Raw genomic sequence first — 70,232 nt, 5'->3', positions numbered from 1 at the left:
GAGCTCTTCTGCATAAGAGGTCCCTAGGCAGTAACAGGGACAAACACCTGTGGGTGCGGGACAGCTCAAGAGGGAGGGGAAAGCCAGGAAGTCAGGAACAGGCAGAGTGGGAACTGTTCCTAAAGACAGGGGCTGAAAATGGAGATGCAAGATGGAAGGAGGAGGCCCTGGGAAGGGGCAGGCAAGAAAGACAAGATGGGTGTCTTGTTATAGAACTGTCCTTCCAGGAGTCTGGCTCAGAGGGTGACAAACCCCAGACCCTGTTCTGTATGTTCATCCCCCCGCCACCCCCGCCACCAGCTCCCTGGAGTCCTGGTGCCTTCGCAGACCTAGCTTTGGGCTGAGCCAGGCCTACAACAGTGGGATTATTTGGGGGCCTAGAGATGGCCTCATTTTGAAGGGGGAGGGATACACAAATGAGAGCTAGGGCTGAGTCAACCAAAAAAATCCTGAGATGACCACCTCTCCTTACAATTAGGAATTTGGAAAGGGGAGAAAGAATTTGGGGTCACCATCATTGCATAGACTCCAGAGCCTTACCGTCTAGAACTTTGGCTTTCTGAGTAGAATGACAATAGATGATGACTTGCGCCAACCAGGTCCTGTGCGTGACGGCAAAGGGACTCACCACCGTCTGAGGGGTCAGTCCTTCAGACCCCTCTGTGGAAAGAGTGCATAGAAAGGAGGTTGTGAGCAAGGCAGAGGGAGGTCCTTCAGGTGCTCTGAGGAAGCCCTAGGAGCTTCTTAGACAAAACGTTGCCTGAGTGAATCTTCCAGAGAGCGGGAGAGCACCTGCAGTGTCTGCTAGGCCAGCCACCCTTCCCTTTCCCTCAGAGCAGGACCTGGGTACCAATGCCAGATGCCTTCTACCTCAGGTGCTTTAATGCACCCATTCTGGTCTTGTGCCTTGCCTCCACATTGCTATGGTCCCCAGACCTCCAGTGCTGAGGGACACAGCCCCCAAAGGGCCTTTTCCAGGGGCACCCATGGCTCAAGCCTGACTGTTCCTGTCTGTTTTCCGTCTGATATCCCTCTCTAACCTGCTGGAGTAGGTCCTCCCAAGAGCCCACACTGCCTTCCTTCTAAGCCCAGGCAGCACCCTCAGGCAATCCCCTTCCCCCATTTCTAACATCCAAACAGTGTGCAAAGCCTTTGGGTGTCTTAGACCACAGGTCACCTCATTCATCTTCCCCCTGGGACAAACATTAGCCCTGGCCAGGGCCGTATTTACTCTAGATAAGCAAGTCTGCTGGGAGACGGTACAGCCAGAAACTTCCAAGGTTCTAATGTGCCCAGAGATGGGGCTTAGAGACCCAGAATCACAGAGTGACCTGGAAGAAGGACCTCAGAAGTTCTTGATGTGACAGAGGAGGGCTTCACAAACCGTGCTCAGAGGAACCCTAGCTTAGCAATAAGTACTGTGAGAAAAATGTTCTGCCATCAAATGCATGAGAAACCTAACACATTCTCCCAGCTATTCATGGGAACACGGACGGGTATGACCCTGTGACACTTAAGTCACATGATGAAAAAAATTCTCTTTAGTCCCTAAACAACCCTTTTCTCATTCAACCTTTAACATACCACTGAGCTGGTATCTCTGGAAATTAACATCAATAAACACTGATTATTGGATGCTGGGGGGGGGACTTTAATGACCATGCAATCTTGGGGACCCAAATATACTCACATTCACATCTCAAATCCACCAGTTCACCAAATCCCTACAAGGTCAATACTTCGCTATCCCCATTTCACAGATGAGAAACTTGAGGTTCAAAGGGTTACAGAGCCTGGCCAAGGTTAAGAACTGTTTGGCTATGGAGCCTGTGCTCTTTCTGCTTCACTGAACTGCAGATTCCCTACCTATCTGCAGCGTTTCTGGCATATAAGCATGGCTTGATTCAGTTTCACATAATCAATTATCCCATGCTAATCTGAAGTTTCTGATTGACAGGTGTGTTCTTAATTGATTTTGATGGAGGAAATAAACTAATTAGAGTCTTAACAATCGTCACCTTGGGGCCTGTTCCATGTAGTAAAATACTGTATTTGATCAACACTTCACAAACAGAAGCTTTGATCCTGTGAGTGGGTGGGTGAACAGAGAAACTACTGAAAGACGAAGATCAGGACAGTGAAAAATGGCTAGGTAGGAACCAGGGATGTGACACAAAGCTAGTAATAACCAAGCTCAGACAGACCCTAGCCTCCTGCCTTCCAGCTCCACACACTTGGCTCCACTCAAGGCTATGGCCAGGGGCCTTGGGGCCAGCTAGGCCAAGGGTAGGAGGCAGACAGGCAGGCTGACACGCTCCGAGGCCAGTGGGGAGCAGGTGGTCAAGACCAGGCTATTACTAAGTGCTTAGAATTCTGCTTTGAGTAGAAGGAGCTACTGGGAGAAGAGACCAGGAAGAGGGAGGGCCAGACGCCACCCCTCCAGGCCCCCCAGGTCTCTGGAAACCAGAGCTACAACCAGTGGCTGAGTTCCTGACACCAGGAAGAGAACAAAGGCCTGAGGCTTTCAAAACTGTTGTTTAGTTTCTTGCTACTCTAAAATATTTATAATTAACATTTATGTCCAGCCACAGCTTCTTCCGTTGAATTTTTTTTTTTTTTCGGAGCTGGGGACCGAACCCAGGGCCTTGCGCTTGCTAGGCAAGCACTCTACCACTGAGCTAAATCCCCAACCCCCCGTTGAATTTTTAAGAGGTTTTTTATATTACATTTATTTATTCAGAGAGTGTATGTGTGTGTGACTGTGTCTGTGTGTATGACTGTGTCAGTGTGTGTTTGTCTGTGTGTGTGACTGTGTCTGTGTGTGTGTCTGTGTCAGGGTGTATTTGTGTGTGTCTGTGTGTGACTGTATCTGTGTGTGTTTCTATGTCTGTGTGAGTCTGTGTGTGTAACTGCGTCTCTGTGTGTGACTGTGTCGGTGTGTGTGTTTGTGTGTGTGACTGTGTCTGTGTGTGTGACTGTGTCTGTGTGTGTGTCTGTGTCAGTGTGTATTTGTGTAAGTCTGTGTGTGTGTGTCTGTGTCAGTGTGTATTTGTGTAAGTCTGTGTGTGTGTGTCTGTGTGTCTGTGTGTGACGGTGTCAGTATGTGTGACTGTGTCAGTGTGTGTGACTGTGTCTGTGTGTGTGTGTCTGTGTCAGTGTATGTGTCTGTGTCAGTGTGTATTTGTGTGAGTCTGTGTGTGTCTGTGTGTGTGTGTATGACTGCACACATATTATATGGTATATTGTGGAGGTCAGAGGAACTTGTGGAACCTCCTAGAAATCAAACCAGGCCATCAGGCTTGGCAGCAAATACTTTTACCCACTGAGCTATCTTGCTAGCCCTGGTGGCTTCTGTGCCCAGAGCCATCGCCTATGATCTAAGTCACTTCCTATGAGTAGTCACTAGCTCCGACTAAATGCATGGGTAGAGCTTCTGCCATACCTGAACAGATCCAGCAGCAGCCAGGATGCTGGCTTCATTATCTAGAATCCTGGGCTATGTCCTTGTCATGTCATTACCAGCCCTAGGCCTTGGGGACCAAATGATTAGTAAGAACCTTACAATATCTGTGGTGGATTCAAGATGGGAGATGGGGAAAGAAGACAGGCACAGCCCTAATGAGTGCTCAGGGAGGCAGCCACCAGAGTCTAAGCTCAAGATATGAGTTCTGACTGTTTGACCCAACAGGTACTAGGAGAGGGTACCCAAAAAGAATCAGCCTCAGAGAGCAGCCCCTGTGCGTGCATGTTGGTGCCCAGAGGGACTAGCAGAGCCCCACCCCCCAACCAGAGACTCAAGGAGGCAGCACTGGGTACTTCTTTTTACCTTTTCCCTTGCAAAGCCAAACTAGGCACACTGCCGCCCCGCTGCAGGGGGACAGAGTTGGCCAAACTCCCGGTGACTTCCCAGAAGTCCAGGGTCCCCTGGGACTGACTCCACCCTAGCTGGCAGTCCTCTAAGCTAGGCACCCACGTCAGCAGGTCCTCTTGGCTTCTTTGCCCTTTCATCCAGTGACAGTCAGACAAAGAAATAGGCACGTTCACCCTTAGCCCCACGACGAAAAGCGTCTGTCTCCCCATTCCCAGGGCGTCTCCCCATTCCCGCTGATGCCTCAGCTGGCTTGAGATAGTGCCCACGGCTGAGGCTTCACATGGAATGCGCCTCTCTCCAGGCCTCAGTTTCCCCTCCCGAAATGGCAGTGGCGTGAACACAGAGTGACTTCTCCACTCCAGCTGCAAAACAGAGTCAGTCACAAGTCACAAGAGTGACCTTGGGGGATGTTCATGAGGGCAAAGTTAAAAGTTTATTCTAAGGGTAAGAGTTTTGATTAGTGAGCCTAGCTTGTGGTAGGGAGTGTGAGGGCCAGCCTGGCCATCGGCCCCACAAAGGTCAAGCACTGGCTTTGCCCCTGGTAGGAGCCTCCAGTCAGGCCTGGATGAGTCACTCGATTTGAGAGTTACCAAGTTGGGGGTGTACTTACTGCTAAAGGTAGGCTCAGAGTACTGCTCTCCCCTCAGGCATGGAGAGCTGGGCAGGAACAGACAGATAAAGGGGAGAAGTGCTTAGGGGAGGTAGAGACACCTCTGGGTGCCAGGGGAGGACCCAGAGCAGTGCCTGAGGGCTACAGCCAGCAGGGTGGAACAGGAGAGCCGTTTTGTAGGCAAAGAAGCCAGGCAGGTGGGCACTGGGCTTTCCTGAGGAGCAGTCATCTTTAATGGAACCAAGAGCAAGCTGGTAAGGGGTACAGGGTGCTTTGGAAAGGCTCCTTCCTCTGGGGGTGACTATGGATGGCTACACACACACACACACACACACACGTACACACATACACATGCATACACATACATACACACATACACACACATACAGATGCATATATACACACATACATACACACACACATAAAGATGCATATATACACACATACATACACATACACACATGCATACACATATACATACACACATACACACACATACACATACATATATACACATGTACACATACACACATGTACACACACACACACACACACACAGAGAGTAGCCTGTGTTTTCAGAAGATTTTCCAAAGGCCTCTCACGGCTGAACACTCCACACACTCCAGAAAGCTTCCCCAAGCCGTTAGTCTCCTTTGCTTCCTGAGGCAGATTGGACAAGCACTTAGGGCATGGAATAGCAGCTTTAGGTCACTGGCCTGGACCCCCACGCACAGACAAAGCAAATGAGCCCAAAGGCAGAAAGTGATTTTCCCAGGGTCACACAGCTGGGGGCATAAACCCATTCTGTGCACTGTGTAGAGTTCTGTCCCCAGTGTCACATCCAAAGAGGAATGGGGGGGGGGGGATGAGGTCCATACACTGGGCGGTGCTGGTCTGGGGGACAGGAAAGGGCAGGATGACAAGCTGCCCTAGCTGGTAACATGCCCAGCTGTCGAGGTGAGTTGTGGATGGCTGTGGAGCCAAGCTGGCGTGCACAATCTGTTCTCACCCTACTGGAGTGCGGACGGGCCAGGCCCATGCTCAACTGCGCAGCCCCTGGCAGAAGGGACACAACCACTGGCTAGATGCCACAGTGGGGGCAGGGAATCCATTCTAAGGACAGTCTTGGAGCCATCACCCCCCCCCCCAAACATCTGTTCCCAGACCTCTCTGAGCTTTAGAATCCTAACGGCCAGCCCTAGGCTGGCAGAGGTGGCTCAACTGGAATGCAGCTACTCCCAAGCCGGGTGGGTGATCTCTGCCACCTCCTCCATTATTAATCAGGGTGCTATTGTTGAGCATTTGAGCTGTACCAGGCTCTAGGCTAAGTACATCAATACATTATGTCACTTATTCCCCTAAAGCCCTTGCTGCAAATGATATATTAGCCCCATTTTACAGATGTGAAAATTGAGGCTCAGAAATGTCTTGTGTAGATGGGAGAATTTGAACTCAGAGCAGGCAATACTCACAATATCCTGGTCTGCAGTGTAGTCACAATGTGTATATTGGGGCTCCCTTGGAAGGTAGAAGTTAGAGGGGACCATTACAGGGTCGCTGGGGCTCCCCTCAAGTTAGTGTTTAGCTTTATGTAGTTGGGAGACCTGAAGTTCATGGATAAGCCTTCTCAGAACTACCCAAATAAAGCACTAATCACTTTCAGCTAGGAGGAAACCAGGAAAACCGCCTGGAAGAAGTGGTGTTTGGTTGAGATTTCCTAAGATCCAGAAAAGAAAAAAACTTGGAAATTCTGCCCGCATTCTTTCATTCTCATAATTCTCTTAATAAAAACTGAAGTGTTTATGCTCACTGGTCTGGTGGGAGAAGCACGTGGCCAGAACAGATTTCATTTTCAAATAAAGAGACACGATCAAAGAGAGAGTCATTTGTTCAAGGTCACAAAACCACTAGTGATAAGGCCAGAACTTGTGCCCAAGGGTTCTGGTTCTCATCCAAGGTCCTTCCCAACTCCTCCCACACACCCCCCACCCCCAGATAGCCAGGAAGATTTTGCTGTTGTTACTGTTTTGAGAAGGGTTTACAGCTCAGACAGCTTTTCCAACTTTCACCCCCTTGCCTCAGTCTCCCACACGCTGCAGTTACAGGCGTGCAACACTACACCCAGCTCAGGGAAGAAACTTTGATGGTCACTTGATGCTCAGAGGGGCAGGTGTGACCCCACTTTGCTCCCAGACAGGAAGAGTACAAGCACCAATGTAGAGGATGGAGGAAGAGGGGAGGACCATAGGACAGTCTAGCTGGTGATAGGAGCACACCTGAAGAACACTCGGGACCGTGCCTGGCCAAGGGCAATGGATGTCATGTGTGCGCACGAGTGCGTGCACACACATATACACATGTGCATACACACATGTGCATACACACTGGCATACACACATACACACATGTACATACATGTGCATGTGCAGAGGCACAGGTGCACACATGCATACACATACACATATGCACACACATGTGCATGTGCATGTATGCACCGGCATGTGTACACACATGTACAGGCACACATGTACAGACACACATGCACGCACATATGGGCACTCAAACATAGGCACATGCATGCACACACATTTGTACACAGGTATGCGCACATATGCACACATGGATGCATACATGTGCACACATGGGCACACACACACACACACACACACACACACACTCATGGGCATTCTCACACAGGCACACTTTTAGACCAAATCCATAAGAAGACCCCAGTCTCAGACAGGGTGGAAGCCCTGGAGTACTTACTAATTCAGCTGCCAGGATAGGGTTGGGCCATTGCTAGGCCAGCAGCCCAGGGAAATTGCAAGTTGCCAGTGGCCACCGTGCCACCACCAATAAGCTTTGGCTGCATCAGGGAAACCATCAAAAAGCCATGTGTGCCTCAGTTTCCTTCCCTCTGCACAGAATCACCACGTCAGAAACCATTCCATCTAGCTACCTGCCTTCATAGTCACGGGCACTGAGGCCTGCACAGGACAGAGAGCAGGGCAGAGCCCACAAGTATTAGACAGGAAGTCAGCTCTCAACTGACTACCTGCCATTCACACACACACACAATCTCCTGCCTGCCAACAAACCTTCCAGCAGAACCAGGAGCCAGCACCTCCCAAGAGGCACGAGACACTCATGCTTTCAAGAAAGCAGATTCAAGTTCAAACTCAGATTGCTAAACTTCTGGGCAGTGTGACCTGGAAAGTCTCTGCCTTTGAGTGCTTCTAGTGTTACAAACAAAAGGCTAGCCCAAAGTGTGGGACACAGGTGTACCCACGTGTAGAAAAGCAGACTCAATAGTCAGGTGCGGTGGCATCAAACATGGTGGTGCAAGCCTGTTACCCTAGCACTTAGAAGATGGAGGCAGGAAGATCAATGTGGTGAGTTCAAAGCCAGTCTGGTCTACAAATCAGAGATCCAGGCTAGCTATGGCTACATATCTATACCCTAGCAAAGAAAGAAGTGGGGGAATGGGGGAAAGACAAGTCCAAAACCTGCAAGGTGGGGAGGGAAGAGGATGGGCAGAGGAGGAGGGACCCTGCCAGGCCAGCCCCACAGCCTGTGCTTTCTCTCCTCTCCCGGATCTCTCCAGGCTATGGTCATGCGGCTCCCAGCACGGACGGAGGCAAGGTGTTCTGCATGTTCTACGCGCTGCTGGGCATCCCGCTCACACTAGTCATGTTCCAGAGCCTGGGTGAACGCATCAACACCTTCGTGAGGTACCTGCTGCACCGTGCGAAGAGGGGGCTGGGCATGCGGCACGCCGAGGTGTCCATGGCCAACATGGTGCTCATCGGTTTCGTGTCGTGCATCAGCACGCTGTGTATCGGCGCCGCTGCCTTCTCCTACTATGAGCGCTGGACTTTCTTCCAGGCCTATTACTACTGCTTCATCACCCTCACCACCATCGGCTTCGGCGACTACGTGGCGCTGCAGAAGGACCAGGCGCTGCAAACGCAGCCTCAGTACGTGGCCTTCAGCTTCGTATACATCCTCACCGGCCTCACGGTCATCGGCGCCTTCCTCAACCTCGTGGTGCTGCGATTCATGACCATGAACGCCGAGGACGAGAAGCGTGATGCAGAGCACCGTGCGCTGCTCACGCACAATGGCCAGGCTGGCGGCCTGGGTGGCCTGAGCTGCCTAAGCGGTAGCCTGGGCGATGGCGTGCGTCCCCGCGACCCAGTCACTTGCGCAGCGGCTGCAGGCGGCATGGGCGTGGGCGTGGGCGTCGGTGGCAGCGGCTTCCGCAACGTCTATGCTGAAATGCTGCACTTTCAGTCCATGTGCTCGTGCCTCTGGTACAAGAGCCGCGAGAAGCTGCAGTACTCCATCCCCATGATCATCCCGCGGGACCTCTCCACATCCGACACGTGCGTGGAGCACAGCCACTCGTCGCCAGGAGGCGGCGGCCGCTACAGCGACACGCCCTCACACCCTTGCCTGTGCAGCGGGACGCAACGCTCGGCCATCAGCTCCGTGTCCACGGGCCTGCACAGCCTGGCTACCTTCCGCGGCCTCATGAAGCGCAGGAGCTCAGTGTGAACCACAGCCAAGCCTGGAGCACCTGTGAGCCAGCGGGGGTGGGGGACCTGCCTGCAGAAGCCGCAGGAGTTGGCCAGGAGGCCCCCCAAAGACGCCTTCGGGCCCCATGGGAAGTCCCCAGCCCATCACCACCGCCACCTCTACTCCTCCCCAGCCCCTAAATCTCCAACTGTGCGGGCTTTCACCAGCCAGCAGGAGGCCGGGCTCTGAGGACCCCTGGAGCCCCCATCAGAGCCCGAAGAATTCTGAGAAATGTGAAACTTAGGGGGTGGGGAGACGGGGAAGCAGCCACGGGGAGCTGCTGAGAAGCCCCCCAGTCCTCAGAGGCCCTGCTGGGCCCCAGACCCCTTGCCTCCCAAGGGAACTAATGTTCTAGGTTTTTGTTTTCTGTTTTGGTTTGGTTCTCGTGTCTCTCTCTCTCTCTCTCTCTCTCTCTCTCTCTCTCTCTCTCTCTCTCTCTCTCTCTCTCTCTCTCTCTCTCTCTCTCTCATATCTCTACTTATACCTCCCCTGGGCTCTCCAAAGCCCAAGGTGTCTTTGTCCAGGTCACCCCCCACTCAGTCCCTCCCGGCTCTCTCATCCCCAGCCATGTCTCCCAGCCTTCCACTACCTTAATGTGTCCACTCCCCTTCTGTTTTTTGCATGGCTATGCAGTTATGGAAGAAAAAAAAAGGAAACCCCAGCAGTCCCTAAAGCTAGTCCCCAGAGGGCAAGATAGAAGAAAAAAGAAAAGAAAAGAAAAGAAAAGAAAAGAAAAGAAAAGAAAAGAAGAGAAAAGAAAAGGGCAGGCCACTGATGTTAGTAGAGCAAGTGAGTGCAGAAACTGTGGCTTCCACCTCTGCAGGGTGGCCACATCAGTAGGTGAGCTACCTGGGGTCTGAGACCATTCTCAGGGCTCCTGGCAGACTCCAGCCTTCAGGACTGCACTTGGAACCTAAAACAAACACAGACGCCCCCTTTGCTGTCCCTGGCTGCGGCTGCTCATTCACTCTTCCACTTATAGTGACTTTTTTATTTTTAATTTTAGCTCCAGAAACCCCATCCCACTTCCTCATTCATTTGAGTGTAGTAACAACACTCTGGTTAAGTCACCTGGGCAGTTCTTATGGCCACTTTTCAGAAGAGGAAAACAGGTAAAAAAAAAAAAAAAAAAAATTACTTGCCCGGGGTGTCTTGAAGGGGAACAAGCCTGCAGGCTTGGTCCCAGCCCAAGTGCTCTTCAGGCTCAGCCTGCTCTCAGAAGCAAAGCCCCTGCAGGCAGCACCCCAGTGTCGTCGTGTAGGCAGCTGGGGTCTAAACCAGAATCCAAAGCCCCCCACCGCCTGAGCCACTGCCAGGGCTCTGCCTCTGGTACTCTTTAGCCCAGAGACTGCGGCTCTAAATGGACCCTTGTCTCTGTTCATAGCAGGGAAGTCCTTGGGACCAAGGAAAGCAGGACTGAGACTCATGGACTAAAAGCCAGGAGTTGGAAGTCTTGAGAGTTCAGGGACTGGGCAGAGCAGCCCAGACAGCTGACAGGTATATCCTGGGACGTTATTCCTGGCCTAGAAGCCGAGGTACATGCATCCTACGTTGCTAGAGTAAGACTTCCACTGTAGCCAGGAACACCCCTCTGGAGGCATTGGACCTGGTGTGCCCTCTACCTCCCTCTACCTGCAACCCAGGTGGAGGGTGACTTGCTACTGGGGACAAGCTGGAGGTGGGAAGGTGCCCTGACAACAGAAGAGTATGTGTGGGGCTCTGGATATAGCCCTGAGTTTCATCCCCAGTAACATGAAAAGGGAGAAGGGAAACCTCTCCCTGCCAGTGCTGCCTTCCACTCACTGTTCCCAGGCCTAGCTCCACACTGCTGAGTAAGGCCAACCTGACCATTTGGGGAGCTAGAGAGAGAGCCCCACCATGTCCTTCAGGTCCTGGGGAACCCTTAGGTCAAAAGGATCTGGCCTGTGTGTATCCCTTGTCCGCGTGGAGGAGCTGGCCCATGTGCCAAGGGGAATGGGACCCAGGAGCTGGAGAGGTGCTGTCTGTGTTTATGTCGGGCTGGAGGCAGTGCTGGCTGCCTCTGTCCTGTGTGTGACCCTGCCCTCGAGGGGTCAAGTCCCGTCAGATCCGAGGGAGCCACAACCAAAGTTACAGAGAGGGTGGGGAAGGCAGCAGAGTGGCCCTAGGGGTCTAAGCATGGGGGACTGCTGGTCTCCTGTAGGGTCTTGCCTAGGGAACTAGAAGGCCACTGTCACTTCCTGTCTCACCCCCTCCCACTGCAGGCAGCCTCTCTGCTTCCCCAATGCCTTATGCCTGGGCACACTGCCACAGAATATGCAATATGTGTGGGTGACATCCCCACACCCACCCGGGCAGCCCCTAAGTCCCCAGGCTGTGGCTGCCCTGGCCCCCCTCAGCAGCCCCTGCCCATCTGTCTTCACACTGAGAATGGCGCCTAATAAATGCTGTCCATGGAGACCAGGCTCTGGTTCCCGCTCCTCTGTCATTGGTCACCCTGATTGCTGCCCACCCATTCACTCCTCACCCTGTCCCACTAATGTCTACAAACCTGGCTAGCGGATTCCCCTCAGGCTTGCCAGACTGCTTTGGATGCAGGTTTCCTGTGTAAAAACCTGGGAGTCAACCCTGGCTTCCCTTGGGATTTTCTCAAAAGACTCAGAGCTCTTCAACATCTTCCTAGAAAAAAACTATGAAAACAGGAATGACCGGTCCTTTCCTCCCTCGGTACACAAGGAAACGAGGCCAATGAGGGCAAGTCACTTGCCCCGAGTCACACAGCCATGAATGGCAACATAGGATAAGAAGTAAAACTGGTGATTGCCCATGTTCTCTCCTCAGCTGGCCTACAGAGTCGAGCTGGACTTAGCCCAGCTTCTAGGAGTAACATGCGCTCCTACCTGGCCCTAGTAGCCTGACAGACACACACACACACAATTATCACTTTCAAAGAGGGGCACATCACAAATACTTTTTCTTAGAGTGTGTTTTTCATGGTCTAGGGGGACACCTCAGGCTTGAGAACGGACCCCAGAGTCCAAGACAGATATATAAAGCAGATGCACCCTGCCCAGTTGGTGCCAACACCGGAATCAACTAGCCAAGGATATCCAGGCTTCCCCGAGCATGAACCATAGTAATACCTTTGGCACTGAAATCTCTGCACATCATGACTCACAACCATCTTACCACATTCGGTGTCTGTGTGTCCATTCGATTCCTTGTTATAAATGCTACCCGAGACTTACTCCATTGATCCTCTTTACCCTCAGATAGCCTGCTATCTCCAGATTGACACGCACTAGAAAAACAAGGACTTAGGGTCAGAGACCTGCTTCCCTAATCTTCCCTTCTACCCACTTAGCCCTGCTAGAGAGATGGGATATAATTGTGGGGGAGTTCTGGGTTCAAAGAAAACCTGTGCCCCCCTCTAGGATGCACCAGCCTCCCTGGGATGACTCTCTGGCCATTCCTTGAAGTAATAACAGGCAGGTTCTATGGCCTGGTTCTTGGTAACCTGCTGGCCTCAGTGTGGGCACAGTAAAACCCTAGTTCACCCACTCCTTAAAGCGTCTACATCTCAGTCATAGCTCAAAGGCCTGCTGCTCCTGCCTCTCACAGCTCGGAGAAATGCAGCGTCAACAGAGGTGAGTCCTTCTGGAGGTCAGTGGTGTGCAGCACAAGGTCACATGTACTTTCTTAAGCAGTGCTTTGCAGGACACAAACATGATGGCTCTTGCCCTACTTTCAACGTTGTCTGGACAAAGTATCACAAACAGATGTTGCAGGGATTCCTAGAGGGGACCTGTACCCCAGTCCCACCCAGAGCTCCCCAGAGCTCAGCACTAACACGGGATCTTCATGTCCAGACACCGTCAACCCCCCGACCTCCTCACCTCTGAGGCTGCCTGAACTGAAAGGAAAATGGACGTTAAAAACCTGCATGGGAGAGGGAGTGGGAACAAATGTCTTAAGTTCCTGCCAGCACTGTGATTTTGGGGTGAGCATTCATGGAAACGAGCTTGCTGGGAGCCAAGAGAAAAGAGGGGTGCCATGGAAGTTCCTCTCTAAATATGCCACGGGCAGTTCATAGGGAAGGTGTTTAGCTGGGCTTGGTGACTCACACCTGTGATCCCCAACTCAGAAGGCTAAGGAAGATTGGCATGAGTTTGAGGCCAGCCTGCCTATAGCCTGTCTCAAAACACCAAGAAGGAAGAGAAGGGCAGTCCTTGCTCTAATGAATTTGGTAGAAGACTACACGCATCGCCCACTACTGGAACTTCACAGAGAGCTTAGCAAAAGTTCTTAGAAGTCCTGCAGCAAAATCACTGCTCGTTTTGAGTGCCACTCAAACTCATTCCATACCAGATCCTCTGTTTGCCTGATACTTCTTCGCATCCCAGACCTGCCAGGGCACACTTTGGAACCTCCTTGGCTGCCACAATCTCGCTGATAGAGAAATAGGTCCCATCCTTCCCTCTTAGCCCCCACTGTACTCTAAAGAAAGTGTAGAGGCTGTGGATGTAGTTCAATTGGTAAAGTCCTTGCCTAGCATGCATAAAGCCAATGCTTGATCCCTAGCGCCGTCTAAAGGAGTCACATGCCTATAATCCCAGCACTTGGGAGATGAAGGTAGAAGGATCAGGAGTTCAAGGTCATCCTCAGCTACATAAAGTTCTCAATAAGTGAATGAATTAATAAACAGGTAAAGATAAATAACTGGTAAGCCATCTGTAACTGGCAGCTGTAACAACATGAAGTACATTAGCAAAGCTCATTATATACCAGCTCAAAAAACTTAAATGCAAAGGTTCAGAGCAGCCAGCCCACTGATCTAAATGCAGGCAGTGAGTTGGTAGCAAAGCAGAGCATGGGACCAGGGCTAAAGGTAGGCAGATGAAGCTTGTGTCCTCACTCATCCCATTGGACGCTGCCTGGCAGTGGCCACTGTCCTTAGAAAAGGTTTGGCCATTGAGGAGTATGAGACCGAGGCTTCCTCCCTCCTCCTCCACAACCTAACAAGCGCAGCCTTGGGTAGACTCAGTGTCCTCCTGGGATGCTGCACAACAACCCCCCAACTTCTCCTGCTCTCCATGCCAAAGGACATAGAGAAATAGACATGTGGGGAAGCAGATGCCCAAGTCAGAGGGCCAGCACCTACCTTTCAGAGGATAGAAACTGGGTTCACAAGAAAAAGAAATAATAGGTCCAAGTTCATGAAACAAGATGATGGTATAGCCAGGGTTGGTAGCCATAGAACCTGGCTTGTCAACACATACACACCCAATTCTCTCTCTCTCTCTCTCTCTCTCTCTCTCTCTCTCTCTCTCTCTCTCACACACACACACACACACACACACACACACACACACACACACTCAGACACATAGACTCACATTCATGCTCAGGCACACACACACACACACATACACAGAGAGAGAGAGAGAGAGAGAGAGAGAGAGAGAGAGAGAGAGAGAGAACCCTCGCTCCTCTGCTTCTGACTTTGGAGAGAAGTTCTAATCCTGGAGTTGAGTCACTTTTATGCTGGAAATTTACATCACATCTGGACAAACTAGAAGACTCACATCCCGTTGTCTCCCCCACTGCATAGAGGACTCATGGATGGGATTCTGATGGCACTGGTTTCTCTGATCCCCTCTAGTCAGTAGCTCACACACCTGGAGGGTCTACTGGACAGCATTTGACTGAAAGAATAACACTGTAATTTAAACAAGAATTGATACTCTGATCAGAAAGATAAAGGTCTTGCCTTGTGACCAAGGTCATAGAACTTTGTATCAGAGGCACTGAACAGAGCCTAAAGTGTCTCCTTAATGGCTGCTGTGCTGGGCCAGGACTGCAGTCAGATCCTAAGGGATCTGAGACAGCCAGGGCCCTGTTGTTTATAGCTTCTCGGTTGGCTGGACAGGTCCCAAGCTTAAGGAGGGTCCAGGTAGTGGACCCAGTTCCAAGAAGTCATTGGCAAACAGGGACAGAGAGTAAGGGACTCTTCACCTACTTCGACCCGTCAGTAGAATGTCCAGCCAACGATCCCTGCCCTCAGCAGGAGGGAACAAAAAGCATGCCTTTGACCCAAGCCACCTCGACACGTCTACATCTGCCTCAGTTCTTGCTCTCAGGAATAGGTACCTGTGTGCAGGCCATGCACAGCCACAGGATGCTTTGGTCTCACTCCAGGATCAGACTGAAGTCCTAGAAGGCCTGAGATTTGAGCTCTCCAACATCAGGGCCAGAGAGACCCTGTGCCAATAGACTGAGGGTTTAACCCTGAAGAGCAGAGCTGCCCCAGCGTAGAGAGTCTGCCTCTGGGCCTCACTCTGGACTTTAGCCCCCTCTTTAAGTAAAGAGTTGTGTTTTGCCTTAATTTAAGGAACAACAAAGCCCTAGAGATTTGCCTGCTGGGGACCCTGTATAAGGATTTCCTCTGCCCCTTCTCAAAGGAAGTCCCAGAGGTTGGAGGATGTGCCTTCTAGATCCTGGGACTGCAGCACAGCCCCTCCCCAAGCAAGACTCTGGTGGACAGCCCAGTCCATAGGATTCCACTCTCTGAGTGATGTCCTCTCCCACCAAATGCTAACTCTAAGGATCATCGTGTCTTCCTTCCACTGAGACAAGAGCTTGTTTTGAGGCTGTCACTGGAGGGCAGATGATATCATCCAAACAGGTCAAAGTGACTCTCCACATGGACAGGAACCTGCAAACCTTCTTGGGTCGAACACCCAATTGTTCTGCTCCCTTTCCTGTAAGTATATATTTGGATACCCCCCACGCCCCAGCATGACCCCCTTCTCAAGGACAGCTTTCTCTTTTCTTCTCCTGCCCAGGATCTTGATAGACCCAGCCGACACACAGGTGGTGCTCATCCCCTCCTCCGCTTTGAAAGCCGTTCCCCTAGGAACGCAAGGCAAGCATTCATTGATTTTTTTCAGACAGCTGCCTCCACTGACTTCACAGCCCACCAGGACCTCGCTGGAGTTCACCATGAGAGTCACTGTGGCAGACTGTGTGAGCTACCGAAGCCAGAGCCATTCCTGCAACCTTCTGCCTGACAACAGACTGCTGACATCTCTGAGAGGCTCATCCTTCCCCAGACCCAAGCCCAGGGACTCAGCTGACCCCAGTGACCTCAACATTAGGTCCTGCCTCGGTTTCAGGCTCTTCAGAGATGGCTTCAGTGGGATTACTGGGAAAGGCCTTCTTCCTATAAGAAGGCATCAGAGGAGTAGAAATGCCCCTATACTTTGGCCAGATAGGTCTATGTACCCTTCAGAACTATGGCAGCCATCTTGGAACCTTTAGGGAAACATTGAAGGCCCAATGACAATGGTAGAAAGAGAAAGGCAAAGGGCTTTTCTGGGCTACGGGGGAAACCCAGGATCCCTAACTAGAGGAACTCTTGTCATGGGAAATAGAGGGTGATAGACCTAAATGCATTTTGTGCTACTGGCTACTGAAAACCCCATAGCCCTTCTGTAATAGGATACTGCACAGTCTAAACCTGGAGGCCCACAAGGAGGAAGAAACAGGGCGGCTGGATGGTTTGTTCATCTTCCCTTCAGGGCTTAACACTAGCCTGGTTTGCTCCTCTTGCCCTTTTGTCTTTTAAAGGACATGGAGGGACAGCCGCAAAGATGTGTGCTATTTGGTGTAGAGAGGCCCCTCATCCAATCTAGTTCGATTGGAAACTTCCATCAAAGCCACTGAACACTGGTATTTTCCCTGCTCCCAGGACAGACCAAACCTCAGGCTCGGGTAAGGAACTTAGACATGGAAGTGATGCGTTCTCCTCCACCCCCTCCTTCTATTTCTGGCTGTTCCACAGCCAGCTGGGAAGGACGACAAAAGAGACAGTAGAGCCCTCTCTGAGGCCAGGATGCAGGTGCTGGCACCCACTGGGGTCCGGAGTCCTTTCAGGAGCCTCTCCCAGCCCTTTTCACACAAAGGCAAGCTGATTTTTCAGCTTGCCCCATGAGAGTCCCATAGCCTCCTCGGGTCCCTAAACCAGTCCTCTGCCATCTTCCATGATCCAGTCAGCACACAGGACACTCGTGCATGCTGACCATGCCAGAGAGTGCCCATGAGACCCTGACAGTTCTGCCCCTGTCCTGTTCTTCAATCACAGGATCAAAAGAGCAGCATGCCTTCATCAAGGGTAACAAGAGATGTCCTCTCCTTCTTGTGGGGTATTTGAGTGAGTCCTGCCACCCAGGTGACTGAATTTCATCCCCAAGTTCAACCTACAACTGCAGCCACTCTTCCTGGCCACCTTCCACCCTTGCTAGTTGTCTGGTCTGAGGAGAACACAGAACATCTTTTTGTCCTTGGCTGTGTGTTCTGGTGGAAGATTTGAGGGTAACAGAAAATGTTGGGGTATGTTGCACATTCTCTGGGGCAAGCGTCTTCGTGCTGGGCCTGAGCTAGGGTTCCTCCTTTATGGGTCTAAGACTTAGACTATACCGGCCTCCCCGGCTCTCCATGAAGCTCCAGGGTCAGAGTCTGGTCCTGCCACACATTGATTCCTCCATTTCCCAGCTCCACATCTCCCCCTGATTTGATAATCTATCCTGCGGGGCCATTATTCAAGCCTTTGATGAAAATATCAAAGAGGACAGGACCAGATAGCAGGCTCTTAATTCCAGATGACATTTATTCCAGCATGTTCTCTGTGAACTGTCGCTGGCCCAGCTCCTCACCTCTTCCTTTTATGTATACTCTGAAACAGTCTGTTTAATTAAAGCTGGCATGTGGCGGGGGCTCCAGGGAAGTTCACCACTCCCTAGACCCTGGGGTGTCACAGTATAGGTTGGGGACTTGAACTGTCTGATCAGACAGGCTGAAATAGCAGACGTTGGTAAAGTGTTCACTGAGCATGCACAGAACCCCAAGTTCCGTCCCCAGCACTGCATAAACCAAGTGTGGTGGGCACACACTGTAATCTTAGCATTTGGGGGGGGGTGGAGACAGGATTATCAGGAGTTTAATGTCACAAAGTCATCCTCAGCAACCTAGCAAATTTGGAGTCAGCCTACACAGCATATAACCCTGACAGAAGAGGAGGAGGAGGAGGAGGAGGAAGAGGAGGAGGAGGAGGAAGAGGAGGAGGAAGAGGAGGAGGAGGAGGAAGAGGAGGAAGAGGAGGAGGAGGAGGAGGAGGAGGAAGAGGAGGAGGAGGAGGAGGAGGAGGAGGAGAAGAAGAAGAAGAAGAAGAAGAAGAAGAAGAAGAAGAAGAAGAAGAAGAAGAAGAAGAAGAAGAAGAAGAAGAAGAAGAAGAAGAAGAAGAAAAGCGTGTTTGCATGTTTCCTCCCTCAGCTCTGGACTTCGTTGTTAATAAGTTGGGCTCAGACCCCACCCCATCCGGACTCCTGAGCTCCGCTCAGCCTTCCCAGCCCAGACTAGGCTCCTTGCACAAGCAACTGATCTATCCTTGAGCAGAGGGTCCAAAGGACCTTTCTTGGAGCACTCAGGGTTGAAATGGCCCCAGAAAACTGGATGTCTGTGGGTCTAGGAAGTGTAGAAAGCTGTATTCAGGAAATGCTTGTGGAAGCTGGGCCATGGGTCGGGAGGAAGTCTCCTTCCTCCCCTGAAAGAGGGAGTGTGGCCATCCAAAGGGGGTGATGGAACAAGGTCACCTCACTTACCAAGGTCATTTGCCCAAAGTCACCTAACCAGTAAGTATCAGAACCAGGTCTCGGAATCCAAGGTTGTATAGCTCTGAGGTGTAATAGACAGGCAGGGGAAACCAAGGGAACATGGGGAGGGAAAGGAGCCCCACACCTCTTAGTCTGATTGAAGACTCTCCTTCAGCTGAAGGTCAAGAGTTCTGGCACGGGGCCGGTGAGAAAGCTTAGAGGGTAAAGGCACAGGCCTGGTGACCTGAGTTTGATTCTGCATCCCACAAGGTAACCAAAGAGAACCAACTCCCAGGAGTTGTCCTCTGACCTCCGCCTGTGTGCTGTGTAGCGTGCATGCCCCCCGCACTTCTAGACACATACAAAATAAAGTAACATTTTTTAAAAAGGATCCCATCACAATTAACATTTACTGAGAAGGTTGCCTACACAGAAACAATGTTCTTTTTATAGGGAGCTGTTTCAAATGAGAATGTTTTAAAACATAGCCACGAGCCCTGCTTAGCTCCTAAGTATAGAGAACCTTTGAATATGGCCTCTCTCCCTTCCCAGCAGCAAACCCACAATTCTCTGGAAATTGCACAAGGATTCCTTGTGCAACCCTTGTGACCCATAGTTTTACCTTATCAGACTGTAATCCTGTCCCAGGCATCTGAGGAACCACAGCATGATCTTGTTCACCAGAAAAGGGAGGGGGCTGCATAACCATTCCAGAGGCAACTTGGCAGCGCCCAAAATCATATATATGGCTACTATTAAGACCCTTAGGCACCACTCTATTAAGAAACCCACACCCACAGCTGTGAGTGTCAATCCTTCTCCTGGGTGACTCTCCTAGTAACCCCTGTGCTTACATCCCTGTTTAAAATCTTTTCTTAATAAACTCTTACTCTGCTGCACACTGGCTCATCCCAAAATTCTTTTCTGAAGCAACTCAAGGATCCTGGTTTCCCTGGACGGTGGTGGCACAGGCCTTTAGTCCCAGCATTTGGGAGGCAGAGACAAGCGGATCTCTGAGTTTGAAGCCAGCCTGGTCTACAGAGCGAGTTGCAGGACAGCCAAGGCTACAGAAAGAAACCCTGTCTCAAAAAAAAAAAAAATGGAATCAGGTTTCAGCGGAATAGAGATGAACTCAGCAGGGCCCAGGAGGGTGGCTCATAGGTCAGCAACCTCTGGCTGCAAAACCTGAAGATCTGTGTCCCATCCCTTGTACCTGCATAGAGGCAGGAGAGAACCAACTGTAAAGATTGTCTTCTGACTTCTACACACAGGCTGTGGCACGAGCATGCTCACGCACTCACAATAGATAATAGATAGGGATTTAAGAACTCCTTAGGCTGCTGTAGGCAGCAGCATGGAGCCACATCTCTGGTCTAAGCTCCAAGGACACTGATGGACCTTCCACACAAGCCACTCCCTGGTTTTCTTGCCTTCTTGGGCTTGTTCCACCCACATCCAGGTACTAATGGCCATAGGCTGGGCAGCAGCTACAAAAAGAGGTGAGCTCGAACCCAGCCCTGCCTGACCCGGAGATGGAGTAACAGGCTAATGAGATGACGTCCGGCCATGGGGAAAACACCCCAGCGTTCCTGAGACCTGTGTGACTCTGGATTGATTTCTGATCTGGCATCAGAGAGGGGTGGGAACCCATTGTCGCATGTGCCCAGCTGTCATGGTGGACAGATGGGCAGCCCCTCTCTGGGGCCTAAGTCGGGCATGCTGAGACTACGGAGAGGGTAGAGGAAGGAGTGGAGGCTCATGGGAGGGAGCAGGGATGGGCACAGCCTGCCCCACACACCCTACTGCCAACGGGGTAAGGCTGCTGTGTGGGGCAGCGACACCTGGTTCCAGGAGCCTAGGCGAGCTTGGCTCGTCACAGAGATGGTACCCAAATCCCTTTCTAATTCCAAACTAGAGCCAGAGCCCCCAAGCCTCCGGAACTCCTAAGCTACAGAGACGCACCCTTTGGGTTTCAGAGGCTGGTCCTAAAGAGCCTAGAACACTCAAGTCCTGAACTTATCAGTGTGTGCCATTGGCCTAAATAACACAGAGTTGGGAGTGGAGGTCCACGGGGTATGGTGACAAGAGAGAATTATAATGGTAGCCAGGGGGATCCTGAGGAACAGGATTGGAGTTCTATGGTTTCGTGTTTTAGAAGGGAAGGGAGGCTCAGGGAAGCAAGGGGTAGGCATGTAGCAAGAGTGACAGAGTCAGGGCCTTGGGGCTCCCCGGCTACTGCTACAGAACCTCACCTGAAACGACCCCCATCTCCATCAGCAGGTAGAAGGCTAAGCAAACCGTGTCAAGGAATGCCACTCGGCCCTGCACAGGATGGTGCTACCAAGACACCAGATAAAATGCACCAATGTCAAAGCTGCCATGCTGAGTGAAAGACACCAGACAAAAAAGGAGGAGCAGGGGGCCTGGGAGTACAGCTCAGTGGTGAAGCACGGGAGGCCTGCCCAACCGTCAGCACCAAATAACAACAACAGATGCTTGAAGAGGGCGTGCACTGGGGCCAGAGGGTGACGTATCAGGTAACGGTGTCTGACGCCAAGCCTGACAATGTGAGTTTGATTCTGAGGTCCCTTATGGTAGAAGATCTCTATACAGCCATGTATGTGTACCACCACCATATACACACACAGAGAATGATTTTTTTCAAAGGAACGTATACTATGTGGTCCCATTATATAATGTTTTAGAAAGAAAAAATATAAAGGTACAGAAAATGGATCAATGAGACTGACCTTGGCCTCCTGAACAGGGAGAAAGAGCAGACTGCTGCAGCAGTATACTGAGGCTAGGGAATGGTGGGTACCAGCTATCTTCTGGGCTCCTTCCTCCACCATTTAAAGCTCAGAAGACTCAAATCTCTCTCCACAGGATGCCAGCTCCCCTGGAGTGAGCCCCTGGTTGGAGAGGTGGCAGGCATGTGAAGATGTTCCCAGGCCACTGGGACCAGATTCATTCCTGGTCTACCCTGCTGCCAGGATGTTTCCACCTCACATACCAAAAAATAGCAGTATCTGGGGTGGGGGGGCTGGAGTGTAGCTTGATGCTTTCCTGGCAAGTATAAGGTCATAGATGTGATTCCCTAGCACTAGACAGACAGACAAGCAGACAGACAGACAGGCAGACAGAGAGATGATAGATAGATAGATAGATAGATAGATAGATAGATAGATAGACAGACAGACAGATAGATGATGTACATATGGGTAGATAGATGATTAGATAGGTGATAAACACAGAGACAGACAGACAGACAGACAGACAGACATATAAAGTGTTAGCTGAGAGGCTAGGGCAGTAGTTCAGTTAGTAAAGAGCTTTCATGCAAGCATGAGAACCCAAGTTCATTTCCAGAACCCACATAAAAAAACCATGCACATGTCACAAAGTTGTAACTACCAAGCTGCAAGGGTAGGGACAGGAGCCATCGTAGGCTTAGCAACACTGAGGCCAGTAAGAAAGCCCATCTCACAGTGGAGAGCTCCTGAGGAATCGCGCCCCAAAGACAACCCCTGGCTTGCACACACTCACAAATGTTAACAGAGGCTACCTACCTACACACACACACACACACACACACACACACACACACACACACATTCTCCCAGTCCATCCTGATCTGAGGAAAAACAGGCCTTGTTATTTACCACACCTGTCACCTGACGCAGCCCTCTACAGCTGATCCTTTCATTCCTCCCTAAACCCATAAAGCCAGCGGGAAGCAACACTGTGCCCACTATGGGAGTGAAGGTTCCGCACATGGGTGCTAAAACGCCACAGCTGAAAGGCTTAGGATGAAGAAGCTTGGCTTCCTGGTCCCCATGGATCTTAGAAGCCTGAGGAGATCTGCAGAAGAATGTACAGAGCGCGCAGAAGAGCCACTCTTCTAATGCCTCTCTGAGTCTGCCATTACTGAAAAGAGCAAGATAGGGACCATCTTGTCCCAACCTTCTCTTGCAAATGAGGGTCCATCCTCAGTACAGAAAATGGAAGCAACATATCCCAAAGCCTTGAAAAAAGAGAGAGATCAGAGAGAGGGGGAAGGGAGGGAGGGAGAGGGGGGGAGGGATGGGAAGACAGAGAAGGAGGGAGGGGAGAGAGAGAAAGAGAAAGAAGGAGGGAGGGAGACAGAGACAGGCTGTAGCCAGAAAACCACACTGATTTCAATAATGGAGAAAAGGAGAGAACCCCCTCTTTCCTGCCTGACAGTTTATAGTCAGAATCTGACCAGTGTCAGTCACACAAAGCTGAGGGCGCCCAAGCTGTCTAGAAGTCAGGCAGGTGATTGGGTAGCAGGGTGGGAAGATAGGAGAGCTCTCGCTGTTCATGCCTTGACAGCGTTTAGCCAAAGTGAGGAGACCTGCCCACCCACCTGTCTCATCCCCCGTTAGAAAGCAGAGCCGAAAGAGGACAAAGAATGAGGTCACAAGTTCACATTCCCTGCTCGGAACATCAAGAAGAGAGGCCTGGACAGGGAGTCTTTGGCAGGAGAAGAGCACGTGGTCACTGTCAGAGAGGATTCAGGCTTAGCACCCCCTTTCTCTGCACTCACAAGCACTGGAGACTTCCTGAAGCCAGTGCCCCAGAGGCTTATGGGCTCAAGTGCAATTGACAGGACAACTGTTCTGACTGATCCTGTGGCAGGCCACACATTTTAAGATTGTACCCATCTTACAGGTGAGAGAGCTCAGGCAGCTCCTGACTCCGCTGGAGAGCAGTGCTCTCTCTTCTTCCTGCCACCTGCTAGCCTAGTGCTAGCTGACAGAAGGTGAGGAACCGAGCAGAGGTCCCACCCACCTGAGCAGAGCTCCACCCACCGGATCTGAGCAGAGGCCCCACCCACCGTGTCTGAGCAGAAGCCCCACCCACCCTGTCTCTATTGCCTCACAGCATCCCTCGGTGGCATCTTGCCCACTTGTCATCTTCCTTCTGCTGTGAGGAAGAGGTCATTTTGTCCTGAGTCACTGAACATCAAACGTTACCGGCCCTGGTGGTTTCCAGCCATTTTTAAATGAAGCTTTGACCAAAGACTCCTTTAAAAGGCCATCCTTTTTCCTTAGGCCACGGTGTTTATACTTGATGGCCCTTAAACAGAGCTGCTTTTAAGCAAAGACATTCACTACTTTCCTCACATGTCCCTATAAAAAGAAAAATCTGAAGAACGTCTGTATCTGCCAGCCAGGAACTTGCTTGAGAACCCAGCAACCAGACTGCAGTATGTGAAGACACTGCTGTGGCCAGGCTCCTTCCTCCTAGAAGACCCTCTGCCTCCCAGAGGTCTGTGGGCATCAACCCCTCTGAAGAGGGTCCATCCTGTAAGTTATAAGGGGGATCGCTACATATAGTAACTCTTTAATGTGTCCAGGACGCAAGCTACCTGAGGAACTGCACACACCTTTTTGACAGTAACCCTATGTGGGAGCTACAATATCACACCCATTTTACAGATAGGATTCTAAGTCTCAGAGAGGCCAACAGCCTAGCTCAGTCCTGATTACATATATGAGGCTCTTTGGGGTTCTGCCTCCACCATGAAAGGCATAGAAAGAAACCTCCAGTCAAACCCCTGGTCTTTCCACCCTTCTGGCTAAGAAGGCTTGGCTGTGTTCTCTCCTGTCTGACCCTTGAAGAAACTGAACCCTCGGGACTCTTGTTTTTCTGAACCTCTCTGAACTAGCTAATTGCCCCACAATGTCCAAGATAATGTCTCTGCTGGGGGGTTTGCTCTCTGGTGCCAAAATTGCCTCAGGTGACCCACAACAGGCTTTAAAGGCTGGCTGGCACAGCAGCGTCTGTCCTCCAGTGGCAGGGTCAGCACGCCATCTGGTGGATCCTAGCAGACCTCGACATGGCCAGACAGAACAGCCTGTGATGTGAGAGAAGCCCGTCCAGATCTGGTGGCCCTGCTGAAGGGTTCAGAGAGAGGAAGTGACCAGCCTTGTGTTGCACAGCAAAAGGGAACCCAGACTCCTGAACCATCCTTCACAAAGCTCTTGGGCAGCAAGTCATGCTTCCCTAATTTGCTGGAAGCTGAGTGTCCAGGAGCAGGATGAGACTTCAGTTCTGGTGGATGTGAATTAAAGGAAGTGTTCCATTAGCAGGATGCTCTCACTTTCTGTTCCTGTAATTTTTTTTTATTCTGTTACCTTTATGAATAGGTAAGTGTACACGTGGTATAAGTGCAAGAGGCACAAAAATGATGCCATGAAGAGGGAGTCTCTCGCCCCAGGACATCGCCACTCAATTATCAGTTCCCACATGTCCAGCCAGACTTTCCTTATAGTTAAAATACATGTATGTCCTTGCGTCTCTGCATGCAACACCAGACATACATAGTGCTCTCAACACTGCTGTGCACACAAGGAACATCTTGACTCTTACAAAGTGACCCTGTGCCCATCCCCTGTGCTAGTACATGGAGATGACATTATTTACTTAATCTTTTCCTAATAGACATTAAATCATTGTTTTGAAGACATCCTGTGGCTCCGGACATCCATCCCAATAATGAACTTTTTTGTGGGGTGGGGAAATGTGTTAGAATAAATTCTTGGGGGGCTGGAGAGATGGCTCAGTGGTTAAGAACACTGACTTCTCTTCCAGAGGTTCTGAGTTCAAGTCCCAGCAACCACATGATGGCTCACAACAATCTTTAATGGGATCCAACGCCCTCTTCTGGTGTTCATGAAGACAGCTACAGCATACACATAAAATAAATAAACCTTAAAAAAAAAAGAATAAATTCTTGGACATGGATCTGTTGCGGCTGCCTATTAGGACTCATTTTTGGCTCTTAAACCAGAAAACTCAAGTATGACAAAAGTGTAGACAAATTCTTCATCCTCCAAGCAACAACAACAAAATGTCTAGCAGCAGATAGCCCAGGGGCACACAGCAGCTTCATGCTAGGACATGGAGTGTACCCTTGTGATTTTTGTAGACATAACCCAGTTGGCCTCGTCCAAAGTGATACACCATCTTGACATCAGTGTATCATTTCCCAGCTTCCTACCCCTCATCTTCTTGTCCACTCAGGCCAGTCAGATGGCTCAGTAGGTAAGGAGCTCGCCAGCCTGGTAACCTGAGTTCAGTCCCCAGGGCCCAATGGTGGAAGGAGAGAACCAACTCCTTCGAGCTGTCCTCTGACCTGCACGAGAGAGTGCACACATGCATCTGCACCTACATAATAAAGACAAAAAGGAGACCTTGTTAAAATCAGTGGAATTGCTGTTGGGCAGGTGGAAAGGGTGTCCGCTGTGCTGGGGCATTCCTCTTAGGATCCGTGATGATAAGCCGCTTCTCATGCTCCCTAGAGCAATTCCCTTCTGTTCTGATAGTAGGGCTGCACTCACGGGCTGTTTCCCTTTTATATGTGATCGTGTTTGTATTGGATTTTTGTTAACGTCACTAAAACACAAATTGTCCTCTGACCTCCACACATGTACTGTGGTCCATGCCCACATGCATACAAGAAGTAAAATGTTTTAGAGAGAAAAAAAAGGGTGTTGTGTTGTGGGATCTAGACTTCCTAACCTGGTTTAGCTTGAACTCAGCAGCTGTGGTGGTTGGACCTGCTAGCATCCTGTCTTGGAGTGGGGAGGGGCTGGCCAGGCCACACCCCTATCTGAGAGTTTATCCACAATGGGTAGAGTCTGGTGGAAGCAAAGGCATTTTCTTCAGGGGTGTAGCCTCCGATAAGGTGCCTGCGAACAACCCTAATGAAACCCACTGTGTCACACACAGAGAAGTGTGAAAGTAGAAGATGACAGGAGAAAGAGAAGCAGAAGGGAGGGGAGGGGAAAACAGACATTATATACCTATGAAAGTGTCATAATAAAACCCATTATGTATGTGTGGTATACATACAGTAATAAAAATGAGACACAGAAGATAAAAACTTGATGCCTCTGCCTCCATTTACACCTGTCTCTTGCTCCAGCAATCACCTTGGGTTCCAGAAACAGCAGGCTTGCTAGGTAAACATCCTGTGAGAAGAATCACCCCACTCTGGCAGCAGCGACAAGGTGCGACCTGACCATTCCCAATGTAATGATCAGCCAGTCACACTTTAACCGAGACTGATTAACTAGCTGTGCTCGTTGCCTCCCCGCTCTGGTCCCTCGCTATACCATCTGGGAGTTCCTGTCAAAAGGCGAGTTTAAAGACACTGGTTCCCTTGTCTTGCTGACACGGCTATGTTGATCAAAGTTCCTTCTTGTTCACTACTGTGGAGTTCAGGCTGCAGCTGCTGTCAGTCACTGAATATTGTCCAACACAGTATCTTTCTGGCTGTCTTGCCCTGAGTTACTCCGTTTTACAAAACGCCAGTTTTCCTCCATCTTGAATTCGGAATGCTGAAGCAGAATGACCCAGCATCTTGTTTATGCACGTGAAGAGCCACAGTCCACCCAGCACAGGGCATAAGATGCAGACTAATAAATGACTCGTTTATGCAAATAAAATACACAGAACAATATCACAAAAAAAATCCAGGCTAGTGAACTCATCAAACTTATCAAACCAAAGGGGAAAAAAAGCATGACCATATAAAGACCTATAGGGGCCCCTGCCAGCCCACAGTCAAACCATCCGGTGCACCCCACAGGATCTCGACTCTGCCTTGGGACTTTTGCACAATTCCTCCATGACAGTGCTGCCTCTCAGGCCAGTTAGAACCGGCTCTCTAATTGGGTTGTGACACCAGTATTGTATCTGATGGTCATTCTCCTTGAACCATGACAGCCCTATGCCACACCTCTTTGAGCCCTCTGTCCTCTTTAATGCTTTCATTGAAAAGCTCTCAGGGAGAACTTTCCCTCGGGATGGAGACCCTCCAACTCTAAAGACCAGACCGAGACACCACAGGATGCAATCAGCAAGAGGATTTGGTTTATTGTCGGGATACACAGGCACAGGCACCTGCGGGCGCTTCAGTCACTCGGGGGACTGGCGCGCCCCACGAAACCAAGGATGGGCTTTTTATAGGATTTTGGGGAGCAGAAGCAAGCATACAGAAGCAGATGCATGGTTACAGGGATATAATTGGTGGATTCTAATGTGGCAAGGGTTTAGCCCGGGGGCAAGTTTCCTAGCTACCTTCCAGAAACATAATGGCTGACTCGGCCCCCCAAGGGTTCAGCCCGGGGGCAAGTTTCTTAGCTACCTTCCTGGAACATAACGACTGACTGACTCGGACTGACTCGGCCCCCCACCAGGGTGTGGGACCTCTCCCGGGGCTTTTCTCATTGTCAGGTGCTCAACCGCAGTCGTCCTGTTGCCAGGCCTTCAACCAAACATATCTTGCTTGGCAGCCGCTGTGTACTCAGTGTTCTAACCTTTCCCTGAACCAGTCATCTTAAGTACAGCCTTGCAAAATGGCGTTACTGCTGCTAAGCTGGGGTCTTTCATTCATAACTATTCTGTCATATATATATATATATATATATATATATATATATATATATATATATATATCATATGGCTATATCATCACATGTATTTATTTATGAAGTATAAAGTATGACTAATGAAAAAGTTAATATTAGTAATTAAGATTGGAATAAAAAATTTTAAAAACAACCTCTGACTCCCAATGCCTGTCAAGTGAAATAGGTAGCCCTTGGGTAGTGAAGTCAATGAAATTGGGGCTGAGGAGATGGGTAGTTTATGCTCTCTCTTTTAGAGAACCCAAGTTTGGGTTCTAGCACCCACACTGGGAAACTCCAGCTCCAGAAGATTCAATACCCTCTTCTGAACTCTGGGGACTATATTCATGAGCACATGCCCACACAGAGATACATATATACACATAATTAAAAATAAAACAAATCTTGAACAAATAAAGTCAACAAAAATTGGCATAGCTTGTTCATTTATATCATTATCCAATAAATCCAGATGCCCACGTGTGGTGGCACAAGCCTTTAATCCCAGCACTCAGAAGGCAGAGGCAGGCAGATCTCTATGAGTTCAAGGCCAGGCTGGTCTACTTGGTAAGTTCCAGGATAGCCAAGGCTATGTAGAGAGACCATGTCTAAGATTAACACATTAACTCACCCAGGATTCTGATAACAGAGTCCACACAGTGCACCTAGAGCCATTCAAGTGGCTAATTAGATGCCACAGACCAGGTACAGAGCTGGCTTGAGAGGCAGTGCTGGTGTGGAGGAATTGTGATTCCAATGGGCTAAGCAAAAGTCCCAGGACAGAGTGCTGGGATGCCATGTTGGTTAGTTTGGTGATGAGCTAGTAGGTGTGTTAGCTGGTTTGGTGACAGGTTGGTGGGTGCATTGGGCGATTTGGTAACAGGGTGATGGGGACACTGGGTGGTTTGGTGACAGGTTGGTGGGTGCCTCTACAGTACCGGATTAGATGTCCCCCCCCCCCGTTTCTATGACTAGGAAAGATGGTGGCTTTGTTCCTTGGCATGATGAGTTTGGGTTTCCTTGATGTGGTTTCTAACTCTGGTATGTGAGGGGGTTGAACCAGATGAGAGGTTTTCCCAGAGAGACCCACACCTGTGCTTTTTGTGTGCTGGAACACTCTGTATACAAAAGTGAGGACGGCTCTCTACCTGTCTGGGTCTCCAAATCTATCAGTGCCTTGCCCCAGACTAATAAAGTGGGTTCTCTCCTTCACCACAGAGAAGTGTTTAAGGCTGAAGCCTGAGGCTACTAGAATGAGGCTGACAGGCAGAGACAGGAGGATCCTGTGTCCCACTGACCAACCAGGTCAGCCTATTTGGTAATTTCCAAACCAATGTGACCAACCAGGTTGGCTACTTGGTAATTTCCAAGCTAGTGGGAGAAAGATGGGACAAAGAGAGAGTTAAGATGTAAACTTTATGGCCAAGGGAAGCTGAGTCATAGCTTAGGTACTCAGCAGTGCTCCTGCCAAACTAGAGTGGAGCAGAGACCCACTCATGTTAGAGTAACATCTGTGGCTTTAGCTTTGGGGCCTTCCATTGCCTACAATGACCTTTGTCCCTACTGGAGGCAAGAAATGGGCACTTGACTCAGTCATAGCTCTGTCTTCCAGAATACTCTTCTTTCCTGGCCACAACCACAGCTCTGAGAATCATAAAGCCTCAAGAGAACCCCAACAAGTCATCTCCACTTGGGGCAGAATATATATATATATATATATATATATATATATATATATATATATATATAGATGTTAGGAGAAAATAGATGTTAGGTTTATTAATTTATTTAAAGAGGAATGAGGAGGGTCAGCAAAGCATGTACTTAGCATGCAGAGGACCCCGGTTCTATTCCAAGTACCAGAAAAGGGGGGGGGGGAGAAAAGGAGAAAGAAGGATGAAGCTTGATATAGTCATGCACTCTAATCCCAGTAATCACAGGGCAGAGGCAGGTGGGTCTCTGGGAGTTCAAGGCCAAAATACATTTCAATTTCCAGGTCATACTCTGTCAAAAGAAAGAAGGGGGAGGGGCAGGGAGAGAGAAAGAAAATGAACAAGAAATTTTAAAAAGCCTGAATTTGTACTGAAATTGTTCCCTCCTATTTCCCGCATATGCACACACATACACACAGACACATACACACACACACACACACACACACACACACACACACACACACAAATAATCGTAATCAATCCAGTTTAGTATTGTCCCAGATAGTATTAGGCCAATAAAAACTTTGTCAACACTGAACTCCAGATCATATTACCTAGTGACATTGTAACCATGTTAATATTTGATAGCAGCCTCTGATGTTCACTCATTCACACCTAATGACAGAATCTCAGAATGTGTGACACATATCTCAGGATGTGTCCCTGTCTGTAAGTGACAAGGACTGCTATATGAGTCACTCCTCTGAAATCAGATTTAACAGAGACTGCATTCCAGCTGAATCTTGATTCTGCTCCAAGAAGAGAGAGTCAAACACCAGCTTCTGGAATCTGGTGATTCACCCCAAAACAAGTGAAATGATTCACCCCAAAATAAGTGATCAGCACTGGCTAGAAAGAGAGGGGGTGGTAGAGGAACGGAGATAAGAAAGAAAAAGATGCTTCAGCGTGGCTGTATGTGGGTCTGAAGCTGGAAGGAGCAAGTGACTTTTTTCCCCCCAGTCATCTCTGGTCACCATGGAAACCAGATGTAGAGTCAGCCAAAAGGAGCTAGTGAACCAGTATCCACACCTCTCTGCTAGTGTGGACAGTCCAAACATTTCCCCCATGGAGTAAACAAGTCACACACTACCCTTGTCAGGTCTGACCTGGTTCCCTTGCCTCAGTTTCTCCCCCAAAGGTATAGTTCGTTCGTTCTTTCTTCTTTCTTTCTTTCTTTCTTTCTTTCTTTCTTTCTTTCTTTCTTTCTTTCTTTCTTTCTTTCTTTCTTGTGTCTTGCTTTTTCTGTCCAACTGCAACCCCAGATGGCTGCCTTTCAATACCACCTTCAGGGGGAGGGGTGAGGGGGTCAGCAGCACACCCAGCTTGTTCAGAAGGGAGATCACATTCCAGCCAGGGAACAGGATGTAGGGAGGGGAAATGACCCCAGGATATGCAGCAAAAGTGTTTTTAAAATTGAGTTTGACTTTGCCCGTCCGCAGGCCTATTTATGCCCTTCCCAAGATAAAATAATTCTTTTCTAATCCAGAATGTGATTAAATTGGTCGGGGAAATGTTTAGGCTCTCAGACAAGCCACAGGCAGACACGAGGTCGGTTGAATACAAAAGCAGAGTCTGAAGTAAGCATTTATTTGGTGCTGGAAGTCAGAGGCCCTTTGAAGGTAACATGCAAATTTGTTGAGAATGCTCCTGGTCTGCGAAAGACCGAAAGACCGGCAGCGTGAGATGTACTTTTGATGGCCCAGCCTGAGGTCTTGCGCTGTCCTCTAGATGGAGCTTACAAACTAATCCTCTCTGGCTGCTTTGTGCCCACTTCTGTCTTCTTCCATCCACAAGCTGTAAACACTGTATTCATTTTGCAGAAGGGAAAAGTAGTATAGAGTTTGCACAGCTTCTGCGGAGGCCTATCAACCAGTGTGAGGCCTTAGCCCATCTCCCTGCCTAGGGTGGGCAGGCATGCTAACCCCAACTTTCATCTCCAAGGTCCATCCCAGCTGACGGCAGAGACCTGGAACCTCTCTGTGAGTCACTCCCCAGAGTGAGCGATGTCTAGCCACTCCAGGACATCCACGTGGTCTTTCGACAGAAAGTGGCAACTTCCTTATCTCCCTTCAAGTCCCTGCTTAAAATGTTCTTGAATCCCAGTTTCACAACACTAAAGCCCTTGCTCAATGGACCGCACCCATCTGTTAAACATTACTAATAAAAGAGCTGACAAGTGTTGGTGTGTATACCTAGGAGTTCAGAAGCCTTTCCCGGGGAGCAAGAACCCTCAGAAGAGTAAGATCAAACACCCATTCATGGTGGCATACACTTGCCATCCCCAGACTTGGGGATACAGAAGGATCAGGAGCACAGGGTCATTCTCAGCTATGCAGGAAAGTCAGCCCTAGCTATGAGAGATCCTAAGGAAGGAGGTGGAGGAGAAGGGAGAAGAGGTGGAGGAGGAGAAAGCAGAGGAAGAAGAAGAGGAAGAAGTTATTTCCCACTTCTACATTTGGCTTCATTGCCAATAAACTTTCTCTACTAAAAAACTTGTTTTTAGTGTTTGGTATTTCCAGTGAAGTGGGCTAGGTCACTTACAGGCTGCTATGAAAACTGAGGCAGAGGTTAAGCTCTGGACACAGGTTCAACACTAGATCTAACATAGTTGATTGTCACTGTCACCCCTCTGGCTCCTGCCTCCCTGAGGAACCTATCCTTTCCTCCAGCAGCCTTTGCCTCTTATAGGTCCTCATAGGGCATATGGCCAATGTCCACCCCTCTCCTCCACCATATTCTGAATTTCTTGAAGGCGACGACCTTGTCTGGCTACTCTGGGAGCGGTATTTGACTCTGGACCTTACACTTGGTGGGCTCTATGTGTCTCTGTCAATAAATCCTCCTGTGTCCCAGACTCCAGAGACAGTTGTCTGATGAATGCTTACAGCATGATATAATACATTAAAATTCACTTTCTAATGCGGCTCTAGAGACAAACACTGTTCTACTTGTGACATCATGTCGGGCTAGTGACACCAATGTCATTAGTAATGTTTATGTTAGGCAAGTATCCTTGGCCTGAACCTATGGAAAAATCGTCCAGAGTCCTACTTTGGTCACTAAGAACTGCCTCCCATCGGGAGGGTACTTGGCGGATGGTGTCCCTTTAGGACACAGTTGTGTTTCGTCTAAGTCTTCCATGTCCCAGGAAACAGTTCTGGATAAATTATTACTTTGAAAGATCCCACGCAGAGAGACCCTTACTCAAGTCTTGGGAAATCGCGGACCCCAGACACAGAGAGACCATTTTGGATGTAATAAGCAAAGGCGAGGTTTATTATGGAGACCTATTACAGAGATCTCCGGGCCTGGGAAAAAGAGTATTTAAAGGCAGAGGCTGTGAGCCCAGGGGGTGGGGGATGTCAAAGGGGAAGGCACCACAAGTTACAGGATCGTTTTATGGCTCCAGGAGATAAGGGGACGTCAGAAGGTTTTATGGCCCCCTGGTTCCTGGAACAGAGCTACTAAATCAGGAGAAGGGTAGGGTCTTCAGGTCCTCATTATTTTTAAAAGTTTGTCAAAACTGATGAAGCATCTGTATTTGAAACACCTCTGGTTAGGCTTGGGCCACCGGTTTCTTGGAGTGCTCTCTGCAGGATGCAATGGCTGGAAAGCACAAGTAGGGGCTTAAATAAACATCACAGGGGCAGAACAAAGAACAGTTACTCACACCGGGTGAGAAGCAAAGTAGTTCTCTTGTATTTCTTTTCTTTATCTTTATGGCCTGCTACTCCTGAGTTTGTGGCTTTCGGGGCTTACTCTTTTAATTTTATATTTTTAAACCTTAAATTCGTATAATTTTCCTTTCAACTTCCTTTGAAATGACACAAAACTAAAAATCCTATGGGGGACACATAGCTCCATGGGGGACAAAAAGTTACTTCTTGGATCTTTTCTCTCTGGCTTCACTGAAAAGGGCATACTCTGGTGAAGAAAGATTCTGGAATGTTCTACAGGTCCAAGAGCTATCCAACACATGACTCTTCTTGCATGAAAAATGTTTCCCTCTCTGTATGATAGCCTCCTATAATTTTGTTCAAGACTCCACTTAGAATACATCTCTGTCTCATCTTCCAAAACAGATGTTACAGTCCCTTGAAGATTTTTTTTTCTGAACCTACACTATCCATGTTCATAAGTTCAAGGCAAAAGTGGTCTCAAAAGTGGTCAAGAGACCCTTTTTATTTATACCTGCAGTAATAGGGTCTTCAGAAACAGAGGGAATATGTGTAGTAGGTCAAATGGCCATCAAGGGGGTTTTGGGTTATTTTGTTTTTACCTGTGGTTGGGCATGAGCTGCGGATCACATCGACAAGGAACAAGAAGGTAGGTAGCTAGCAGCTGAGAACCCACTCCCCTAAGTTGTCCTCTGACCTCCACATGCACCACACCTTGAAAGTGCCCTCCAATACATACACAAATAAATAAATGTATTTTCTAAACAAATTAATAGCCAGTTGTAAACTGGAGACCATCTTGGAGTACCTAGTGAGCTTTCTGCCTTATATAACAAGATCTTATTTCAAATACTAATTAATTAAATGCTGGAAATCCTCTACACACAAACCAAGGTCTGAACTTTCTGTAGGAATGCTTCTGAACAGTATTTATAGGGGTCCTAGGGAAGCTTAACGCAGGAACTATACAAAAGCCATTGCGTTTCATCGGAGTCCACACCCCCAAGACACACACACACACACACACACACACACACACACACACACACACTACTGCCACTCATAAGCTAACCTTAAATCCTTGGGTTTCTCTGGGTTTAGGTTTTCATTTTAATTATTAGTTTAATTAGTTACTCAGGCTGGTCTCAGACTCCTTAGAGTGGAAACTGGCCCTGAGCTCCTGATCATCCTGCCTTCACTTTTCAAGTGCTGGGAATGCACACCCAGTTTGTGCTTTTTAGTTTTAGCTGTTTAACACCCTACTGAAAGCTAGAACTTGATTCTAATGCCCCTTTACTGAAAGATGAGAGCAATTTAACAGGCTGGGATCCCTAGGGACATCTCTCCCAGGCCTCCAGTTCTCTGGAGATCCTGGAGAAAGGAGATTCCATTCTGTAACTATTACCAAGTAGCCAGTCTCAACCTCTCAAAGCTGTTTACAAAATGCTCTAAGATCGCCTAAACATCTCTACATGACCCCAAGAGCCCATTTTACAAACCAGAAAGCCAAGGGGCTGGGAATGTACGCTGCAAAAGTACAAGGCTCGCTCAGCAGCACGAGACACTAGAAGCGCAAAAAGAAAAAGATGAGCAAAGGAAAAGAAAAGAAAATCTGGTGGCCTTAGCCTGGGACCTTGCAACACTAGCTTCTCCAGCTCGCCAACAGCAGACCAGTGGCAGCTCCGGGGCGGGGCTAGCGGGTGGGGGCGGGACCAGCGGGGTCATGTGACTCCCGGCCCGGAAGCTCTTGAGTAGAAGACACCACATCCCGGGTGACCCGTGTTGGAGCTGCTGGTTTAGGTGGTCTCCGGTGTCCACCACTATGGCCTGGACAAAGTACCAGTTGTTCCTGGCCGGGCTCATGCTGGTCACCGGCTCCATCAACACGCTTTCAGCAAAGTGAGTCTGGGTCAGGCCGGGAGGGACCTGCTGGGCCGGTGGGTACGGACATCCCGCCCGTCCCCTACTCTCCAACCCCACCAGCTCTCCACATTACCGAGAGCTCAGTCTCAGTCACGCTGGTGTGGACGAAGAGGTGAGAGGCCGGAAGAAAGCGGGCATCTGAACGCCACTTTGATTCGCGATCACTTCTATCTCCTAGCCTCAGTTTCCTCGTCTTTGAACCGAAGGGTTAGATCAGTTTTTCCCGGCGGCGCTCTTGGCGCTGCGGTCACAGACTGAGAGACTTCGTTAGGGGCTGGGGGTCTGCAGAAGAAGCACCGGTGCTCCAGGAGTGGCCGAGCTGAAGGGATAGGCAAGCCATTAGGAGGTGGCTATGGGGTCGATCATGAGGAAATAAAGGAATTAGACTACAACTTGATGCTTAGTTAGGACTCTAATGTGGCAGAGGTTTGGAGGCAGGAAAGAAAAGGGCCAACTCCAAGTGGCTTGTTGACAGCATCAAATGATGCCCACCTGGACTTTTCCCCTCTATAATCAGGGCACACCACCTGAGGAGTGACTTGTTGAAAGTGGGAGAATTGCAAAGAGACAGAATCAGTGTGGTAAACCCAAAGGTTTCCTCGAGGCTGGGAGCCACTCTGTGGCTCTGCCTATGATGAGAACACCTAGAAAGTGCCATCCAGAGAGGCGGGTGGTACAAACCAGTCTCAAAATGAAGCCACAAGGCTGACTGACCTCCAGGATCAAAGAAAGTGTCTATCTGGGAGAGGGAGTCCTTAACACAAACCAGAATGGTAGCTAGGTCCTTCCACTCTGGTGTGTGGGAGTAACAGTCTTCAAAGCTGAGAAATCCAACATGGTCTCCTCCGTTACAGGCCTCTGCTTTAACGTGTCAGTTCTTTGTCAGTTTATCTGCCTCCACCTCTGGGCAAGGCCTCTCTTAGTCTATTTACCCTCCAAAATCCTCAGTGTGCCGGTAGCATCTGCCCTTTGTCCAGTGTGTGCGTGCGTGCGCATGGGCCACACTGCTCCTCTCCAAGTCCAGCCTCAGTCTTACTGGGCCTGGCTAGGAGGAGAGTTGGTGTAGTGGCTCCTGGTAAAAGGCCTTCAGGGCTTCGCTCAAGGTTTCCTGGGCCTCTGTGCATTGAGAAGCTGGCTGTGAACCTTGCATAGCCATTTCTTATTTACTTCTCAGGCTTCTTGTGTCTGACAAAGTCTTTCAAAGCTGTGAAGTGTTCAAGGGAGAAGCAGACACTCATCAGGTGACTGTAAGGCAGCTACAGTGTGGAGGAGGAGAATTGACCAGGATAAAGTCCCTGTCTCTGAGATATTTAATATCGTGGTGGAAGAGACAGATGTGTACATGTGTACCAGTGACATGGGCCCCTCCAGTCCAGTCCCCTGTAGGAGGGCACAATCTATGGAACCCATGCAGTCTTTGGACCTATGCAGTCCATGGGCTTATCTCTGGGTGTCTTGTGATGAAATTCTCATACCAGCCAAGGACTGCTCCTAATGTTCAGAGTGGCTAGTAGCCTGTCCAGGCTGCTGTCCCCAGGAAGAATCCAAATGGTCATCTACTGCTTAGATAAACCAAGCTGACTCAGTCGTTCCTTTGAAAACCTCCTCCAAACCGGTCAGGCAGGAAGCCAAGGGATCCTCAGTCCAGGAAGCCCCACCCTTTGAGGCTGCTGGAGAGTCAGAAGGACTCCCGGTGAGTGCCTTAACCTTTGATCCTGTCCTTAGCCCATCACCTTTTGTGTGGCCTCTCAGGAGCACCAACCCCATCCTAAGATGGGGCCCAGAGCTGGACTGTAAACGTGGTTCTAAAGGAAACAATGAGAAAAGATACTCTGGGAGAAGGAAGCCACATGCTCACCAGGAGGCGGATACTGGTTAAAAATGGCATTGCTGGCCAGTAGTTCCCACTGGGTACAGCCAGGGCAGCCAGTACACAGCACCCAGGCCTACCAAGTTACAGGCCAACTACCTTGGTATCCTTTCCCGTGATCTTGGGGAGGGAAGTAGATGGGTTCATCATCCCTAGATGGGAAACCGAGGCACAGAAAGTCACGTGCAACTCCAACTCAGTTCCCAAGTGATGATTTCAGTCTGAGTCCAAGTGTTCCAACTCTAGAATCCATACCCTAACTACCAGGTAGGGCGGATACCTTACCATTAATTTTGGAAGACTTGCTGGTTATCTGTTTATCTTTTGAAACAAGGGTTTCACTGTGTAGTCTCTAGCTGGCCTTGAGCACAGGATCTTCCTGCCTTCACCTCCCAAGTACAGTTGTACGCATACAGTCGTACACCACCAAGCCCATGGGCATTTCATTATTGTTATGAACAAGAGTCATCCAGTCAGATCCCTACAATTTACAAAAGAGGTTGCTCTTTGTGACTTCGCTTACTGATATCAGTAGGGATTGGTACCCAGGCCTGGACATTAGTCCCATCCCCATCCTAGTCATTAGGACTGTCCCCAAAGTCCTGGCTCTGTGGGCTTCCTATCTCCCCACTGTGTCTAGAATGGGTAATCCTATAGATGGCATCTTCTACTTCCACCCCCCACCTCCAGGGTACCCTCCTCATGGGACTAGACAGCAAGCCTCTACCCTGGTCGGGGAATCCTGTCAGTCTTCCCACTTGCTCATTTTAAGAGCCTCTGGTGGACCTGGCCAGTGTCTCCTGCATAAGGAGCTCACTGCTGCCCTCCCTAGAGATTGGCCACCTCTGCAGGGACCACTGGTCAGCTCTCTTCTACCCACTCAGCATGCTTTAGAGGACGACAGAGAGCTATATCACATGTCCATAAGGAGAAAAGCCCACACTGCAACCTTGAATAATCCTGCACCCCTCTCTGAGTGTTGGCTAAGCTCCCTGCCTGGGAAGTTTTGCTTCTCCTTTCAGTGTCTGTTTCCTTGTCCCCTCACCAGCCACTTCTGCTGACTGTATTTTTGAGCCAGCCTGTCTGCCTGATTCGGTGCTCCTGGCCGGTCCCATTCCAGAGCCTCGGTGTCCAGATGCCGCTAAGGTTCTCACAAGAAGAACCAAAGTCAAACAGACCCTCAAAGCTCCCTCCTAAGCTGCTCCTGAGGCAACCCCCACCTCAGCTTCAGGGGGTTGAAGAGCCTACCCAGCCAGGGAGGGCTTATGAACCTGGCTTGCCTCCTCCACCTGTGGGCTGGAGACCCTGTGCTGCATCACCAGGCCCCTGAGAGAAGAAGCTCCCGCCGTCCCTTCAGCTTTTGTCTTCAGCACCTACCCTTTGGGTTCTGTGAATGGCTTGGCATTGTTGCTTCAGTGTGGAGCAGCTTGAGAGAGCCTGTCAGGAGGTCAGTGCAGAGGAATGGAGAGAACATCAGATTTGTCATGAGAATCTCTGCCCTGTTCCCCCACAAAACTGCAGGAAGGTCTCACCAACAGCACTGGAGGGTTCCCCAACCATGTACCCTCTCATGGGGAAATCACAGCCCTTCTGAGACCCCTGGATGAGACAAAGAAGCTGTCTCACTACTTGGACAACCTGTGGGTTCAGGAGGAAGTGGCACCAATTGTGCAGGAATCAGCAGTGACTGGACATTTCAGACACTAATTCAGTGTCTGTCACCCCTGGGTGCACCACTAGAATGCTGAGCTTTGAGTGTAAGCAAGGGAAGTCTCCTCCAAGTGACTCACCGCCCAGCAGAGTTAGCCACCCCACAGCCTGCCTGGTGACACTCGGGGAACCCTGAGGGAAGCTGGCCTCTGCCAGCTGAGGGAATCCCCCCCCTAAGGTTTCACATGAAGGTGTCTAGAGGAAATGGAGGCCCACCTGCAGGGCTGCCTCTCTCCTCACCTCAGGAGAAACAGTCTAGAGTAAGAAGGCTGGGAAAAGTTGAAGGGTGAAGGCACAGAAACTGGACGTTAGCATCTCCAATACCAGCCCTGGCTACTAGCCCAGTCGTTTACTGTGAGTCCTGTGGCCCATCTTGGACCCTAGACATCTCCATATGTCGAATAAGGGTTTTTGCAGGATGAGAGCTAAGTTTCTTTTGCTTCCACATGTCATGGCTGTGAAACTTCGGAGACACCATGCAGAACCCCTTTAGCCTCATCTGTCTCGGGTAGCAGTGGGTCACTGCGTGCGTTGTGTTTTGTAAAGAAGAAAAAGAGCTGTGGATGTGTTTGATAGAAGCATGGTATGGTGAGGTAGGAGGGGTTCCTTGGCTTCCCTTCCCCTGAAGTACCAGCCATACCATGGATATAGTGTAGAACAGAGTTTATTTAGGGCATGGGGAAGGGAGTTGGGAAGGGAGGAAAGAGTGAGGGAAGGAGGGGAGAGAGGAACAAAGGGGTCGGGGAGAAAAGAGTCAGAGTAAGAGATTAAGGCTAGGAGGAGGCAAACAGCCCCCCCCTTTTAAATTTATTTATTTATTATATATAAGTACACTGTAATGTCTTCAGACACACCAGAAGAGGGCATCAGATCTCATTACAGATGGTTGTGAGCCACCACGTGGTTGCTGGGAATTGAACTCAGGTCCTCTGGAAGAACAGTCAGTGCTCTTAACCACTGAGCCATCACTCTAGCCCCCAGCCCCTTTTATAGTAAGCCAGGCCTGCCTGGCTGTTGCCAGCTAACTGTGGGGTGGAGCCTAGAAGGAACGCCAACAGCTCCCCCAGGAACGTGTAAGCAGCCCAGTGAGACCACACTGACCCCACCCAGGGCAAGGTGGTTCTGATGCCTGGGGAATGGGAAGGGGAAAGGACTTGAAGGGGTGTGTACTGAACCCCCCGAGGCCTGGCTTTTAGGGCTTGTGTTATCTACTAGTTTGACACCTGTCAGTGTTGGCCTGGGAATCTCTGGAGCCCAGTTGTGTGTGACAGAACACCGACCTGTGTGTGTTCTCTGTGTTTCTGATAGCTGCATCAGGGCTTGACCACAGGTGTGCACGTTGTCAGCTGGGAAAACCCAAACTTCCCTCTGCATCCTGAGCCTGAGTCGCCCTCTGAAAGCGACAGTCCTTATAAGGCTTAATTACACCACCTGTGCAGTGTGCTCTACACAGGCCTGGCACAGGCAGGGCTCAAAGAGTTACCTGTTAAAAAACATGTTTGTGGTGGTGCATGCCTTTGACTCCAGCAGAGGCAAGTGGATTTGTGTGAGTTTGGGACCAGTCTGGTCCTCATTGTGAGTTTTTAGCCAGCCAGGGCTACCTATTGAGACCCTGTCTCATAGGAGAAAATAAAAAGTCTTTTAGGCTAAAGAGTTGTTGAGGAAGCAGGGCCAGGCATCAAAGAGCCATCTGACTTTAAGGGGCATAGCTGTCATCCTCAGACACTTTGAGGATGGATTTGGGACCTTGTCTGTGAAACATGCATTGTGAGCCAAGACCCCTACTCTTGTCTCCTCCCAGGCCTGAAGACTCGCACTGTGTTGGTAACTGACACCTAGTCCCTTGGTTGGATAGGTTCTTTGATACAAAGAGATCCCATTTCTCTAGTCAGAAGCCAGCCAAGCAATACCTGTCCAGACAAACCAGGCCTACCTTGTAGAGAAAGCATAACTGCTCTTAAAGAGAAAGTTTCAACTAGGCAGCCGGCCAGCTAACTTCCCACAAGGCAGGCCCATACTGTTTCTGTTGCATCATCAGAGGCCACCTCAGACCTGTGGGAAATAAATCTCATGGACACTGGGCTTGGGGCCAAAGCATCTATCACATTCACAAGCTACGGTCTGGAAGGCTCAGTCAGTCACTCAAAACATCGGGCTGTGCAGGGAGCAGCGGGAGGAGAGTGCGGAAGGGCCTCTGCTAAACTGATTCAGACCTCAGCGAGTATGGGACCAGAATGAGCATTAGATGTGACCTGCACAAGCAGCCCAGGGTGCTTCTGGGTAATAGCCACACTGCTAGATCTAGGTCTGGAAGGTCTTAAGTGTCAGTCTGTGATCTAAAAGTATAGCACCAGGATGAGGAAATGACTTCCATTTTGTGTTCAGGTGGCAACAATTCAGAATGATGGGTATAGCTGCCTGAAGGGTTCTGGGCTAGATTGGGACCAGTCCCACCACTGGTCTCTGTCTGTGGTGGTTCTCATTGGCACGTTACGCCGTAACAAGTATCACATGTATTAGGTATTAGCAAGGCGTTCAAGGCTGTGAAGGATTTAATGATCTCCTGGACCAGAGTGCCCCTCTAGGCCAGAGGCTTGGCTGGCTGGTTGGATGGATGGTAAGTTGGTTGGTTGACTGGCTGGCTAGCTGGTTGGTTGGTTAGTTGGTTGGCTGGTTGGCTGGCCTGTCGGCCGGCTGGTTGGTGGCAGATCTCTACACATAGTCCAAGCTAGCCTCAAACTCACTGTGTAGCTCAGACTGATCTTGAGCTCACATCAGGCTTGACCTCTTTAATGCTAAGCTTACAGATGTGTGGCCTCCTCCCCAGATGACCAAAGACTCTTGGTACTTTTTGTGTACTGTTCCCTTTAACAATCCAAAGACTTCAAAAGGCACCACACAAGTTACAATAAAGTTATCAGATATGAGAGAGCAACTTTGCTGCCAATCTTGGTACGTTCCTATAATCCCAGCACTCAGGAACCTGAGGCAGGAGGATTTCAAGTTCAAGTCTAGATTGTATAGTGAGACCTTGTCTCAGGAAAAAAAGAGAAAAGGGAGGGGGAATCTTGTTTTTACCATGAGTGTGTGTAATACACTAAATTTTAAGTGGTGGTTTAGTCTTATTTTTGAGGAGTAATGAACAATGGACATAACATGTTTCATATAAACAACACTGGTGTAATATCTGATTTCTAAGTTGATGAAGTATGTCTTAAAACTCCTAACCATGGAGACAGGCTCCTCTGAAAAGCAGTGTCATCTGGGACTGACTGAGTCCAGCCAGGTGGACAGTTGATCATGCCACCAGTCTGACCTTCCCTCTTGCTGCAGGTGGGCGGACAACTTCGAAGCTGAGGGCTGTGGAGGAAGCCAGGAGCACAGCTTCAAGCATCCCTTCGTCCAGGTACCAGTGTAATCCTCCTGCCCATCCCCCGGGTTTTATCCAGGCACCCCTGCACCTGGTCTCTTTCCCAGTCTAAGCCAGCATAGTTCCCCAAAAGCTATGCACCTCTCTGCTCTCCCAGAATAGAGTCAAGAGTTCCGAGAGCACTCCTGGAAGGGCCTAGTTGTCTATGGGAGGTCTGCATGAGTCCTGCTGAGCGCTCACACTCTCACTGTGTGGACATGTGGAAACACTAGCTCCAGTGAGAAGAGTATCTATGCATCTCCCTTGAGCACAGAGCTTCACGGGCATGGGCACATGAAAGATCCCCATTTCTGGACTGAGAGTTGGAAGTTATTCCCCAGTGTGGCCATCGAGCCTTCCATGAGCCTTTGAACTGTCTGAGTCTGTTCTATATCTGGATTGGAAACCGTCTGCCTGACAGGCTGATTTTTACACTGTGCCACACTCCATAGGGTGTCCAATCAGATGTTCTGGGGCCCCTGTGACAGGCCTAGTGGCCTGGCTGGCCACCCACAGCTGCTCCACCTTTGTCTGTTTGACATTTTGGAGTTCTAGGTTAGCTCTTGCCTAAAGTGCAGTTATGTTAGAACAAAACACAATACTACTAAAGGTGACCCCAAGAGCCTCAGTGCAGATTCCTTGTGTCCTGTTCCTGCAGGCAGTGGGCATGTTCCTGGGAGAGTTCTCGTGCCTTGCTGCCTTCTACCTGCTCAAATGCCGAGCCAGAAGACAATCAGACTCCAGTGTAGAGCCCCGGCAGCCCTTCAACGCCCTACTTTTCCTGCCCCCAGCCCTATGTGACATGACTGGGACTAGCATCATGTATGTGGGTAAGTAAGTAACCTGGCCAGCGAGGCCATGCTTAAGGGACTCCCTGAGAGTCAACATCACCCTCGACACCTATGGCTCCCCCACAGAATTCATTTGTGCCTCTCCAAGACTTAGTAAGGGCAAGCTCATCTTGTTCCTACTCCCTGGGACATCTTGCTGGCAGCCAGCCTCTGCCCTTAACAGCTAGTAATCAAGTCTGCTCTTTGCTAGCCCTGAACATGACCAGTGCCTCAAGCTTCCAGATGCTGCGGGGTGCAGTGATCATCTTCACAGGCCTGTTCTCAGTGGCCTTCCTGGACCGGAGGCTGGTACCAAGCCAGTGGCTGGGCATCCTGATCACTATTGCGGGACTGGTGGTCGTTGGCCTGGCTGACCTCCTGAGCAAGCATGACAGTCAACACAAGCTCAGTGAAGTAATCACAGGTGAGGCAACTGCTCCTCCTGTCCCCTCCCCTCTGGAAGCCTACAGAAAGTTAACCCACAGATTCACCCAGGCCCTGCCGTCCATGTGTCCTGGGTTGGGTCATATACCTGCTCTTGATGAGTAGAAGTATGAGGGAGACCAGAAGAAGTGTGACTGGACCAAGGAAGAGAGAAGACAAGCAGCATGAGGAGGCTATCTAGTCCTGTGGAACAGAAGGGCCAATCACTGACACATGCCCAGTCCCAAGCTTTTCTCATCATAGTAACCCAGACCCAGCAGGAACCGCTGTAGCACACTGTACCCTGAAGTGACCTCCTGAGCCCATCAGGTTCACAGATGAACCTGACGTGTCTTGTCTTAAGCCTGCTGCTCCCTGAAGGACCTACCTACCACAGGTGCAGTCTCAGGCCAAGGCAGGTCTCTGGCCCTTCTGGAAGCCTAGGCCTGCTTGCTGTCCTACCCTCAAGGCCAGGAAGTCAGGACCCATGCTCAACCCTGAAAAACCAGGAAGCTGACTTGCTGTTTTGTCCCTGGACTCTCCCATCACTACCCACAACCCTAGTTCCCGGTGCCCTGCTTGACTGGAGCTTCTTTTCCTCAGGTGACTTGTTGATCATCATGGCCCAGATCATCATTGCCATCCAGATGGTGCTAGAGGAGAAGTTTGTCTACAAACACAACATCCACCCACTCCAGGCAGTGGGCATCGAGGGTGCGTGTGGGCACAGGCCTGGGAGCAGTGGCTGGAGGGAAGGGTCTACTGGGGCAGTGTGTGCTGTGACACATAAAAGTGGGCTGGTAGCTTGATAGAGTGAGCCTCCATTCCTCAGAGGGGCACAGGCCAGGTGAGAGGGACAGAAGGAAAATGAGCAAGACATACACCTCTTCTAGAGGGACTGACAGCCAGGAAGGGGCCAGACAGTGCATCTGAGCTTTGACCAGTTATACTCAGGTACCTCATTGCTGGGCAGTTCTGAGTCTCTCAGAGCCACAGCTCCAACAGGCAGGGGGAAGGAAGAGGGGCTTCCTGACAGGGTGAGTTTGGAAACCAGTGAGTTGCAATATCGGGTTGACACTGGGCAGAGGGACAGACCCCGGGAGTGCACAACAGGAACCTAACAAAGACGGTGATTCAGAGATGAGAGCGCCTGTGGGCCGTGCTGGGAGCCCAGGCAGGGTGGCGAATGTGATGTCTGTGTTTGCCTCCCCCAGGCTTCTTCGGCTTTGTGATCCTCTCCCTACTGCTGGTACCCATGTACTACATCCCCACTGCCTCCTTTAGTGGCAACCCTCGTGGGGTGCTGGAAGACGCTCTGGATGCCTTCTGCCAGGTGGGCCGGCAGCCCCTGATCGCCCTGGCTCTGCTGGGTAACATCAGCAGCATTGCCTTCTTCAACTTTTCGGGGATCAGTGTCACCAAGGAACTGAGTGCCACCACCCGCATGGTACTAGACACCCTGCGCACCGTGGTCATCTGGGCCTTCACCCTCGCACTGGGCTGGGAGGTCTTCCATCCACTGCAGATCCTTGGTTTCCTCATCCTCCTTATGGGCACCGCCCTGTACAACGGGCTGCACCGACCACTGCTAGCCTGCCTGTCCAGACGCTGGCGACACCCTACCCAGGAGGGAGAGCAAGAGAGACTGCTGGGTGACAGCCGGACTCCCATCAATGAGACCAGCTGAGCTGCAGTGGGATCTCTATTGCCACCAGATGGCTGAGGCCATGCAGACCGGTGGGCTGTGAGTGCCCTGTCCCAAGGCCTCACCCCACCCATCCCTACTGACCCCACTGCACAGTTGCTGCTGGAGAGGATGGGAGGACACCAGGTCCTGCTTTATTCCTGAGGCCTGAAATATTGGGACCCAGCCCCCACAGGCTCAGCTATGGCAACCACTCTCAGCCTCCCAGTTCTGCTGCACTAGAACAAAATTGCGAACTTGAATGGCAAGAAATTACAACCCTAGTATTTCTGTTACACACTAACTTGTGGTAGAATATCTAGCTTCTGAACTGTAAGCTACAGAGAAGTCAGCTAACAGGTTCAAACCAGAACTAAGAGACTATTCTGCAAAGCCTGTCTAAAAACCTGGTTTCTGGCTCAGCTGCAGGCTCTGTGCGTGCCCAGGTCTGTGCTTTGCAGCACAGGTGTACATAATGTGTCCTTGGTGCCTTGCAGCCCCAGCATCCTGTGGGCCTCTGATTGTCACTGGTATGAGAAAAGAGTTGCACACCAGTATTCCTCCTCCCCATGGTGGGCTCTTTGATATTTTTATTTTGGTTTGGCTTGGGGTTTTTGCCATTACATGGCCCTGGCTATCCTGAAACTCATGATGTAGACCAGGCTAACCTCAAACTCACAGAGATTCACCTACTACTTCCTCAGTGCGGATTAAAAGTGTACATCTTCATGCCCAACACTTCCTTGATGTTTTGATGTTCTGTTCTTCAGACCCCAAGGCCTCTCTGCCTGGGGCATTCCTGGCAGCCCTTGGAAATCACTTCACAAACTTGTTTTGTTTTCTTTTGTTTTGTTTGAAACGAAAGTCTTATTGTGTAGCACCAGCATTCAACTTCCTCACACTCAGCCTTCCTGCCTCACCCTCCCAAGTGCTGAGAGACTGGAATGCGAAGCACTGCCCAGAAAAGCTTCCATTTTAAACTAAGGAGACCAAAGCCTGTTGGCAAGAGGGATCTGTGCTTACTGCCAGCTTGGGCCAAAGACCTGAGAGGCCTCTATATCCGCAGCTCCATGACTGTTAGACCTAGAGCCAGTGTGGCCCCACTCCCAGTAATCCAGACCCATAGTGTCCACAGGATGACATACTTACCAGGGGTCTTCCTTAGTGGGTAAGCTGGCATCCCCAGCACTGGGTTAAATGCTTCATCCTCACTCCCTCTCATGATATCTGCAAAGGGAAAAGCCAAGGCACTCCCAGGAGGCAAAGTGAGGCACGCACAGAACCAGTGTCCCAACCAGCCACGTGTGGCCCACTGCTATACAGGTCTCTGTGAGCCTTTGGGGTGGCTTTCTATGACTGGGCTAAAAAAACTAATATTGTTACCCTGCAGATGCTCTCACTCTCGGTAGAAGAAAGGCAGCAGGAAGGAGCCCTGGGGCCCTGGCCGCCCTTAATTACATACAGCCTTGCCTGTGGGGATGTTTTAAGTGGGGATGTCCTAAGTGGCAGTTCAATAGTAAACACTAACAGCTTTCTTTGTGAGGGGAAGGGGCCTTGATTAGCAAAGCCCTTGCATTTGACTCCAACAGATTCTAATGGTGTGTCAAGGAAGGAAACTTCCTTTCTGTTAGCTCGGAGTCCCAGAGCCCCAAGCTTCTCTGGACTACAGTCTGTCACAGGGAGAAGTAAATGGGAATTCTGTGCCTATTTACTCAAGGTGACAGAAAGTGGCAGCTGTCTTGTACAAAAATAAAAACCAGGGCCCTACAATGTTGTTTTGGAGTTTGTTTTTTAAGAAGAAATGAAAAATTGTCAACGTTAGACATTTTTTAATGAAAGAAAACAAGCCTAAAAGTATCATCTAGAAAAAATGTTGAGTGTCAAAAGTACAAATGTCATTTACTCCTTACAGTGAAGACCCTATAGCTACAGGTAAAAGCACTTGCCTCGAAAGCCTGAAGCCCTGAGTTCAACCCCCAGAACCCTCAGTGGGAGGAGCAAACTGAGTCCTGAATTTGTCCTCTGACATTCATGCATTCTGTGGCACACATGCACCCACATTCACATATATATCATACACATGTGGTTGTAACAATTCAAAAAATCCTGAAAGGCGCTACACTGGCCCAAAATGGAAAGCCCCCCCCCCGGGGTGGGGGGCACAACCTATTACAAACAATGCCAGATGCCCTGGTTCCTTGCCCATCCCGTTCTGCCACAGATGGAGAGACCAGAGTTGGTAGACAGACTCGCCCATGGACTGCCCTACTTGTGCTAAACAAGCATGTGTCACCACGTCCACCTTCCTACATCTCTCAAAACCCAAGATCAGCAGGAGTCTGAAATCTTAGAAGTCTGGGTTACCATTCTTTAACACTTTTTGTGGAGAGAGGTTGAGATTGGGTTTCTCTATGTAACAGTCCTGGCTGTCCTGGAACCTCGGACTCGATTTGTAGACCAGCCTAGCCTCCAACTCACAGAGATCTTCCTGCCTCCACTGCTAGAATAATGGGATTAAAGGTGTGAGCCACCACCACCCAGCTTGAACATTGAACACTTTTTTAGACATGGGGAAACTGAGTTCTGAGGCAGAGCCACTATGGCTCTCCGGCTCTTAATCCTGTCATTGCTTATGGGAATGGCCTAGTGGCAGCTCAATAGTAAACAAAACACTAACATCCTTAGCGTTTGGGGTTTGGGAGCAGTGACCCATAGAAGCTCATGATTCACTCTTGAAATCTTAATCAAAAGTGTGAGTGTAGCATTGAGCTCCGTTCTGTAATGCTGCCATCTATGACTTCTATGGAGTAACTGTGTTCTTTGCCACAAAAAACCAATAACCCAGAAATGAGGACACATGGGCTTTTGCAGTCTAACCTGTCCCTTGCTCCCTACAAGTGCACCCACCTACTGTGCTTGAGAAAGGCTTCTCACCTCTGGGGAGGCTCCTGAGGTTGGTCAGCCGGGTAGGCATCCTGGGAGTTAAGAGTTCATTTATGGCCTCGGGTTCATCAGGATGCTCCTCCGCCTGAGTGCTCCAAGGAGCTGCAGCATAGGCTGCCGTGTAAGTGCCCCCCTCCCCTGTGGCCATGTCCAATGGAATTCTCTGTAATCACTCCAGGATCCAAAGTATCCCCTTCAGCCCGATCTCAACAAGGGAGCTTTGTAGCAGTCGAGTTTAAAGTAGTTTTCCTTCAGAAGTGGTAGAGAAGGAAGCAGTGGTTGTCAGGGGTAGAAAGAGCTGAGGACCATGGGTAGCACACCTTGCTGCCACAGGAGGCAGAGAGGCATTTTGTTTCTAGACTGTATTTGTCTGCAGTACATTGGTCCCAAGTGTACCTCCACTTTGGGATCATTTGAGCCACATGGGCAGAAAGGGGCAGAATCAACTTTAGTGAACCTTATCTCCTTTTTAAATGTATGTGAATATATGTATATATATATATATATATATATATATGCATGTTCAAGTACATGTGTATAAGCAGATGTCTATACATCTTCTTGCGTATGCGTGTAGACTCTACAAGACAACTTCAAGGAAATGCAGTCCCCAGCCTATGCCAGTAGTATTAGAGCAGGGTAAACAGGGTTGGGTGCTGGGCTTCAGGGAAGAGTCAGTCTGAGACGTGGGAAGCCAAAGTTGGGGTTCTGACCTCCAGACATCTAGTCCCTGGTAGAGTGTTGCACAGCAGAGTCGGAAACAAAGGATTGGGGGTCCATGAGCCTGCAACGAGGCCAGGACCACTGGGGGCTCACAGGCAGAGGGTGAGCCCAGGTTAGCTCATTGGCAAAGGTAGCAGAGGTTGTCTAGGGGCACAGATGGGTCTTCTATGGGAAATTTAGCTCTCTAGGTGAAGGCCTTCTCCATGCTCCCCCACAGCAGTCTCAATGGTAGAAACAATCCATGTTTATCCATACCATTGTATCAACCATCTATCGTGGAAAATGAATGCATACTCCTCAGGGTGAACCAGGGATTAAATACCTTTTGCAGGGAGGAATGCCAAGGAAGAGGAGCTTATTGGCTAAACCCTCAGGGCCTCTAGGTAGCTCATGGAGAACTCAGGCGGAAGAGCATCCTGATGAACCCGAGGCCATGAATGAACTCTTAACTCCCAGGATGCCTACCCGGCCGACCAACCTCAGGAGCCTCCCCAGAGGTGAGAAGCCTTTCTCAAGCACAGTAGGTGGGTGCACTTGTAGGGAGCAAGGGACTCTTTTTACTTTTGATTTTGATGCAGGGTCTTTCTAAGTTCCCCATGACCAGCCTCTGGGCAATGTGACCTATAAGGGGAGAGTGGAGAACATGGCATGTGTTCCAGGCCAGGAATCTGACAGGGAGCAGGGAGGCGCCTGCCGTCTCAGGTGTGTGTACCTGAGTTTTCGGGGTCTCAGACTCCCAACATCTTACCAGGTTTCCTGGAATGGTCCATTGTCCCATGAGGACCCGTTCCTGGAAAGGAAAGCCACAGCCCAAGAGGGTCTCTAAGGAGGAAATGCAACTTCTGAGTGAGAGAAGTGCCCCAGTGATGAAAACTGTCACTACCTGGACTGTACAAGAGCAAAACTATCACATTTGGCAGGCGAGTGAATCTCCAAAGTCACAGAGGCAGCACCTATGCAGCCAGGGTCCAAGCTTATGTAAAAGCTTGTGTAAAGGCCACACTCAAGCCCTGGCCCTGAGCTGATGAGAGCTGTAGGTTCTGATATGAAAGTGGCCCTAAAGTTGGGTGTGTTTGTACATGTTCGAGCGTCTGTGTACACATGCCTGTGTGAATGTGTTGAAAACTGAACCCAAGAGGCCTCGTGCTTGTGAGGCAAGCCCTCTACCAATGATCTATTTTGTCATCCCTCTTTTTACTTTTGATTTTAATGCAGGGTCTTTCTAAGTTCCCCATGACCAGCCTTGTGCTTGCCCTGTAACTTAGGCAATCCTTAAATTTTCTGTCTGCTTCCTCAGCCTCCCAAGTAGGTGGGATAACAGGTCATGACCACCAGTGCCCATCAGGATTGACATTTTTCAAGCCATACCTCTATTGAGTAATGTAGAAAATATAGAACAGGAGGAGGAAGAGGGGGAGAAGAGGAGGAAGAAAACTCAAGCTGGGTGAGGCAGGGGACTCAATCTCATAGCTCCTTGAGTCAGACGAACACTCATCTCTTCTCTCTCCCTCTCTTCCCCATCACTTCTCACTGTACTGCTCAAGCCAGAGTTTCCAATTAGCATGAGCAACCTCCTGATGGTTCCCAACTCCCAGGTCACCATGTTAATACCAAATCAGCCAAGCATATTCTAGGCCAGAATCCCTGGGCCTAAATGATCTTCCTGCCTCAAGACTCTAGAGTATCCAGGACCACAGATATGCACACTCACACCCACCTCACTCTTCAGTAAACAGAAAGCAAAAGATCTACAAGAAGCAATGGTGTGGTGACAGAAGGTAGAGGCCACGTTCAAATCTGAACTCACCTGCTCATTCCTATGTGATGTCAGCTTTAACCGAACGAGTTTCTTGTCTCAGACATGCTGACACAACCAACTAATATCTCCCCTTTCTTTCTCCTATGCTGAACTTACCTGTTAGTTCTGAGGGTTTCTATGATCTACGATTTACTACTCTTATTCCAGTCAACTCATCTTGAGCTCAGTGTTCAATGTGACTTCTTCAGCCCACTTTGCTTTCATTCAACATATTTTTTTAAAAATCAGTAGTTCAATATACGGCATATGGGACTGTGTTACCAGACAGACATAAGAACTAGAACGGTTGAGCTCAGATCCTGGGACTCTCAGAGATCTCAGACTGACAGCAGTGAAGCCACTCCTACCTGCTCTGGAACATGTAACCCTAACACCCCATTGAAGACCGTGGGGACTGAGTCACACAGCACCACACCTGGAGTTCTCCATGCTAATGAGATGTCTAGAGAGCCCTGAGCCAATGAGCAGCCCTTCCTGGGTATTCCTTCCCACAAGAGGTATATAAGCCCTGGTTCACCCCAAATAAAGTATATGCATTCACATCCATCATTAAATAAAGCAATAAAAACAAGCGAGGATTGTCTTGGAGAGTTGCTTAAATCAGAATCGAGGTGGGGAAGGCCTTCGAAAGAGCTGTATCTAGGACTCCTGAGTAAGGTCTTCCCTCCCGCCCTCACTCCCAACCAGGCCAGGTTTCACTTGTCCTGAGTTCTGCCTCGCCCTCTCCTCCTGGTATGCCCAGATGCCAGAGGAGACAGATAAAGCCTCAGAACCCCATTCCTGACTCCCGGCAGTACACCAATGACACGCAGGTACCCAAAGAGGAAACCGAGAACCACAGCGTCTGTCCCAGACTTTCACTGTTTCCCTTTTCAGTCTGGCAAAGGAAGACGCGAGCTGTGGACCCCCATTTCAGATTTTGCCCTGGCTCCTTCCGGCGCCCCTCCCCCACCCCCGCAGAGCTGCAGGTAGCAGTACGACAGTCCAACTGGTTCAAAAACCAAAATATGCCAAAATGTGTACATTAATAAGCATTACTCCCCTTATACCTTAACCCACACACCGTTACGATTTCGTAGGCAGTTAGTTTCACCAGTTTCTTATGAAATTCTAGAGTCTGTCTTCAATCCAGTTTTCTACTTCTAATTTACTAAAGGGCTATGTGTCTAAAGCAGACTTCATGCGTGAAGATTGCCTCTAGTTAGTCTGAAGGTCTGGATCTCTTCAGTGGTGGTATGGTGGGGTCGTCTTTCTGCGATTTGACTATACCCTAAAAGACTTAGTGAGAACCTTCCTTTAGTTCTTCTCTCTATAGTAAGCATAAAATATTGAAGAATTAATATCATACATAGTACACCACCACCATCCGTCTCTAGAACTGCTTTCACTTCCCAATCAGAAACTGTGCCCACTAAACAATAACTCTGTTATCCATCCTCCCAGCGCCTAGCCACCACCATTCTAGTTTCTATCTTAATGAATTTGACCACTCTTGGTATCTGCCCCATCTCATTGGAATCATGGACTGGTGACCTTTTTGTGACTAGCTTATGTCAACTACCATAATGATTCAAGGTTCATCGATGCAGCATATGACAGAAATTCTTCCCCTTTTTAAGGTGAATAATATGTCACCAGCCATTCCCTTTATGCATTTGCTGATGGGCAGTCAGGTACTTTTCACTATTAGTCATTGTTAGTAAAATTGCTGTGAGCACAAGCATGTATATATCTGTTGAAATTCCTGATTTTAGTTCTCGTGTGTGTGTGTGTGTGTGTGTGTGTGTGTGTGTGTGTGTGTATGTGTGTGTGTCTTTGACTTCTGGATCATATAGTAATTCTGTGTTTAAATGTTGTGTTTGTAGGTAGCATACTGGAGCTTGAACCAGTTGGCTGTTGGCTTTTTGTTTGTTTGAGACAAAATAAAATAAAATCTCACTCACAGCTCTGACAAGCCTGGAACTCACTAGGTAGGTCGGCTGCCCCTGAGCTTGTAACAAACCTGCTTCTATTTCCCGAGTGCTGGGATTAAAGGAATCCACAGATGACGCCAGAGCACCTGTGGCCCAATCATCTCCCAAAGTCCCCACTCCTGAACAGGGAACACCAAGCTTTTGGAGGACATTTCAAATTCGAACCATGACACATTTCCATAGCAGCTGCGCCATTTTACACCACCCACCCCAATGTTCCACAAGGCTTCTATGAAACCACTGATTATATAAGTATTTTCCTGATTAGAGTACACGTTCACGATAGATCATTTAGAAAACTCAAAAAAGCAAAATGACGAAACTGAAATTCTCTTTATTCTAATTAGGGAGACATGACCTGAATTCATTTTACCCCCAGGAGAAAAGGGAAAAGACGGTTTTTCTCGGACAATTCTGTCATTGTGTTCGATAGCACGGTCCAAGAATAGTGTTGGCGCCTGCCCTCCTGGACCTTGTGCTCAGATCCCATGGTCCTGGCTGTCACCACCACCCTATCTTCTGAAAGGATGACGCAGTTAACCTGGTTTCTGAATCACACTTGCTGGTTGCTTTCAAGAGGGTTACGGGCGCTGGTGGAGTTGTCACATTCTTGGGCAGTCTGTTTCCGCATTTTTAGAGCCACTCAATGTTTGATAGGAAAGCATGCAACGTTTGAGGAAATGAGCTCTAAAACCCATCATCCACATAAGAACTGAATTGTCCTTTAGCCCAGAGTGGTCCTGAGAAAGTGAGTCCTGTCCGTAAGGGATCAAGAAGCAAAGGGTGGGAAAGTCCCGCCTTTTCCTTCGCTTCTCCAAGTACCCATTGGCGGACTCTGAGGTTCAGGCAATTGTTCCCATTGGCTCTTCCGAATGTCGCTCTACGCTCAGAGCCAGCCACTGAGAGTCACGGAGTGGATTTTAAAAATGCGGTGGGCGGAGCGTCTGATTTTTGAACTACTGGCGGCGGAGATCCGGCGTCCCTGACTCGGGCACGGTAGGCTTGCTGTCGAGTTCCGTTTTGGCCGCAGGACCCGGAAGGCTTAGGAGGAGTCGGCTGAGCCCGGACCCTCGCGTCCAGCCATGGTCGGGCGCCGCAAGCCAGGGACCCCGAGGAGGCGACCCTCTAGTCCGGCGCCCGGACCCTCTCAGCCAGCCACGGACTCGCGTCGCCAGTCGAGGACTCCGACGAGGCGGCCCTCCAGTCCGGCGCCCGGACCCTCGCGACGGAGCTCCGGAGTAGGTAAGCGGGCCTTCCCTGCACCACCGAGGCTGCTTCCGTGACCTTGCGAGGCGGGCCAGCAGAGGGACCCTTGCCCCTGGTCAAGCCATGCCGCTAACCACGCATGGGGTTAATGGTTTCTTTCCTGGCCATTTTACAGCCGGAGGGGGGGAAAAAAAGAAGAGCCGCAGACCAGATAGGTTGCTTGAGCAGAGATACACAACACATTCTAACAGACACGGGGTCTTTTTTAAGGATTTATTTAATATTTGTGTGTGTGTGTGTGTGTGTGTGTGTGTGTGTGTGTGAGAGAGAGAGAGAGAGAGAGAGTGTGTGTGTGTGAGAGTGAGTGTGTGTGTGTGTGTGTGTGTGTGTGTGTGTGTGTGTCTGAGTGTATGCTACATGTGCGAAGGTGCTGGCGATAGCCAGAAGAGGGCATCGGAAGCCCGGAGCCGGGAGTTACAGAGAGTTGTGGAGCTGCCCAGTAAGAGTGCTGGAACAGAACCCAGGCCCCCTGGAAGAGCAGCTAGCGCTATTAACAGCTGAGCTAGTTTTCCAACGCCTACTTTTTATTATTTATTTGCAGGGCTAGAGATAGAACTCAGGACTCTGAGCTTGCTAGGCAAGGGTTCGATTATAGAACTACATCTCCAACCCTCTGTATGAAGGGCTTTAGAATTAGATTTACATGCCTGCTTCTTCCTCTCTGTACTTGGATTAAAGGCACACACCACCACATTCAATTTTTCACAGAGGGACCGTGAGGCTCTAAAGGAATAGTGTGGTCATGTTTGTACCTACCGCTGCCAGAGCTGATGTATCTGTATGATGTTGGCTGTTGATTTCCAGTGTAGAAGCAACCTTCCATTACTCTTATCTTAGGGAAAAGTTTTATCTCAGATGTGCTCACACACTTCTTGACTCTCCTACTGCCCTTGTCTAGTAAGCTTGCTTCCAGCTATTTAGCGCTTTTTCCTTCTTCCACTTCCTTCAGCCTAAGCCCTTGCCCTCACACTCACGGCCTTTTCCTGGATGTCCCCTTCCTTTCCCAAGTCATCCCTTCTTTTATGTGGGCTCTTGGATATATCTTCCTTTTGTGCTGTAAGGGACTTTGTTGTCCTTGCTACCTTGCTCTACATAACAGCTCTCAGCCATCTGAAGCTCCAGTTCCAGAGGATCCTTCTGGCCTCTGCAGGCACTGCATACGCAGACATACATGTAGGCAAAACAGATACACCTAGAATAAGATAAAACCAGTTTTTTTTTTAAACTGGTTTTTTTTTTTTTTTTTTTTTTTGGTTCTTTTTTTCGGAGCTGAGGACCAAACCCAGGGCCTTGCGCTTCCTTGGTAAGCGCTCTACCACTGAGCTAAATCCCCAACCCCCGATAAAACCGGTTTTGGTGCGACAGTGGCTTCCACATATCTCAGGCCACCCTGGAGCTCAGGACACCTTGTCTCTGCTTCCCAGTTGTTGGAATTGTAGGTGAGAGCCCATGGGCCTGGCTGGAAAGAGCCTTAGTATGTAAGTCCTGCTTGAAATTCTCTGGCTCCCAACTGCTTATGTTGACTCTTGAGACCCGGCTTCAGTGTGTTTGAACCCAGTCTCTCCGGGTCGACTCCGATGCCTTGCGTTTCATAAACATCTGTTCTTGCATCATGAATCTTAGAGCTCTCTTCCTCTTATATTTCTCAAAAATCTTCCTTTTTGGGGGAGAAAATAAGGCCTCACCAGTCTAGGCTCCTACCTCTGCCTGTCGAGCCATGGATTGCAAGTGCACAGCATGGCGCCCAGTTCTCTCCTCTGTTCCAACTCCTTGGGTAGAGTTTATTTGGATTCTTGAGTTTGGCTCCCTTCTCTTCTGGTGTTAGTCGAGTTCTTTGGTGGTCTCTGGTTGTGCTGCCTTTGTTTTCTGTGAGCGTGTACCTGGTAACAACACCCTCTCACCACCCCTCCCTCAGCTGTGCTCCCATAAGTGGTGGGGAAGAGGCAGCTACTCATAGTTTATCTCTTAGTCGTGGTGCATCATGGTTAGCGTCAGTGGACAGCCTGCTATGAATTTAGTCACCCAGGAAGGGGGAACTTCAGCTGAGGAATTGCTTCTGTCAGAGTGGCTGGCCTATGGCCATGTCTGTGAAATATTTTTTAAAATATTTATTTAATGTATATTACAGATGGTTGTGAGCCACCATGTAGTTGCTGGGATTTGAACTCAGGACCTCTGGAAGGACATTCAGTGCTCTTAACCACTGAGCCACCTCCAGCCCATGTGAAGCATTTTTTTTTTAAATTGCTTATCGATGTCGGAAGGCCCAGTCCACTGTGGGTGGCGCTGCCACCTCCTATGTGGGTAGGTGGGCTTGAACTCACATAACCCCTTTCCTCCCCAGGTTGGTCTTCGAGGTGGTGTTTTAATCGCAGCAACAGCAACCAAAGTAGAGCAGGGTCCTCCCTCTTTGTCTTAAGTGTCTCCAGTCTCCTAGACACTGCTTGGGACTTCGGCTCACTCGGGATTAAGTCTCCACCACCTGCCTGGCACGGCCCACCTCTCCTCTCGTCTCCCTTCTTCCATTTTCCTCAGGTGTTCCTTACTGCTGGGGATAGAGTCTCTTTCTTGGCTGGACCTTAAGTAACCCAGCTAAAGCTAAGGGTTCCTGTGTGCAGCACCAGGGGTTGAACCCAGGGCCTTAGGTGTGCAAGGCAAGTGCTCCTCCGGCCAGTTCCTATGTGTGTGCTTTTGTTTGGTTTTAGCCAAGCTGTTCAATTAATCAGGCGTATTCATTTTAATCATCAGTCGTTTCTATTTATTGACAGTTATACTATTTACTTAGATTTAGCTCTCATTACCGCAAATTTATTGTATTTAATGTCTTTTTTAATCTCAATAACTAACGCTTGAGTTGAATTGAACTCAGCTATCTTTTCGTTTTTAAGATTTATTTTTCTATTGGCTTCATAGTTAGGAGCACAGGCTGCTCTCCCAGAGGGCTACGGTTTGATTCCCAGTACCACAGAGAGGCTAACAACCATCAGTACAGTGCCAGAGGACCTGACTGCCTCTTCTGCAGGTACCAGGCATGCACATGGGGTGCAGACATACATGCAGGCACAACACCCACTGCACACAAAGATTTTTGTGGTTTTTTTTTTTTACTATGCATATGTGTGAGTGTTTTTCTGCATACATGTGTGTGAGTGTATGTATATGCATGTGCGTATACACAGATTATATATATATATATATATATATATATATATATATATATATATATATACACACACACACACACACACACCTACAGCGGTCAGACACAGGTGTCAGGGTGTTAGATTCTCTGGAATCGGAGTTAGTAAATGTAGTGGCTGTAAGCCACCGCATGGAGCTGTGCATCAAACCTAGGTCTTCTACAAGGACAGCCACTACTCTTAACCAATGAGCCATCTCCCTGGCCTAATCATATGTATGTGCACATTAATGCAAATGCCCAAGGGAACCAATCACCAGATCCCCTTGGCCCTAAAGTTACAGGCAAGTGGTTATAGGCAGTGTGAGCCACCTACCCTGGGTGCTAGGAACCAAGCTTGGATCCTCTGTAAGAATGGCGTGTGCTCTGACCACTGAGCCATCTTCAGACCTTAACGCATGTGGCATTCTTGTTTTCCACCAGATCTATTTCAGGTTATTCGTTTGCCTCTGGTGAATTTGGGGTGTATCTTTCAGGTTTTTTGAGAAGAATATTTTTATATTTTTCACTTTAAGTGGTCTAATATCAGTTAAGTTTCTTCTTCATTATTTTAGAGTTAGAAGTGTTTTTTTCTTTGTCCGCGTTGTGGGGGACTGAAGCTATGGCGTCGTGCATGCTAACCAAGCCACAGAGCCATGACTCCAGAGCAGAATGATTTTGGGGTTTTTTTTTTTTTTTGGTTGTTTTTTGTTGTTGTTGTTGTTGTTTTCAATTTTGTGTTTTTGTTTCTCAATGAGAATTTGATTTTTACCAAAGTCTGTGGCTTCGCCATCCACATTCCTGACAGTAGCACTGAATTATGTTGTTCCCAAGGTCCTAACTTGGTCTCTAATGAACGCTGGCCAACTGTCTCCACTTCCCAGGGCTCTGGGATAATCAAGACAAGGGATTTGCACTAGGTACTCCCTAATTCCTTCCAGCTAATAAGAAGAAAGACAAGGAGCTAAAAACTGACGTAACTAACTTTCCAGTCTGCTGGGAAGGGACTGAGAAAGGCTTGATGGAAGTTAACACACAAACCCAAAGGCCCAGACCGAACTCACTGAACAGGCATTTCTTTCTTTCTTCCTTCCTTTCTTTTTTTAAAGATTTATTATTTTATTTATATGAGTACACTGTAGCTGTCTTCAGACACACCAGAAGAAGCCATCAGATTCCCATTACAGATGGTCGTGAGCCACCATGTGGTTGCTGGGAATTGAACTCAGGACCTCTGGAAGAGCAGTCAGTGCTCTTAACCACTGAGCCATCTCTCCAGCCCCTGAACAGGCATTTCTTAAGCACCTGCTTGCCCTGAGGGTATAGTCCCATGCTGAAGTCTGTTGAGTTCATGTGAAGGTTGGTGTCTGTTGGGCTGCAGAGCACCACTTGGCTTCCACCGCCTTCGCCCTCACGACCTAACTCTTCTGCTCAGGCCCTCAGGCACTACACAGAAGACGGAGATTCCTGTGGCTTAAGGAAATAAAGAACCTGCAAAAGAGCACAGACCTCTTGTTTAGGAAGAAGCCTTTCGGCCTCGTGGTGAGTTCTGGGGACCTTTTCTTTAATTCTCCCCAATATGGGGGGGGGTGCTTCTGCTTCCCCACTGACATGGCTGAAGGTTGTCTTGAACCCTTTGAGGCACTCCACAGCCTCTGTTCTTATGATATTGATTTCTCATTACTTCTGAGTGTAATAGAACCTCTCATCCAGTTTGTCTCCCTACCCTGAGGTTGTCTTTTTTCCCCTCACCACCCATAAGCTCTGCCAGTTCTTGTGCTCCTGGGAGTCAGCACCTCCTCTGAACCAGGCCCTAAGATCAAGGGCCAAGGCATAATGGTAGAAATGGATGCATTAGATACTTGGAGAAAGACCATGCACTCTTCAATCACTGTTCTGTGGCTCTCTACTCATCCCCATCCCACTCCCCCACAGGTAAGAGAAATATGTGGGAAATTCAGCCGTGGTGTGGATTTATATTGGCAAGCTCAGGCCTTGTTGGCCCTTCAAGAGGTAAGAAGGGGCAGGGATGAGTGAAAGCAGAGAGGAAGACATCCCAGAATTCCACAGGACTGCTTATGGCGTACCACAGGCTGTTCTGGCCTCCCGAAAAGAGCAGCTAGCATGTAACATGTGAGGGTGCAAAGTTGGATTCACCCTGGATTCACCTTGTTCTTTACTTCAATCTTTGAGTCAGTTATGTCTCCAAAAACAGACAGTCTGGGCCCTTCATCCATGCCAGTGTTCTCATTCTGCCCCAGGCAGCAGAAGCGTTTCTCGTTCACCTCTTTGAGGACGCCTATCTCCTCTCCTTACATGCTGGCCGAGTCACGCTTTTCCCCAAAGATGTGCAGCTAGCCAGGAGGATCCGAGGCATTGAGGGAGGACTCGGCTGAGCTGCCAGTGCGATGTGTCCGTAAGTCTTTCCTGCTCCTCAGAGTGTTGCTTGTTGCTGGGGAGAGAAGATTGCTCTGAAGGGGGAGTGTCATCCACACCCATCCTTAGTCCCTTTCCCTCTCACCCGTGTTCCCTACTGAAGGCCTTTCTCAGCTGCTTGGAAGGCATGTGCCATGGTTCTTTGTGCAGTATTAAGATAAGATCTGAGAGTAGTGGTTCATGCTCGCAACCTAGCACTTAGGAAGCTCAGGCAGGAGGATAAGGAGCTCAGGACCAACATGACATGAGCATCGAGTACCAGGTGGATGCTTGCCAGCACTGTAGAGAGATCTTTTTAAAATTAAGTGAATGTGAGTTACGCTCTGTATTCCTGATAGTACCTCTTGCCATTTACAAGGACCAGATCCCCCACCTTCCCCCACCTTCCCCCACCTTCCCCCACCCCACCCCACCCCACCACCGCTACCTTGGTATGGGTCTTACTATGTAATTCTAGCTGTCTTGGAACTGTATAGAGTAAGATGGCCTCAGACTCAGAGATCACCTACCTCTGCCTCCTAAGTGCTGGGATTAGAGCTGTATGTATGCCACTATGCCCAGCTTCAGATCCTCTAGTTTTAAAAAGAAGGAGGTTTTGTTGTTTGTTTGTTTGACTGATTTTAAATGTGATTCCCAAATTTCAGAGACAATACCTGGAATCTTTTGGAGCTGCAGCCAAACAGCAGTGTCTGAGGCACTGCCTGGATATTGCTGGTTTTGAGCAGTGGCTACACGATGCCCTTTAAGATTGTGGCTTTTGCCTGTGACAGAGGAAGAAGAGGCCATCTGCCTCGCCCATGGACACGAATGAGTGTTTGCAGACCAAAGGTCAACTTGGTTTGTGAATTGCTCAACCACATTACTGTTTGCGGGTTTCAGACCCATGAGGTCTGCCATGTTATGAGGGGTATTGATATTTTATTCTTCCTGTACCATGTGCATCTTTTATCCTGTGTCTTTGTACTTTTTAAATATAAGGGAGAAGTTTTTGAGTAAAATGTTAGAATCTGTTGTATGGAAAGCCCTGGCAGTCCCACCCGCCATACAAATGTCTGCCTTCCAGATTGCCCTCACGCTGCCTGTCAGCAAACATGGAGCTTTTCAAAACTTAAGTAGCGTTACATACACAGTCTTCTCTTCCTTCCCTTCAAGGCTGGGACTTGAATCCAATGTCTTATACATGCCAAACATGGACTGTAATGTTGAACTGCATCACAGCCTGAAATATATAGTCTTTCTGGTTCCTACCAGTAAATTCCTATGGAAACCATCCAGAAAGTCTCTCTTAGAAGTAGACAGTTTATCCTTAGCTGTAAATCACATACAATGTATCATACCAGTTTTGGGATTTTACAACATGTTTTCCGTATTTTTTACAGGTTATCTTTAGTTTATTTGAGGAGAAATAATAAAAAAATAATTTCTTAGTGAGAAAAATTGAAATAAAGTTACTGTTACAGATGTTATAAGCTTTTGTAGTAAGTATTAAACTTATCATTTCCCACCATTTGGAGCAGTTACAATGTAACCAAGAGAAGTGAGCTGTGATGCAAGGCACCCACAAAACACCTGCCCTCTTGTGGATAAAAGCAATGTAAGAGGTGTCCAGGAAAATGGCACGTGCTGAGGTGAGAACAGCAGTGAACACAGACTCCTGGTGAAGACATGGCAACTGACTAAACTCAGCCACGTTCCAGGTTTCACGAGTCAATAAAACTTTACCCTTTGCAAAAATGTATTGGCAGATCAGATATATGCAGACATTCATATAAAGCTCGTCTGTGGTAAAGTCTTTTTACCTTACCACATTAGTCTTTTTCTTACGTGACAAGCAGCTCTGTAGTGTTTATTGGAATAAGAACTTTACCTCCTGGTAACTAATAGTATGTAATGTGTGTAATGTTTTATCTGAAGCTTTAACAGCTTACATGAGGTTTCTCACTCGAGTGTGTAAGTCAAACAATCTCTGGTGTTCCCCAGGATATCCACCTGTCTCCACCTTCTCAGTATGGGATACATACATCTTCCCAGTATGGGATACAACCATATGCTGTCATATCTGGCTTTTTATGTGGATCCTGGGGGTTACGCTCAGGTCCTTGTGACTGCAAGGCAAGCTCTTTACCAGCCGAGCCATACGCCAGCCCAGTGTTGTGGAGCTTTTGTGTGGTCTGAGGTATCCCTCGCTGCACACGTATTGAGAGAGTTTCGGATGCCTGGGCCTGTGTGCCACAGCTGGGAAGTAGCAGTGGGCTTTGCAGGCTGTAGTCTGGCCTCTTCCTAGTTGATAGCCACACCACAGTCATTAGCTGCTTCTGTTCCTCTGTCTTCCCTACCCTGACACTTATTCCCTGAACCAAGATCCCAAGCATCTCCCCCCTCATCTGCTTCTGTCGGGTATGTGGTCACAGAGTAAAGTTACTAATATATAAACCCCACTTCTCATTCGCTGGTTTGTTTGAGACAGGGTTCTGCTGTGTAACCAGTTTGTTCTTGAACTTGTGATGTTTCTGCCTCAGCCTCCCAGGTGCCAGAATCAGGAGTGTAGCACCCACAGCCTGGTTTCTGCCTTTCTCTTTTCTTTTTTTCTTTTTTCTTTTTTTTTTTTTTTTTTTTTTTGGGAGCTGGGGCCCGAACCCAGGGCCTTGCATTTGCTAGGCAAGCGCTCTACCACTGAGCTAAATCCCCAACCCCTCTGCCTTTCTCTATTAGGACTCTCATCAATTCCTAGCCTTCCCATTGAGTTTATTTCTGCTTTCACGTTTTTAATATCCAAGGCATTTTTCTTATTTTTTGGCTAATTTTTTTATATGTATAAAATGACAGCACTTAACTCAGTAAAACAAACCACTACAGCTATTGAAATCAAAGAGCATTGATGAGGAAGACAAAGGGAAGATCAGGGAGCCTCTAGTGTCAAAAAACCCAGCCTCACTGTAGCTCTATAGGAATCATGACCCCCACCACTATAGTGCTGACCTGTGTGGCTGCCCCTGGTCCTCACACTGAGCAGAGCACCAGCCTGTCAGTGGCCGCCCCCTAAGTCCTACAAGCATCTCCCATCTGCAGAACCTAGCCAGAAGCAGCCACAAGGGAGTCTGAGAATGTTAGCCAGCTTCTAGCCTCCTTTGTTAAGAGTCGAGACAGGGACCAACCCAAAAGAACCATCACATAGCCCTTGTGAGTACCACTTTAAGTTGTGATTTTCTGGTTTGGTTTTGCTGTGTAATAACTGTTCGCTCCGAGTTACTTTTCCTCCCTCTTATTTGCTTGAGGACACAGACAAAAGCTAATTGAGAGTTATAAGCTTGCGGCTAGAACTTGCCTAGAGACTGCTCAGATGAACATTTTAGAGAATCCTCATGTCCCCTTGGGATAAAGACGTGACCAGAGGAGGTCTAAGGCCTAGGTGGTTTTAAGAACTGAGGCTCATATGCAAAAACCATGCATAAACCTCCAACATGCCCGTCCCTGGCTTTGGCCTCCTTGCATCCAGAGGCCCTCTACTAAATTGTCTAAGGGGACAATGGCAGTTGTGTAGTGAGTGGTGAGAGGAACTTCTAGGGGTTTGGTTTGCTAATGACTCTGCAACCAGACCCACTCAACTCCCAGGGCTCCAGTTGCAGAAGGATGTAATGACGCCGTCAGTTTTGGGGGTAGCAAAGGCTGTTGTGGTTGTGTAGAAAGTGCTGGTTCAGCTTGGCCCCGGATGTCTCAGGAGCTGCTGAAGTCAGTGCTTGTCCACCTGCTTTTTAACTTTCAAAAGAGTTGCTGCCTTTGCCTCCGTGGTTCTCCTCGTCTTTGAGTGTGTGATGATCTTCTTAACTCTGTGAGTTAAGCTGACTCCATGGTTTTCTAGGTTCTTTCCACCCCACCCCCCCCATTGAGATATCACCACAACCATTACTCTTTGAAGCTAATACTAGTTCCTTGATTTATCTTCAAAGCTGTTTCCTTGTGTCTGGTGTTCTGCGATGTCATTATGTTGTGTCTAAATGCAGATTTCTTTTAGTTCGCTTGGCATTCATTGGGCTTCTTGAATATGGGCTGATGGTTTCTCATCAGTCCTCACCCATTATCTCGTCAAACACCGCCTCTCCACAGTCTCTCCACTCCCACAGAAGCTCCAGTCACCTGCTCTTCAGGCTTTTCCCTGTGCCCTCCATCACTGCTTTCAGATGGCTTCTTCTGCCCACCTCCTAATTCATTGATGGGATTTTTCTCTTCAGCCAGTCCTAATTTACTTTTAAACTTTTCAATTTTCTTTTTTTTTTTCATGTTTTTTCTATTTTGAGATGATTGCTCATTATATGGCCTGTCTCTGCCCACAGTGCTGGGATTAAATATGTGTATCTTCTAGCCTTTGCCCATTTTCTTAATTTTAACTGTTGCGAGGTGTAATGGCTATTCCTGGTTGTCAGCTTGACTATATCTGGAATGAACTACGATCCAGAATTGGAGGGCTCACCTGTGATCCAGATCGTGAGGCTGGCAGACACAAGTTTCTGACCTGGATCTTGGCATAGAGATCTTGAGGCATAGTGGCTATGAAAAACTTAGGCCCAGGCAAGGTAATATACACCTTTAATCCCAGAAGACTAAGGCAAGGAAATCTCCAAGCTCAAGGTCAGCCTGGGTCAAAGCAAGTCCCAGATCCAGACATGACCATACACACCTTTAATCTGGGTCACATCTCCTGCTGGAGGCCTACATGAGGACATTGGAAGAAGGAAGACTCTTCTTCGCCTGCATGCCCTTACTTGCCAGCACACCTGTTGGAATCTACTTCTACAGAAGTCCAGCTCATGGGACTGAGCAACTACTACATCCTTGGACTTAGACTGTAAGTCATCCCAATAAATTCCCTCAATATAGAGATATTCCATAAATTATGTAATTTTAGAGAACCCTGGGGCGGGAGAGGTAGGTCCCCAGGAGAGGTGTGTCTGAAGAGAAGAGACAGTGTACTCACATACATAAAATAAATAAATAACTTTTTTTTTTTTAAAAAGGAGAACCCTGACTAGGACATGAGGGTTTTTTTGTTGTTGTTGTTTTGTTTTTAATTTATTATTTCTGTAATTATTATCTGGTTCTTTTTGCTCATAACTGTATTGTTTTGTTTTCCAGACAGGGTCTCACATTGCCAAGGCAAGACTCAAGCCTGCTGTGTGGCCAAATGTACTTTGAACTTATTCTCCTTCCTGCCTCAGTTTCCCAGTGCTAGGGTTGTAAGCGCTCTGGGCCAGGCCTGACACCAGGATGCCCAATTGTCTTCTCATCTTTGTTACTTTTTAGTTTCTTATCCTGTTGAGGTCTACCCCACCTAGCATAGCTATAGCCATTTTGTTCCATGCCTGCCATCATTGATACAGAAAATGACTCGACTCAGAGCAAGGTCATGCTGTGAGGTTTGTTCAACTTAATAAATTACACAAAGCTTTACATATGGCCCACCACATTAAAGGTAAATATGAGCTGTTCTGTCTGAAATGGCTTGAGTCAGAGCCAACCATCCGGCAGCACCTGCATGCGAGCTCATTGTGGCTTTGTGGGGTTTTCCCTTTATAAGCCGGCCCTGAGAAATGGTCAGAGTCATGGCTCAGCCCCTGAATTCTGAGCTGCGGCCCTGGCCCTGATTGATCAGTCTCAGGGGGTCCATTCAATAAACCATCCTTGTCTGAGATCTGTGTTTGTGGGGCGTCTCTTGGACCCCAACAGTCCCCTGCTGAAAGCTCCAAGTCTGATCCCTTTGACTCCTTTAATAATGTAAGTGTAGCCATTTCCAGGCTGTGTCTGATGGTTGTAATGTTTTGAGTCCCTATGCATTTGTTTCTACACATGGTTTCAGTTGGTTCTCACTCTCAGCCTCTCGTCTCTTCGGTGCCTGTCACATCTACATGGGGAGAGAATTCGAGGTCTCAGATGCCATCTTCTGCAGAGCATCCTTCCTCTCTCACCAGCTACCTCGAGGCACTGAACATCCAGAGCCATCCCAATGAGTCTCACTCCACTGCAGGAACAGCCAGCTTTTCCCAGGGGCATTCTATGCTTCCTCCGCCACCTCCCTGTTGAGTCTATCCGTGTGTGTGTGTGTGTGTGTGTGTGTGTGTGTGTGTGTGTGTGTGTGTGTGTGTTTGTGTTATACTTGGGTGTACATTTGTGTGTGCAAATGTCAGGTGTCCCCTTTGTCACTCTTCACTTTATTTCCTTGAGGCAGAGCTTCTACTGAACCTGGAAGCTGGCTGCCCCTTAGCCCCAGCAAGGCTGTAGACAGCAAACGCAGCAAACCTCCTGTCTCCAGTCTCCTCCACCCTAGCATTTGGGTTACAGGTGCATAAGGCCATACTCCGCTTTTTACTGTATGTTGAGGATCTAAACTCGGGTCCTCGTGTCTGCATGGCATGCACTTTGACAACTGAGCCCTCTCCCCAGCCCCTCATTTTTTTTAAATTGAAGTTTTTTAATTGTATGCCTGAGAAACTATCACAAGTCACAATTTCATAGCTCTGAAGCACCAGTATAACAGTTCTCAGGTCAATAGTCAGACATTTCGAGCTTCCCAGACACCTGCCCTGGCCCCACCAGATTACATAGATGTTTGCTTTGCCAAGGATAGTAATCCGACTTATAGATTGACTCAGGCTGTTGTTAGAAGAAATGATGAAGGCTATGTCCTCCTGGGTCTCCTGCTCTACGTTTGCGAGATCTGTATTTTTTAATCATGCAGCTGTGCTAATTCCCATGGCTGTATGATCACAGCCCACATGAGTCCTGCTTCCTCGGTTTCAAACAATCTGGGTAAAGAAAATTTGGGGGTAAATCGCGTCTATGCTGGGTATATACAGATTTTAATCTTGTGGCTTTTATTCTCCCAAGCAACTATAACAATAATTTACATTGTGTTGCGCATTCAAGTGACGTTGAGATGACATCAACGTAAATTGATCAGATCAGATCAGTGTATATGGAAAGGTGTGTGTGGGTTATTTGCAAATATTCTGCTTTAAAAACAACAAGCCAGTTCATTGTGTTAATCAATCAAGCTAGCATCTTGCTTCAGCTTCCCTGGGACTGGGATTACTGCAGGCATGCACCACCACGTTAAACACCCTGCCATTTTATATAAGGGAGTTGAATAGTCATCCACATGAGATCTTGATTCCAATTCCCTGGAGGCACCAAGAAACAAATACAAAGTATCCCATTGAGTGGATATAACCAAAGGTATATATTTTTGCTATATTGAACACTTGAATAGGTTCATACTTAAAAGCTTTTATAAATATAGGACTTCATTCTGCTTAAAATTTATGAGATGCAATTATTTGAAAATGTTTTACAAATATTATAAAGAAACCAATTTCAATTCAAAAATAAAGTTTAGATTCCCACATAAATCTATGAGCGTGTTTCAGTGAAGAGCCACAGCTAAAATTAGACCTTCAGCCCTTCTGCCAGTGGGCAAAGAGATACATTGTTGGTGGTGGTGTTCTTATATCAGGCGGGGCAGAGCAGAAGGCAGTCCTTTGTTCATCCTAGCTTGATGCTTGGCTTGGTGGCCAAAGCTGTTTTATGCCAAGGACTCATAAAGATCAGATCAAATCAAGTCCCGGCACCACAGCATGGGAAGAGGGAGGCAGAGACCCGCAGACTGCCATGTCACCCACAAACCTGCCCTCCAGTTCATGGAACAGGTCCCAGCCATAGGTACCTGCTTGCCACCACACCACTCAGCACCGATAGAGGATGCCACCCAGGGCCCTGCCAGTGAAGTGGCCATGAGTATGTGGTGGGTGGTCAGAGGGAAGGGAAAGAGAAGTGGAGCAGCTTGAGCACCGTGAAGAGATGGAGCTGGAGACCGAGGTTGGAGAAGAGGAACCTGCTGTGAGTGGCCAGCCCTGCCACCTGGGGCCACAGTGAGGTCCCAGTCCGTTCTATTTTGCTGTGGACTGGGGTTAGTACAGAATATGAAAATACCAAGGGATGTTGAGGGCTTTAGATCGGGTTTGAGAAACTTGGGAGGTGAATTCAGAACCATTGCCTGACTGGAGGGAGGCTAAGATTCTGAATTGAGGGATGATCTCACAGAGGAAGAGATCAAAGACTGAGCCTTTCATTGGTGGTAGGGAATGCCCCCACCCACCCTGAGAAAGTATCCACCAAGACCAGGAGGTACTTGGCATGTTTGATGGTGAGCATGTGGGTAAAGTCAAGTTGCCAGTCGGTTCCAGGGAGGGAGCCTTTAGCCTGGTGGGTAGGAAAAAGGTTGCTATGATACCTGGAGTTGGGGTCTGACATCTGACAGATTTTGCAAGAGGCAGTGATAGATTTTAAGAAATGCAAGTCCTCAGGGGTAGACTGTAGGTGGGTTTTAACAAAGTAAGGTAAGACTTGGCTGTTAGGGTGAAAGAGATGGTGAAGATAGGACAGAGTCTGTTGAGTGTCAGGGAGTGACAGGGGGAAGGAAGTAGGTTGTAGTGTGAGAACGTCCTGTGGTGGGCGGAGACAGATCTGGGCCTCCAAGGATCAGAGCTCTAGCTGCCTAGTCAACCCAGTTGCTCCCTTAGAGATAATAGAGTTGTCTGGTGGGAACAGCCCTGGGCAATTCCAATACCCGTTGGAGATGGGAGGCTTTTAGCATGACCATAGTTTGGTCTGCATTGGTTATTGATCCCCCTTTTATTGTAAGTAGCCCGCATTCTTTCCAGATAGAGGCGTGGGACAGGAGGATATGGAAGGCACATTTAAAGTCTGTAGGGGTTTATGGATTGTCCCTGTGCCAATTGAAAGGCAGTGTAAGAGCTATTAGTTCAGCCTGTTGACTAGTGGTGTGGGCAGGAAGGGCCCATGCCTCAACCATCTCTGAATCTGACATTACAGCATAGCCAGCTCTTCAGGCTCCTTTATGTATAAAGAAGCTGCCGTCTGTGTACCCGGTATAGATGGCCTGAGGCGATGTGCCTTCCTGTGTGTGTCAGTGATGGGACAATAGTCTCTCTTAGGTTTCAGTGCAGGAACGAGATAGGGAGTGGTCAGTGTTCAGTCAAGGAAGAGGGTTTGAGATATTGAGAGATGGATGTGATTGGAAAGTAAATGTGGAGTCTTCTATTAATGTTACCAAAGGGAAAGAAGCCTGGAGGGAGGACGTTTCTGTAAGCCTTTGTAAGTTAGGAGCTGGGTCAGGTTTTGGGAGGAGAAGACAGTGGTAGGTGAGCCAAAGCGTAGCTTTTCGGATTCTTGAATAAGGACCTCAGCAGCTGGTACGCACACATGCAGGGTGCCCATCCCTGGATGGTCAGGTCTAATTTCTTTTGACAAGTCTGCTACGGGTGCAAAGGAGGTCCCAGTTGGTGACCTAGGACTCCAAGGGCAAATACCTCCATTTCTCCCACATAGAGGGAGACGGGATAGGTTATCACTGGGAGGTGTAAAGCCGGGACCTGAAGGAGGGCCTGCTGGAGCCTTTGAAAGGGCTTAGTAACAGGTTTGAGAAGAGGTTCCTGGGTGAGGCCTAAGGCTGCTTCATATAAGGAGTGGGAAGGGAGGGAAAAGGAGGGGATCCAGGAATGTAAAAATCCAGTTATTCCTAGGAATGATAGAATGTCCTCTAATAGAGGGGACTGCAGGAGACGGGATTAGATATTTTCTATCTAAGGTAATGGCTTTGTGTGTTGGAGTAATTGTTAGTCCCAAGTAGGTAGGACACCTGAGGGGTGGACAATTGGACCTTAGAAGATGAGACTTGGCTGGACAGGACATTCAGAAGCGCAGAGGTGTTAGTTTGGCTAGACAGATTGCAAGAAGAAAGTCATCAACATTCAGAATGAGCTTAGATTTAGGGACAAAAGAAAGTAGGTAGGTCAGAAGCCAGGGCTTGGTGTAATAGGTATGGGCTGGCCTGGAACCCCTGAGGTAGCACAGTCCAGGTGAATTTGGTAGAGAAGTGGGTGTCAGGGTCAGTCCAGGTAAGTAAAGGCAAAGAAAGACGTTCTATGACTAGGTATCCAGAGGGATAGAGAAGAATGCATCCTTGAGATCTAGGACTGAGAAATGAGAGGTCCCTAAGGGGACAGTGGAAAGGAGTGTGTAAGGATTAGCTGCAACAGGATGGAGGGGAGCCACTGCAGAAATAAGAAGCTGGTGATCTTGAACCAGGCAATAGGTCTCATTGGGATTTGTAACTGCAAGTATAGGGTGTTAAAGGGGGAAAAAGTGGAAAGAAAAAGTTTCTTTCTTAAGTCAGAAATGATAGGCTTAAGTCCCCTGAGGCTTTGGAGAGAGAGAGGGAGGGAGGGAGGGAGGGAGAGAGAGGGAGAGAGAGAGAACGAGAACTGAGCTTGGTGATGTACCAGGTAGGATCCTGTAATTGAATGACAATGGGAGAATGGTGTTTGAAAGCAGAGGGGATCTGTATGCCAGACTCAGGGGTCCACCTGGAAGGCTGGCAAAGGAAATGATGTGTTAGCGCCAGTAGGTTAGGTAGCTATAAGAAGGAGGAAAGGGTCTGTGGGCAAGCTTGCGT

The 70,232-nt window shown here is 48.9% G+C and overlaps 3 protein-coding genes, 1 long non-coding RNA gene and 1 other non-coding gene across 7 annotated transcripts in view; all 5 read left to right on the top strand.

Annotated features, from left to right (window-relative positions):
* Kcnk3 (potassium two pore domain channel subfamily K member 3) overlaps positions 1 to 11,501 on the top strand; it is a 37,762-nt gene extending 26,261 nt beyond the window's left edge. The window contains 1 exon segment of the mRNA NM_033376.3: positions 8,086 to 11,501. Coding sequence (NP_203694.1) covers positions 8,086 to 9,038 — 953 coding nt within the window. The 3' untranslated portion in view covers positions 9,039 to 11,501.
* Positions 11,502 to 14,470: 2,969 nt separating this feature from the next.
* On the top strand, positions 14,471 to 18,193 carry LOC148005119 (uncharacterized). Its single transcript, XR_015622245.1, has 2 exons — positions 14,471 to 15,801; positions 15,989 to 18,193. It is a non-coding gene; the product is annotated as an uncharacterized LOC148005119 (long non-coding RNA).
* Positions 18,194 to 35,269: 17,076 nt separating this feature from the next.
* Positions 35,270 to 47,139, top strand: Slc35f6 (solute carrier family 35, member F6). Of its 2 annotated transcripts, none has more exons than XM_087552524.1 (6): positions 35,270 to 38,760; positions 42,357 to 42,429; positions 43,091 to 43,262; positions 43,474 to 43,686; positions 44,289 to 44,399; positions 44,900 to 47,139. In XM_087552524.1, the coding sequence occupies exons 1-6, from the start codon at positions 38,579 to 38,581 to the stop codon at positions 45,370 to 45,372; spliced, it is 1,224 nt and encodes a 407-aa protein (XP_087408650.1). In that variant the 5' UTR covers positions 35,270 to 38,578; the 3' UTR covers positions 45,373 to 47,139.
* Positions 47,140 to 53,794: 6,655 nt separating this feature from the next.
* Positions 53,795 to 61,441, top strand: Cenpa (centromere protein A). 2 transcript variants are annotated; one of them, NM_001106711.2, is given in 5 exon segments: positions 53,812 to 54,069; positions 58,707 to 58,813; positions 59,207 to 59,284; positions 59,533 to 59,687; positions 60,352 to 61,173. In NM_001106711.2, coding segments are annotated over 4 exon segments (480 nt in total). In that variant the 5' UTR covers positions 53,812 to 53,909; the 3' UTR covers positions 59,668 to 59,687; positions 60,352 to 61,173.
* Positions 61,442 to 67,154: 5,713 nt separating this feature from the next.
* LOC120093431 (small nucleolar RNA SNORA48) lies at positions 67,155 to 67,299 on the top strand. The gene has a single exon (XR_015623603.1). It is a non-coding gene; the product is annotated as a small nucleolar RNA SNORA48 (small nucleolar RNA).
* Positions 67,300 to 70,232: the final 2,933 nt, after the last annotated feature.

Source organism: Rattus norvegicus, chromosome 6 (genome assembly GCF_021556685.1).
Source record: "Rattus norvegicus strain SHRSP/BbbUtx chromosome 6, alternate assembly SHRSP_T2T, whole genome shotgun sequence".
In the NCBI taxonomy this organism is placed as follows: Eukaryota; Metazoa; Chordata; class Mammalia; order Rodentia; family Muridae; genus Rattus; species Rattus norvegicus.
The sequence above is the reverse complement of the archived record's forward strand: the minus strand, read 5'-3'. Positions and strand labels throughout refer to the sequence as shown.

Bases quoted from the DNA above. Each gene is read 5' to 3' on its own strand.
- Slc35f6 (XM_087552524.1), top strand. From the start codon at position 38,579: ATGAACCTGGCTTGCCTCCTCCACCTGTGGGCTGGAGACCCTGTGCTG. The intron at 43,687-44,288 runs GTGAGGCAACTG...TCTTTTCCTCAG, and splicing joins GCTCAGTGAAGTAATCACAG to GTGACTTGTTGATCATCATG. The intron at 44,400-44,899 runs GTGCGTGTGGGC...TGCCTCCCCCAG, and splicing joins CCAGGCAGTGGGCATCGAGG to GCTTCTTCGGCTTTGTGATC.
- Cenpa (XM_087552523.1), top strand. From the start codon at position 53,910: ATGGTCGGGCGCCGCAAGCCAGGGACCCCGAGGAGGCGACCCTCTAGT. The intron at 58,814-59,206 runs GTGAGTTCTGGG...ACTCCCCCACAG, and splicing joins AGAAGCCTTTCGGCCTCGTG to GTAAGAGAAATATGTGGGAA. The intron at 59,285-60,353 runs GTAAGAAGGGGC...CAAATTTCAGAG, and splicing joins CCTTGTTGGCCCTTCAAGAG to ACAATACCTGGAATCTTTTG.